The following is a 72,089-nucleotide window of genomic DNA, read 5'->3' as shown; positions in this document are numbered from 1 at the left end:
ACAATAAATAAGTAGAAGGCAAATCCCATGGTTGGAACTCCCACCCGAGCAAGACACAAAGAAAAACCTATAATCCCAGTTTTTATTGCTATAATATTTGGTAGGAATTATCACTAGCTTCTTCTTGAAGCGAGATTGAAAACTTTAGAAGCCATTTGTCTGGGATACCTACTAGTAGAAGTAGAGGAAATCCCTAGTGTTTTAATACTTGACCCCTTCAACACCACTGGCCAATAAAACACAACAACGCATCTGTATTCTTCAAGCATTAGGGAGCAGCTGTGAGGGACATCATTTTATGCCTGACATGGACTTAGTCAAGACTTGTATTAGGACTTAGGGGATGTATGAAAATAATTCTCATCTAATCCCATCTCATCTCATACAATCTCATTTTCTTCCCAAAGATCACTCAAATATAAACACTTTCAAACTAATTATTACAACTTTTCCAAACTTTCAAATAAGAAATAAAAACAATTTAACTTTTTCAAATCTCAAAACAAAAATTATATTCTAGTAATATTTTAACTTTATAATATTTTTATTCAATTTTTTATCTCTGATTTTCCAAAACCCAAAAAATACTTAACTCAAACTATCTCACTACTATTCACAAAATTTTCATCTCATCTCATTCTCCAAGCATCCCCTAACCTTACCATCTGGCCTTCGACTTTCATGGTTTGGGCTAGACATTCAATCCTAAGTAAATTACCCTATACCATGTTGGGTTTGGCTTTCATCCTATTAAGATTTTATTGTATACATTGTGTTTGGAAAATGAATGGGCAAGATTGCTTTATATGAAAAAATAAGTTGACTTTTAGATCAATCTTCCAATTTTGTCTATTCACTTTTGAACAGGATATGTCCAGTGAAATTTTTAACAAGAGGCAAGTTAAATCCATACCATATAATAGTCTTGAAAACTAGCATGACATAAGTAGATAGAAACCACATGAAAATCCACATGTTAAAATCCTATAAATTAAGTGTCTATATAGGTTTGAGTTTGGAAGTTTAAGGGTCAGTTTGGAAACACAATTATTCTCAAACTATTTTATTAATATTCACAAACAGTTCACTATTATTCACAATAGTTTACTACAATTCATAAACTATTTCACATCTATTTAAAAAATGATCTGAGATACTCTTAGCATCCAAACAGAGCCTAAAAGTACTTTTAACAATATAAAAGCTCTTTTAAAGAAAAGATTTTATGTTTAATAAATTCAGAAAAAGTTCTTTAAGCAGCTAAAGAAACCTGAAAGTCCATTTTGTTTAAAAACACCAAATTGAAACTTTTATTGAAAAGCTCATGCAGATTCCTTACAGGAGAATGGGAAATGAGGTTATACATCAACTTGCACGCTATGATTGAAAGGTTGAAGATATTGAGATATGGTGGGAAGCAATTCTAATGTGTGTTGCACAAGCTGTTTGGCTGGACAAAACTTACTTGTAATTTGTTATGATGTTAAGAATTATTTTTGTTATTAAAAAAGGAAAAAAAAAAAAAACCTCCCATAGATAACAATACTTAAAAAAAAAAAAAAACCTATTATAACTAACTTTAAAAGTACTTTAGATCCATGTTTACCAAATAGTAAACAACTTTTTAATTGTAAAGCTTTAAGCTCTACAACTAAAAGCACTAATATGAAAAGCTCAATTTCTTACCACAATCCCAAACAAGCTCTAATGGGTTTCCAAACACGCTATATCAGAACCTAAATAAAGGAATGGAGATTCATTTAATTCCCAATATTGTGTGTGTGTCAATAGATATATGTTCACAGTATATATACAAATGTAACAGTTCAAATTTTATATTTTTTTGTGAAATTTTTTTTGTAGGTTTTTTGGTTGTTTTGCAAGGAATCTAGATCAACGTCAGTCGTCCACCTAATGCCGCCCATGCACGTGCCTATTTGGAGGAACACAACCATCATACTTCACCACTCTTTAGTTAGAATCTCGTTTTGACTAACACATGTGGAACACGTTCTGCCAAACCCTTCCTCATCTATGCTACCTCTTGTGCATTGCTTTTTCAGGAACTCCATGCACTTTCCTTTACTTGGACCATTGGAATGGTGGCTTGATTTTATGTTGAAAATGCCATTCTACAAACTTGGCTTGACTGTGACTCAACCTTGACATGAGCAAAATTTGGCTCGACCTTGGCTCAAGTGAATTTCAAATAGAGTTTTCTCTCAACATCTATTCAATAGTCTGCTCGAGCAAAATTCAAACAGATTGTTAGCTCAAAATCCACTCAACAGTCCACTCAAGAAAATGTTCAGAAAACCTAGTTCTCACGTTGTTTTATATATAAACGTATTTTTATAAAGAAGTGTGTGAGTTGCAGCCAAAATAGAGAGAAAAGAGAGAGAACTCCTTTTGTGAGATCTGAAAGCTCATTGGGTGTATTGGGGCTTTTGGGATTGAGGAATGATTTGTGATTTCTTTATTGTACTCCATGTTTGTGATAATGAATTCCTTGAGATCAACTCCCCAGTGGATATAGGCAATTATTCAATCCGAACCACTTAAATCATGGTGTTCTTTGTGTGATTGTCGAATTGTTTGTTATTTACTTCTGGTAATCTATTTCAAAGTTGTCTCTACATATCTAGCTAATCCTATCAAGATGATATCAAAGCGCCAGACTTTGTGGAAGATCTTGAGAGATGACTTTGGCAAAGTTTGGAGTAGAGAACTTTAATAGTCAGAATAGTTTCAGCTTGTGGCACATCAAGATGAGGGCCCTGTTAAGACAACAAGGATTGACGAAAGTTTTGGAGGAGATGGTGTCAGATGAACCTTCTATATCAACAAAGGAAGAGAAAAAGAAAGCACATAGCATGATGTTGTTATCTCTTTCTGATGGACTTTTGCATGAAGTGGTAGAAGAAGAGACCACCGCAGATCTTTGAAGAAAATTGGAGAGTTTGCATTTAAAGCAACGATTGTACACTCTCCAAATGAAGAAAGGTACTCCTATGTCCGACCGTCTAGATGAATTTAACAAAATCATTATGGATATAAGAAACATTGAGATATAACTTGATGAGGAAGATCAAGCTTTAATGTTCATTGCCTATGTCGTTTCATAATTTTGTGAACTCGACGTTGTACGGTAAAGATACCATCTCCTTGGCGGATATAAAATCTGCTTTGAATTCTAAGGAGTTGATAAAAGATTTTGTGTATAAGGCATGGATAATCAAGCCGATAGCTTGTTTGTGAAATGTTCCACTAGTGGTAGATTTGGTAGAAAATGTTCGGATTAGTGTGGGAGTAATTCTAGCAGCAGCCCTAGATTTAACAAGAAAAACGTTAAATATCACTATTGTCACAAATTCTGTCATTATAGAAATAAGTGTCCAAGATTGAAGAACAAGGACGAAGGTACAAGTTCCTCTAATCTTTTTAGTATTGTTGAGAATACTAATAAATATGATGTTGTCCTAAAAGTTAACAACTCTAATGGTGTTTTTGGTGACAAATGGGCTCCATGTACGTTCCATATATGTCCCAATAGAGATTGGTTTGGTACCTACAATCAATCAACGGTGATTTAATTTTGGTTAGGAATGATATGGCTTTTGAGATTGTTGGGATTGGTTCAATCAAAATTAAGATGTATAATGGAACCTTTAGATCTTTGTCTAACGTTCTGCATATTCCATCTTTGAAGAAAAATCTTATATCTGTGAGCACTTCTGACTCCTATGGTTATTAGTATACATTTGAAGGTGGAGTCTTTCGAGTCTATAAGGTTATCTTCAGATGTTTCATATTTAGGTATTACTCATTTGTGGCACATGCGATTAGGTCATATGGGTAAACGAGCATGGTCATTTGTGAGTAGACACCTTTTGCTTTTGTGTAATCAGAAGATAGGGAAACTTGATTTACTTTTTTACTTTATTGTAGCATTGTATCATTGTGAAGCATTGCAGAATCAAGTTAACTGTAGTTTATTTATTCTAATCTTTCGGGTATATCTTGTGTAAGGTGGTGCTCTATTCTTACTCATGTTGTTTGGTGACCATTTTGAGAATAGGCTGGACTTGTTTTGGTAAAGCAGTGAGTGTCGTGTTTGATGAGTTCAAACACTTGGAAAGGCCTTGAGAATTTGACAGGCAAGAAAGTAGAGCTATTTCATATACTGTATGTTAACGTCGTGTTTCGTACACCCTTGAGCCCAGTTGCTTAGCGGCACGGGTAGTCACTCGTGACGGATCCTAAGGCAGGAGAGGGGTGGCCTGGGAAACCTCTGATACCAAAGTTAGTATAGAGAAGAGATAAAAAATGTTTTAAAGGAGAAGACAACAGTTGTGTATAATTGACAATAGACTTGAATTCATTCCCTTTTTAACCTCGCAATTCTAGTCAACCTTTATACTTGGTCTTTTGGATTAGGAGTGCCATGCCTTGTGTTTTGGAGCAGAGGGACGCCTCTCCTCGGAGTCACCACCGCCATACTGAATTTAATGCCACGTAGTTTTCTTGGTGTCAGTCATTTAATGCGGCGTGGGTCTCTGGCAGAATTGCCTGAAGCTGTCTCTTCCCTTTTCCCCAATCATGGTTTCCCATGCCTTTCTGCAACGTCTCATCTCAATATTGATGATTACCCCCGACCCACACGGGTCTGGAGCCCGCCCGACCCGCATGGGTCTAGTACTCACCTTGGGCTACCAAGGGAGGGCTTTCAGGGCTTGGTCAGGCATTTTCGGGGCTTATGGGGCTTGGCAAAGTAAGGGGCCTAGGGCAATATTATGGGCTTTAGACCCTGACGAAAATACCCGCTAACAGTTACCCTGCTAATTCTCATCGGGTTGACCTGATGGGAATTTCCATAACTTCTTGCTTATCACAGTCTTCACCGAATGGCGGCATAGGCTGGTCAGTGGCCATTGCACGTGTTCGATGCCAATTCCTCATATACTTCTACCAGGCTGCTGACATGATTCCCATCGCTTCACATATCCTGCAAGTTAGGCTGTCAGACACTACCCCTTTTTCGCAACTGTGAGATCGTGCCTTCAAATTCGCTCCCCTTCCGTCCACATTGCTACCTCTCTTCTGCCTTTTGTATTTTCGTTGTGCCCACTGCCCCCATTTTTCTACAACTTCAACCCTTCCTTGCCTGAATTAGGTTTCCTAGCCCCGATGGCTTCCCAAAAATCCACCAACCTGACTGACTCTGTGCACTGCTTTGAGGCCAGCTCATCAGAGCCCAGGTTCTTGGGTCACCATTGGCACTTGGGGGCCACTCCAGCCTTTTTTCAATCCCAGGTGCTGACCTACCACATTTTCGATTCAGTTACTCTAGAAGTTCCTAGGCCACATGAAGGGGTCGTGAATGCAGATGGCTCGGTGATGCGGGTCACCCTTTTTTCCAGCATGTTTTCCTATGGGCTAAGATTGCCCTTTCCCTATACTATCCGTGAAGTCCTGTACCACTTAGGGCTGGCGCTTGCTCAGTTTTATCCTAATGCTTTGCAAATTCTGATGTGCTGTTGCTTGCTATGGCGGCAGGCTCTATTGAAGTTTCACCTAGAAAATGCTAATCTTACTTATTATGAGTTCCTCCTGACTCACCATGTACAAAGAGGAACAAGAGAGATCTACAATTTTAGGGGAATGGCACCTGCGTTGGTTGTGCTAGAGTTGAAGGACCGCAAAGTCTCAGATTGGTCTAGTAGATTCTTCTTTGTGGGTGGTCGAGTTCCTAATCAAGGCAGCCTGGGGAGTCGTGTCGAGTGACAAGATGGTGCGCCCTGTGTCCATGTCAGATGGGTTGCATCACATCGCGATTGTGCGGGATTGGGTAGCTCAACACCCACTCTTGGTTCACTCCAAGGACTTCTTTAGGGAAGACAATCTGGCCACTTTCCTTCCCTTGTTGGATCATGTCGTTCCCTCTACTAGAGGTGTGGTGGCTGATCCTTTGTTGCACTCTTCAAGGAAAAGGGAGGCTGGTAGACTTGCGAGACTCTTCAACCCCACCTAGCCTTGGGAGGAATGTGCCAGATGTGCCTTTAGTTCGCACGCCGCTGAGCCCTATCAAATCGGTGACTGGGGCCGTAAGTCCTTGTGGGGGTGACGGTCACCAGCGCAGGGATGAAAGTGGCCCTTCTATGGTGGCTCCTCCTGTTTTTTTGGTGAGCAAGGGTGCTCTAATGGGGCTTAGCTGAGGAGTGACAATTAGGTCCCCAAGAAGGGAAATGCCTTCTTTGGAGACTGCAAACATAGTAGTTCTTGCCGATCCTTTGAACTAGTCCTTGCGGGAGGATCCACTATAAGCCGCGAAGTGGAGCAACTGAAAAACATCTCTCCAATGTACTTCTTACATTCTGCATTCCCTTTCAACTTTTTGGGTCTTGAGTCTGCTATCTAACCTCAGAGTCCATGCAGGGAATCAGAGTGCTAGCCCAACATGTTGCTGAAGACGAGATACGGTGTCTCAGGTCCGTAGTGGAGCAGGGGAGGGAAGAGTAGGGATGATTGGAGGAAGAGTAGGCTGTGGCTTGAGATTGGGCTTTGAAGGCCTAGGAGTCTCTAAGTAAGCTTCAGGAATCGCACGACCTTCTCCAAACGAAGAATGAGGAGTTAAGAGGCCTGCGAGAGCCCCACTTACACCAGATCAAGATGCTGGAAGGGAAGTATTCCAACCTGTTGGCCATTGCAGAGGATGGTAGGGTTTGTGAGGAAGAGGCTTTAACCGACCTGGATGCCGCCAGTGAGAGAATTTCTGGTCAGGATGTGGTTATCTTGGATTTGCGCAGCAACCTATCGCTGGAGCAAGAGGTGGCTACGCGATCAAGTAAATAGCTACAGAAGGCTCTTTCTGTCAGCAAAGTGGCGTGGTCTCATGGGTACCTTGAGGGCTTGGAAAAGATGAGTGACTACGTCATCCTCAACCCTCAATGTAGTTCAGATGCACTAGAGGCGCATCTGCGGGCTTTGGACTTCAAGATCCTCGAGCTTGATGCTGCTGCCCTTAATCATGTTGGTGAGCTGGCGTGGGAGACGATCCCGGATGCATTCCTACCAGAAGATGACAACCCCGGCAACTTCCCCCCTGCGAGCACTTCTGCGGCTAGCATAAGAGGAGGCGAGTTTGAAGATCGCCCGGTTAGCACCGAACGTGAGTGGAACCCTGCAGAGACAGGCTCTTCTGATCTGCGAGAGGGACTGAAGCTTCTCGGTCTTGACCCTCCCTACGATTGTAGTCCTTCTTTTCCTTGTTGTTTACTTTCTTGGGGCCGTGTTGGTAGTAAATGCCACATGTCCCTTTGTAAATTGTAGATAGATTAATCAATAAAGACATGTATCTTTCTCTTATGCCCTGACTTCCTTCTCACACTCTGACTTATCCTCTCGTACTGTTTGATTGCTGTTTACTGATAGCATTTTCCTTTTTGATGTGACACTTTGAATTCTACTCTCCTATCGTTATTGCTATACCTGCCCCTTAGCCTTCATAAGGGAGTGAGTTAATGGCTGGTATTTCTTCTGTGAATCCGGAAGGATTTTGAACAGTCGGTCATTCATTGCTCATCTGTTGGTTGCCCTGCCTTTATGGTGTGGGTGTCATTTCCCCATGCATGCCATGAAATTTGTTTGGAGGTTTCTGTGAGATTTGCGTATGATCTGATGAAGCCCTACAACATGCATGTACTCTAAACCTCGAGATGTGAACCATCATTCCTAGCCTATATATAGGCCTTCCCCCCTTCGTTGCCTTTCACCAAGTCTTCCCTCCTACTTCCTTAAGCGTTCTAAAATCCTGCTTTCTTTCCTCCCCCATTAGACTCATACTGATTGCTCTTCACTTCAATGGGTACCCTAGCTCAAGCTTGGCCTTGTGATGCTGACTCCTGCGATGAGTTCTTATGGAGACATGTGCATGGCAGCCTCCTTGAAGCTTCCACAGATGCCCTTCCAAAAGTTATGTTGTTCTTCATTACCGGGAGATGTTTCAAAAAGATGGCATGTCTCTAGCTTTGCGGGACAACTGTTCAGCTAATTTCTCTGCCTCATAACTCCTCATACAGTTCACGGTTCTTCCTAATATGCCAAGTTGCCCTAGCATCCGGGAAGAGTGGGGCTTCCTTCCTTGGCCGGGCTATCGAAGGAGATTTCATACGTCTTGGGTAGGGGTGAGTTTGGTCCGGTCCAGGGAGGTTTTGTGGACCGGACCGGACCTATTCGGTCCAGGGTTTTCCCACCCTAGACCGGACCGAACTCCCTAAGGGTTGGGATGGTCCGGTCCCACAGTTGACTTTTTTTTTTTTTTTTTTTTAAATCCTATGACATTTTGTTTAATACTTATATAATTATATTGCGATAAATTTAATATATATGTAGTATACTCTTATATATATTAATATATATTAGTAATATGCTAATACTATTAGCTTATTAGTATATAGTAAGTTAGTAATAGTTATTAACTTATTTACTATAACTAATAATACACTAGTACTAATTCTATAACTAATAACTATATGTAATATACTAGTATTACTATATCTCTTCAAACACCACACATTGATTAATACTCTATGTAATACTATATTAAATAATAGTAATACTCTTATTACTAATACTCTATGTAGTTATATTAAGTACTATATTACATTATTATTAATACTTTATGTAGTTATAGTGATTTAATACTAACATATTAAATATTAAGTTAACTATACTAATACGTTATAAATTTATACATATATGATATATTATAATTTATACCATAACTCTTATAATATGTTAATATATTAATATATACTAGTACTATATATTATAGTTAGTAGTTATACATTAAACAGTAAAATAATACATTGATACTAAATATATATAGTTATCGACTTATAATGATTTAGTTATTATGAATTTACGATTAGTATAACTATATATATAATAGTATTTGTATTAGACTATTAGTAATTTAGTATAGCTATATTATATTAGTAATATTAGTTATGTTAAATCAATCAGTTAGTATAACTATTTTCTACATTATTAGTATTAATAATATTAGTATTAGTTATAGCCATATAGCCTATATTAGACTTAAGAGTCTTGGACTATAAAATAGACTAATAGTATTAGTACAACTGTATAAGTATACTGTATAGCTATATATTAATACTAATTATAATGAAAAGTATAACTATATAATAGTATTAATAGTATAGCTATATATTAGTATTAGTTATACTGTTATATTGATTTAGTATATTATAATTTTTATATTATAATTTGTACTATAACTCTTATAATATGTTAATATATTTTTTTGATAGAAAACCTGCTTTCATTGATCAACTTGCAATAGCAATAGATACATCACTCAAAACAGAGTTCATAACCGCCAAGGGTTTACTCTCAACCCACACCCTTTCGTTGGACTCCCTAATAGCTAATCTTGCAGCATTGTGAGCTGCACCATTAGCTGACCTGAGAACAAAAGATAGCTTCCATCCCGGATGAAGCCTCATCACTTGCTGCAAATCATCTGTGTCTTGGCCACCCCACGAAAAATCCTCATTTCTTGAATTGACAGCCTCTATGATTGCCTTTGCATCTCCTTCGAAGACAACATGGTTCAAGTCCATGTCTGTACACATATCCAAAGCCCTCTGCAGTGCTGCTTTTTCTGCTTGGGTAGCCGAGAAAACCTTGTCCCTTGATGTAGTTAGGCAGGCTTTTAACTTTCCTTCATAATCTGTTACTACTATGCCTATTCCACCTCTATTCAAAGACTTATCAAAAGCAGCATCGAAATTCACCTTTACAGCAGGCCACTCAGGTAATTGCCACTGCCTACTGACCACTGCAGCCGATCCCCCTCCCTCCAGCCTGCTACTAACCTTGGAATTAACCTCCCTCAGCACTGAAACTTCAGCCTGAGCCATTGCTGTAATGGTCTCAGGACTCATGAACTGGTCCTTGAAGACAAAAGCATTTCTCCTGCTCCATAGGAGGTGACACAGCACTGCAGCCATTTGTAGCTCCTCTCTGTCGAGTCTTGTTGACATTTCTTTCCATAACTGCTGAAAGTCACAGAAGGAACTGTTCCACTTCCTGAGCTTGCTACTGTCAACTCCCCACACATCTCGAGCTGCTAGACAGGTCCATAGGGTATGTATTACAGTTTCAGGCTCTCTGATGCAGATAGGACAAAGGTTACTCTCCACAATGCTCTTCCTGCACAACATATCTTTGGTTGGAAGTACATTGGATAGGCTCCTCCATACAAACATTTTGATTTTCCCCAGGGCTTCTAACTTCCATAGGTCCTTCCACATCCCTACACAATCCCCTCCTGAGGAGGGCTCTCCCCTACTTCTTTTTGAAAAACTAGTATCCATGTAATAAGTGCTTTTGACTGTGAAAGTTCCTTTTGTAGACCCTGCCCATATCCTTTTGTCACTAGCCCCTCTCTTGCTAATGGGGATTGAAAGAATCAAGTTTGCTTCTTCTTTACTGAAAATGGCCTTGACAAAATCCTCCTTCCATGACTTTGTGCTTACATTGATTAAAGCACTCACCTTACAGTTTGAATCCAAAGTGTTGGAGGGGGTCTGTACTTGGTATGTTACTGGTCGAGGCAGCCACTTTTCCTTCCATATAGATATGTCTCTTCCATTGCCCACTCTCCATACTAACCCTTCTTTCACCAGGTTCCTACTAGACCAAATGCTTCTCCATATATACGATGGAGAACCCTTCAACTCAGCCTCCATCACATCACAGTTCAGGAAATACTTCTCTTTGAAAACTCTTGAGACTAAGGATTGTGGCTCTTTAATCATTCTCCACAGTTGTTTTGCTAATAGAGCCCTGTTGAAGCTATTAAAGTCCCTGAAACCCAACCCACCTTGGTTTTTAACTGTTCCCATGCTGCTCCATGATTTCCAGTGGATACCCCTTCCTGCCTCTTTTTGACACCACCAGAATTTGGCTATGATAGCTTCTATTTCTTTTAGTAGCTTTTCAGGCATCTTGAACGCACTCATGGCATAGGTTGGGATGGCTTGCAACACACTTTTAATTAGAATTTCCTTCCCAGCAGTGGAAAGGAACCGATGCTTCCAGCTATTGACCCTCCTCCACACCTTTTCCTTAAGACTTTGGAAGGTGTTATATTTCGATCTGCCCACAATTGTTGGAAGTCTGAGATACTTGTTATAGTTGTTACACCTTGAGCCATTTATCTGCTGCAAAATAAAGTTCTTTGTTTCAACCCTTGTATTGGAGCTAAAAAACACACTTGTCTTCTCTTTATTTAGTGTTTGGCCCGATGCTTCCTCATATACTGTTAGAAGGCCCTTGATTTGGTACCATTCCACCAGTTTAGCTCTGCAAAAAATAGCACAGTCATCTGCAAAAAGCAGGTGGTTAATTCTAGTTCCATTCCTTGATGCTGCTACCCCCTTGATGATGCCTCTCTGTTCAGCAGCACTCAAGAGAGAACTGAGAGCTTCAGCACATAAGAGAAATAGATAAGGTGACAAAGGGTCACCTTGTCTCAAGCCTCTTGTGGGTGTGATTACCTCTCCTGGTATGCCATTCAAAATAGTAGAGTAAGTGACTGTTCTGACACAGTTCATTAGAAGGTTAGTCCACTTCAAGCCGAATCCCAACTTAATCAGGATAGCCTCTAAAAAATCCCACTCCACCCTATCATAGGCTTTTGACATGTCTAGCTTAATTGCCATAGAACCCTCCCTTCCTTTCTTTTTTGAATTTATAGTATGTAATAGCTCGAAAGCCACCATTATATTGTCTGTGATGAGCCTATTGGGGAGAAAGGCACTTTGGTTCCACGATATAATCTTTTCCAAGACCCCTATCATTCTATTTGCTAATACTTTGGAAACTAGCTTGTAAGCAACATTACAAAGGGATATAGGTCTGAAGTCTTGGACTGAGATAGGCTGGTTTACCTTAGGAATAAGGACAAGATGGGTATGATTCAAACTCCATGGCATTATTCCTGAACTTAGAAACTCCAAAACGGCACTGGACACATCCTTCCCCACAGTCTTCCAATGTTCTTGATAGAAGCCTGCACTATACCCATCGGGTCCAGGTGACTTGAAGGGAGACATTTGCTTTAGAGCCACTTCTACTTCCTTTGCAGTGAAATTCCTTTCCAGCTTAGTTCTCATTTCGTTAGACACCTTAAGTTCTATTCCCTGCAGACACTTGTTGATGCATGTAGAATCCGGTTGAGTGGACTGATAAACTGAATTGAAAAAGGCCTTAAAACCTTCTGCTATAGCTTCTTTCTCTACTAGTTCAATCCCATTCAAGTCCTTCACTCTCCTAATGGCATTTTTCTTTTTTCTTTGGTTCACACAGGCATGATAGAATTTGGTGTTTCTGTCTCCTTCTACCAACCAGTGTCTTTTAGCCCTTTGTTTCCACTTTATGTCTTCTTGGTTTAAAAGGTGATTAAGGTCCACTTGAAGCTTTTTCTGTTCTCTTGAGTTCTCAGACCCTGCATTCCTTTGTAAGGAATCTAGTCGGTGAGTCTTTTCTTTAATAGCCTCTAGCCTTTCTCTATTCAAATTCCTAGTCCACTGACTGAATAGAGAAACTTCCATCAAAACTTCCTAGTCCTTTGGGTGGTTTCTAGCTTCCCCATCAAAACTTCCATCCTGCTCCTCTCTCCCCTACGTTTATTCCATGCTTCTGCTACTACCTCACTACAACCCTCCTCATAGTTCCAGCTGGCCTCATACTTGAAGAAATGATGCCATCTTCGAAATGAGCACCTCTCAATACTAAAATCTAGCAATATTGGGCTGTGATCAGAACAGATGGCTGGGAGAGTCTCAACAGTGTGCACCGGGTATAGAGATTTCCAATCAACATTAGCTATAGCTCTATCCAATCTCTCTTTAGTGAAGGATTCATCTTCATGGCAATTGCTGCAGGTGAATTTGTTTCCAGCCCACCCCAGATCACATAAACTGCCTTTCTCCATCACCTCCCTGAATTGTCTCATCAAATACTCACTCCTAGGATTTCCTCCTTCCTTCTCATCACTGTACAGAACCTCATTGAAATCACCTATGACGCCCCACCCCCCAACTGCAGGCTTAAAAGATGATAATAAGCTCCAAGTCTTATTTCTTAAGCTTGTAACAGGATGGCCATAGAAACAAGATAGCAACCATCTATTACTGCCTAATTCATCACTCATACGCACATTAATATGATACTGAGAGTAGTTGATGAGCTTTACCATACTCTCTTCCTTCCACATGAGCATAAGTCCCCCCCTCCCCTCTCTTCCCACTGCCTCTACAACTACACAACCTTGAAACCTGAACCTCTTAGAGATCCTACAGGCTTTTGTATACAATAACTTGGTCTCCATTAGAAAGACCAGCTCGGGCTTCTTTTCCTTGATCAACATACCAAGGCATTGAACTGTTTGGGGGTTCCCAAGCCCCCTACAGTTCTAACTTAGGATTCTCATAACCCCTGGTGGGGCTGCCTTGCAGCCTCCACCATATCCATTGAGAGGGTTTCCTCTCCAAGTATGCCATTAACAGCACTTGACTTATGTTTTTTCAAGGGGCTATAGTTTGCTAGACTCACCATAGTTGTGCGTTTTTCCCCTTGGGATCGAGTAACCATGGTTGAGGAGGATGGTTGCTTCAGATTTCTTGCTAGCCTCTTCCATCTTCGATCAGTTCTTTTACTCTGTGTCTCCTGTATAGTACAGGCAACTCTGTCTATCCCATTGGCCAGAGAGCTAGCCGTTGAGGATGAAAGCCTCTGGCTAATGGGCTTTGGGGCCAATAGGATTGGGTCTCCTTCAGGCCCAGCATCGGGACTCGGCCTGCTCTCCTGTTCTTCTACAAGCTTGTCTTCCCGCCCTTTTCTTTCCTTCTGCTGACCTGCTTTCACTGTATCTCCCATACCGGGTTGTTGCACATCGACCCAGGTTGCCATACCTTCCTCTGACACTGCTGAGTTTCGTACTAGTTCCTTTTCCACTGTTCTTCTTCTAGCTTCGACCGTCACTGGTCCCTGTGTGTTGGAGAAGGTTGAGCTAGAGTGCATGTTTCTTCCATTGGCTTGCCGGTCTCCTTCCTCATATCCCACTCCACCCTCCACCTCTGCCTGCCCACTGGCTTCTCTTCCCTTGTTGTTTCGGTAAGAGAATAAGTTGCACTTTGAGAAGCTCTCTGCCCTTAGCCAGGATCCAAACTGAGGCTCCGACCCTCCCTCCACTGTTTGATCTGCCTGCTTTGCCAGGCAGCCCTTCTCACCATGAACAATCCATCAGCACTTATGGCAGATTCGGGGAAGGTTTTCATAACGGAAGAAAACCCAGTGCTTTGTTTGCTCTACGTTGATAAAGCGACCCCTCGGGATAGCCTTCATCAGTGCTAGCTCTAGTTTTACCCTTAGACACCTTCCCCATTCGGTAACATCTTCTTCCACGTCAACCTCTAAAACCCTTCCCACTGAACTTCCGATTTGGTTTCCCCATTCCATAGACATGCACCCTAGAGGCATGTTATGGATTTGTAACCAAAAGGTTTCTTTATCGAAAACCATCTCCCTGATACATAACTTCCCCTCGTATGGGATCAGGACAAGCAAAGATGAATCAAAAGACCATGGTTTCCCTTCAAGAACTCTGTACATGTCTGCATGTGTTTCAAATGAGATTACGAATGTGTTACGTTCCACTTCTTGAAAGACTGCCCTTCTGCTAATACGCCATATTTTTGCCATGGTATTGCTGATCAAAGTTTTGCTAACTGGGCGGTCTAAACAGACCCTTCCTATCAGACTCTTTTCTCCCTTGCGATCAATCTCTTTATTTCCAGTTTGCATTATCTCCACTACTTCTTCTTCCTCCTCAGATAGTTTGAGCTTTCTCCATTGAGCCATTAAAACTTCAGCTCCACCACGTTCTCCGCTAGCCATGAAGACCACGGGACTGTATAAGAAACACCACCTCCGAAGCTTTGAAAAAGCTCTAGAGAGGAGACTATAAAATAGTTTACTATTAATATGTTAATATATTAATATATAGTAGTACTATATATTATAATTATACATTAAAGAATATAATAATACATTCATACTAAATATATATAGTTATACTTATAGTGATTTAGCTATAACTATATTAGTATTAGTATTACTTATAGTATTTAATATAACTGTATAGTCTATATTAGTATAACTATAGTATATTATAATATTAGACTATTAGTATTATATTTTTAATACCATATTAGATTATTAGTATTAGTATAAATATTAGTATTAGTATATAATTATAAATTTAAGTATTAGTTAAAAATTATATAATTAATTTATAAAATTATTATTATTTTTTCAATCGGTCTGGTCCGGGGTGGGAAACCCCCAGACCGGGACCAGACCGAACTCATTTAGTCCTCCCAAATGAGGATCGGACCCAATTCAGTCTGGTCCGATTGGATCCAAAAATGGCTAGTCCGGACCGGCCGAATCTCACTCCTAGTCTTGGGCTTGCTCAGGCCCGGACACTTCCTTTTCGGCCCACATAGGAGTAGGAGTTGGAGAGGAATCCCATGGGAGGGATAGCAGAGGATCTCTCCTTCAACTCGAGCTCTGTGAAAGTACATAGAGCTCGAGTTGACCCGCCTCCCTTTTGAGCTGATTTCTATCTGGCTTCCACGCCTTTGCATTTCTAGTCAGTTGATGATTATCTTGTCGGTACCCCACCAGGCATAACTGACCATCTGCCCTTGCTCACCAATGAGGCTATTTGTAGTGTAACCTGCTTGCGATCTTGCACATAAGGTCCCCATCTTGCTTGAATTACGTCGCGCAGTTGAGACCGTGATGGAAATTCTGTGACGCCCTCAAATCTCCACGTACGGACACGGAAAAATTGAGACGTCCGGATGGTGACAACATGGGTCACCACCCTATCGACGAGTGCCAAGTGTGTGCAAGACAAATGTGCACAAAGAAACACGCAGCGAAAGGTAAAGTCATAAACTAAGTACCAGAATCTTTCTTAGTTTAATACAAAACTAAAAAACATACATAATAAAATATTACAAGATCCAAATATAATTCAAAGCAACAACAAGATATTAACTTCAACTCAGACCTCTGGCGAAGCCGCATCCTCGGGCTTAGCCTCCTCCTCCTTCTCTATCTCTGCATCAAAATCTACGGTACCAAAAATGGTGCCGCAAGTAAGTAAAATCCAAATACCACTAGATAAAAACATATTAAACTCAACAATATGCATGAAAGAATGCAATGCACATGTCCCATAAAATCATAATTTTTTCACGCACGCCAAAAACCCATTTGGCCCAAAAACATAACCATTAAAACTATTCCTCGCCATTATCCCAGATAATGGCCCAAAACCGCTACCACCATTTTCTCAAAAAATGGATCAAAAGCCTCAACACATCCTCGCCATTATCCCAGATAATGGCCCAAACCACCATTTTCCCAGAAAATGGATCAAAAGCCTCGAAACCAAATCTCACCATTTTCCCAGAAAATGGCCCACATCCGAAAACCATAAAAACGATCCAATTATGCATGCACCATGATCTCCCCTAGGGATCATCCGCACACCCTGGCTCTGTGCCATACCGCAGGTAACGACTACGCGTGTGACACCTAAACGAGCAATGCCCAAACTCGCGCCCAGCGCGTCCCTGGCCAGGCCATCCTCTAGTCCCCGCCACTCTAGGGACCACGGAGTCGACACGACAACGTTACAGTATCGTGCGATCCGGTCGTCGCCCTGCCACAACCCAGGGGATGTCACTTAGTATTATCCACTCCCGAGTGACCAGAGGAGCTCCACCGAGATAACAAACCCATCCCGGCTTGGGTTCGTGAGACTCACACACCTGAAAACCATTTATGCCAACAAAACATGATTTTCTCAAATAAATAAAATGTACGTGCATGCACTTTGTAAAAGCAACCACAATGCACAAAGCAACAATCCAAGCAACTCTGTCCTCATCCAGCCGACCCCCGAACTCCTCGGACTCAGTCCGGAATCAGCCAACCAACAGATAAATATTTATTGTAAGACCAAAATATATTTAAATCTAAAAGTAGAGTTTATAAAATACTTACAGCGCTATATGGTATTTTTTGAAAGCTCTCGGCGTTGCAAACGGTGGAAGAAAAACAATGTAACAATGTAATTTACACTGTGGCCGTGGGTAATAAATTACCCATTTTTGAACGGGGAGAAACCAAGGCTCGGGATTGATAGGGAATGGCCTTGAGATATTTATGAAGCTAAGGGAAACGAGTTTTGGCCGTGGGTGGTGGTGGAAATGGCGGTCGAAGGCCAAAAAAGGGCTGAACGGAGTTGAGCTCGTGGGAGCTGCTCTGGCAATGGGGGAGGAAGCTATGAAGAGATGTTGGCCGGAGGTGGTGCGACGGCACCTGAATCGGTGAAAAACCGTATGGCTTGGAGGAGCTCGTGGTGGCTAACGGTGGCTCGGATGGAGGTGAAACTTGGTGGGGATGTTCACCGGTGAGAGGGGAAGAAAACTGGGTGGGTGGTGTAGGCCATGCCGCCGGCAAGCGGCGGTTCTGGGCTGCGAAAGCAACCGGTGACAGGGAAAAAAACAAAGCAGGTGCAGTGACTTCCAGGGGCTCGTGGCGGCTAACGGCTAATCCGATGGCTTTGAAAATTGGTGGGGATGATCTCTGGTGGAAGGGGAAGAGAATGGTGGGGGTGGTGTACAATACAGCCGCTGGACGGCGGCGTAATGGGCAACCGAAGTGGCAGCGATGGTAAGGGGAAAAAGAAGGGGTAGCGCGCGGGAGAGGGGAAATGGCAAAGAAAGAAGAAGAAAAAGAAAGAAAAGAAAGAAAAAAAAAAAGTAAAAGAAAAGGAAAAAGGGAAAAAAGAAAAGAAAAGAAAAGAAATGGGGTCCAATCTTCACTCCGGAAACTAAAAACAAATCCGCCGAAAACGATATTAAAAACCGTAAAACGACTAAAATAAATTAAACACGATATCAAATAAATTAAAACCAATTTAAAATACATTAATTTAAAATAAATAAACTAATAGATTAATTAAATTAAAAACAACCCTTCAGTGAAAATACACGTAAACACGTGTTATCACATCCTCCCCCCCTTAAACCATCAGCGCCAAACAGATACAAGATACAACTCCGAACATATTTGAGAGATACATATCATCGACAACTCCCAACAAATCCAATGGTTATTAACTTCACACCATAAATCACTAATATCAACGACGTCTCTGCTTTACCTTCCAAACTTTCGTCCCATTCCAACTTTGGTAACCTAATAGCCGCTTCCAAAGTTAACCATCCATAAACCAAATTGCACGACCAAAAGATTAATCTCCCATTAAAATTTCAAATCACTACTAAATCTTCCAACTCGATACAAAATTTGAACTTCTAAGTATCTCCAAAAATTATGCTTTCGCACGCACTCCGATAACTCATCAAAATACTTAAAGGCTATATCCTCAAAAATTAATATCATGAAGTAGAAGCTCAATCCACACCTAATCCCAAGAAAACCTTTACCACATTTCCATAGAAAATCGTATGCCTCCAAAAACCACAAATCTCCACTCATTCCTCAGTTGGCCATTGCTGCCCCAAACAAAAACAAACATTCTGCAAAAATACACCCATTGATTGATGACAAAAACCAATACTAATCAACCTCCAGGCCCCAAATTGAAAACACATAACATCATCCCAACATACACCTGTCTCTTCTAAAGATAAGGAACATCTCCAAAAAGCCCGAGTCCTTCCCGGCCAACCAACGAGAGTGCCTATAACTTCTATCCGATATCCCACACTTCAAGCTCATTACCTATATTTTGAATAACATCTAATCTTGCAATAACTAACTCACTATAAACTACCATTGACTTCACCTAGACATAATCGAAACGTTTATGGTAACTCACCCACCTATTGTACTCTCAAAAACTCTAGTTTTAGTACAACTAATTCCTTCAATAATACTTCACAAATAAATTTCAAGACAGGCCATACTGTTTAAATCTTCAATCCATCAAAAACTATTAAACAACACTCATGGATCCTACTGCTTTATTACTGCATACATATGATTATGTTACCCACCTTTGATGCATAAGTTTCAACTTCCAAAATTTATTACTTCATACACCACACATGGTGACCTAACGATCTCTTTTCAAGTTAAATAACCATATCCCCAATCCTCCCAACTGGATACTTGATCTCCAAAGAAAAGTATAGCCTCACTAATTTAAATTCCTATGACTTCAAGTCGCAATTAATTCTCAAGATAAACACAACGGTCGTTTCAAACCACCATCCCAATGGGTAACCAACTTCGACTGCACATTCCGTTCAACTTACCAAACAACTCAAAGCCAAAAATATCTTGAATTTAATATTACCACACAGATTCCTCTTCAACTCCTACCAAGCCAAAAATAGATGAGACTAGGACCAGCACTCTCCGAAATCCATACATACGTACCCTTACTACTCATCGATCCCATGCACTCTTAGCCAACACCAAAAATCATTCAAACGTACAAGTGATCCATTATCACATTTCCATCATCTGGACTTATATCCTCAACTCAGTAAGAATCATTCCTAAATCTACTCAACTTATATCTTTAAATCAGCAACCAGCCATTGCTTAAAGTTTGGTACCGAGAATGACCTTAAACCTGCTAAGAATCCATTCCCAAAAGTCTACGGATCATATAACCTCAAATTCAATCGTATTCAATACCAACACAAAATCTACTATTTCCAACACCCTGATGAACCTATACCTTTCGAATCGATAGAATCATTTACTAAGATTTGCTACTACAACATCGAGTTAATAATAATTATTTTCTAAACTAGCTCGATATCTTCAATCCTCAAAGAAATACACGAACTAGATCATTACCTCCAATCCTCAAAGAAATCTACTCTAGGAAAATTTTCATATCAATAACTTAACTCTAATCAACCTCATTTTAATGATTACAAACTAATCACTCACTAGAGTAGATCAAGCTACAGCACTAAGTCTGTAAAACTAAGAACTCAATTCCTACTATAAATCAGTCCTTCAATTATGCAATTCTACAACCTTAAATCAAACAAGAATCATCTTCCGGAACCTCTAAGATCAAAGAACTTACATCCCATAATAGAAAAAATCGACTTCTCAAATCTTTCAAATTCTAAAACATTAATAGATAATAAATCATTTTCTGAAATTTTCAAGATTGGTGGCTTTAATTCAAAACATTCACCTTAAAAGCTTGTAAAATCTAAAGCCCTAATTGCCACCAAAGTACTCATCCGAATCACGAAATCTAAAACTCGAAATTTAATTATTTCCCTCCAAAGCTTGTCGAACCTAACACCTTAATTACCATAAACTTATATTCCTAAAATCTATAAGGCCCTAAACTTTAAAACTTTGCTGAACCTAAAATATATCATTGAAATTTGTTGAACTTACAACCTACTACATTATAGACCATTTCATAAACTCCACGGAACCAAAGAACTCAATTATTCTACTTCCCTAAAAGATCACCCAGATCATGCCATGACTCTAGCATTCTGAGTCTCTGTAGCCTTGCCTCCAACAGTACCAAGAGTCACTGCGTACATTCGAGCCCGAGCTAATTGCCTCTGGTTAGTTCTACCACTGCGACGAGCTCCACGGCTTTCTTGAACTCGACTAGGGCACTCATGAGCAAGATGCTCCCTCTGGCCGCATTCAAGACATTGGTTACTACCCAGACGACACTTGCCTCTGTGAGCTCTATTACATCTTCCACAAATTGGCACTCGTCCTCCCATACTCACTCCTGAGGCTGCTTGTGGTCGAGTCCCGGTTCGCTGAACAAACTTTTGAGGCGAACTCGATCTACTTCCTTCACCAGTAAAACTCTGCCTCTTTTGTCTTGGAGGGGAGCCCATACTCAAATTAACCTCTCGCTCTGCAAGAGTTACCACATCCACTAAATCCTGAAAAGTGGATATCTGGTGGCTGACCACCATTCGGTGTATATCAGGATGTAGACCCTCCTGGAAACACTCGGCTTGCATCTCCTCCGAGGCGATGAGGTGGGGAGCAAATCGCCCAAGTTCTATAAATTTTCAGGTGTACTGTTCCACGGTCATGCTCCCTTGGACCAAGCTTGAGAACTCTCTTGCTTTTTGCCGCCTCACGGAAGCGGGAAAGAAGTAATCATTAAATTCTTTCTTAACGCGCTGCCAGGTCACAGTGGCAAAAGACCCCAAACCTTAAATAAAATTTCCTTAAACATATCCTTAAAGTTCGTTGAACCTACGCTCTCCTATACTATAGCCTCGTTCCATAAATTCTACAAAAACTTAACCTCAATCATCTTAAGCGACTTAAAACTAATTCCTCTCCTCATTGCTACCTGAGTTCCCACCCTACAAAGATTGCCTAAACCATGACATTCTCTTCAGACCTCAACATCATACAAGTGAACCACATCGCTAAAAATTCAAGCCTACTACACTAAATGTTCATGCCTAATAATAGCATCCTCGATTATACTGCCTTCCTGCCACAACACAACCCTTGACCCCCTCTAAGAAAAAAGATTAAAACCAACAACATAAAACCAAAACCAAAACCGAAACCACATAACAACAAAACAAAAAGAAACCAGCATGCAATAACATAACTAAATAAATAAACACAATCAAACTAGCTCAAATAAATTCAAACATATAAAACATGTCAAAAAGCAACTTTACTTGAAATAAATTTCAAAACACAACCTTAAAAACATTCTGGTACTACCTACGGGACATGTGGTTTTACCCAAAGCTGGACCGCTCTGATACCACCTGTGGTGTCGCAGGTAAGTAAAATCCAAATACCATTAGATAAAAACGTATTAAACTCAACAATATGCATGAAAGAATGCAATGCACATGTCCCATAAAATCATAATTTTTCCATGCACGCCAAAATCCCATTTGGCCCAAAAACATAACCATTAAAACCATTTCTCGCCATTATCCCATATAATGGCCCAAAACCGCTACCACCATTTTCCCAGAAAATGGATCAAAAGCCTCAACACATCCTCGCCATTATCCCAGATAATGGCCCAAACCACCATTTTCCTAGAAAATGGATCAAAAGCCTCGAAACCAAACCTCGCCATTTTCCCAGAAAATGGCCCACATCCGAAAACCATAAAAATGATCCAATTATGCATGCACCATGATCTCCCCTAGGGATCATCCGCACACCCTGGCTCCGTGCCACACCGCAGGTAACGACTATGCGTGTGACACCTAAATGAGCGATGCCCAGACTCGCGCCCAGCGCGTCCCTGGCCAGGCCATCCTCTAGTCCCCGCCACTCTAGGGACCACGGAGTCGACACGACAACGTTACGGTATCGTGCGATCCGGTCGTCGCCCTGCCACAACCCAGGGGATGTCACTCAGTATTATCCACTCCCGAGTGACCAGAGGAGCTCCACCGAGATAATAACCCATCCCGGCTTGGGTTCGTGAGACTCACACACCCGAAAACCATTTACGCCAACAAAACATGATTTTCTCAAATAAATAAAATGCACGTGCATGCACTATGTAAAAGCAACCACAATCCACAAAACAACAATCCAAGCAACTCCGTCCTCATCTAGCCGACCCCCGAACTCCTCGGACTTAGTCTGGAATCAGCCAACCAACAGATAAATATTTATTGTAAGATCAAAATATATTTAAATCTAAAAGTAGAGTTTAGAAAATACTTACAGCGCTATATGGTATTTTTGGAAAGCTCACGGCGTTACAAACGGCTGAAGAAAAGCAACGTAATAGTGTAATTTACATTGTGGCCGTGGGTAATAAATTACCCATTTTCGAACGGGGACAAACCAAGACTTGGGATTGATAGGGAATGGCCTTGAGATATTTATGAAGCTAAGGAAAATGAGTTTTGGCCGTGGGCGGTGGTGGAAATGGCGGTCGAAGGCCAAAAAGTGGCTGAACGGAGTTGAGCTCGTGGGAGCTGCTCCGACAACGGATCGAGGCCGGAAATGGGTGGTTTAGGTTGGCAAGAGGTAGGGGAAGAATTTTTGAAGAGATGGTGGCTGGAGGTGGTGCGACGACGCCGGAATCGGTGAAAAACCGTATGGCTTGGAGGAGCACATGGTTGTGAATGGTGGCTCGGATGGAGGTGAAACTTGGTGAGGATGTTCACCGGTGAGAGGGGAAGAAAACTGGGTGGGTGGTGTAGGCCACACTGCCGGCAAGCGGCGGTTCTGGGCTGCGAAAGCAACTGGCAACAGGGGGAACTGAGCAGGTGCAGTGACTTCCAGGGGCTCATGGCGGCTAACGGCTAGTCCGATGGCTCTAAAAATTGGTGGGGATGATCTCTGATGGGAGGGGAAGAGAATGGTGGGGGTGGTGTACAACACAGCCGCCGGACGGCGGCACAATGGGCGGTCGAAGTGGCAATGACGGTAAGGGGAAAAAGAAGGGGTAGCGTGCGGGAGAGGGGAAACGGGGAAGAAAGAAAAAGAAAAAGAAAGAAAAGAAAGAAAAGAAGAAAAAGAAAAGGAAAAAGGGAAAAGGAAAAAGAGAAAAGAAAAGAAATGAGGTCCAATCCTCACTCCGGAAACCAAAAACAAATCCGCCAAAAAAGATATTAAAAACCGTAAAACGACTAAAATAAATGAAACACGATATCAAATAAATTAAAACCAATTTAAAGAAAATAAACTAATATATTAATTAAATTAAAAACAACCCTTCAGTAAAAATCACGTAAAAACGGGTTATCACAAATTCCCTCGATGCACTATCGTGCTAACTTGGCATTTTTTTGGTAGATGGCCGAGCAGCGCGTAAGTCAAACCCAACCAAGTTTGCTGCAAAAGTCAATGCGCATGTATATATAGGTAATTTAACTTGACCATTACCAACCTATCTTTCCAATTCAGCGTGGTGGGACTTTAGAGCCTCTGTGGGCTTAAGCTGATCTCTGGACTTCTCTGATTCCTCCAAGGGAGGGGCATGTTCACTCCTTTGGGAGCCGTCGTTCATTCCCTTATGGGAGCTTTCCCATGCGAGGTGATTTCCTCGAGGGAGGACCATCGTTCCCTCAAGAGAACCTTTGTTCATTCCCTAACATGAGCTTTCCTGTGCCCAAGAGCATTCCCCCCTAGGAAAGGATCGTCATCTACCACAAGTTCATATTTACAAAGCAAGCAGACAAAACATAAAAATGTGAGAAAATGGGTAGGGCCCTGGTAGTCCTGATGGGAGCCTGTCACGACTTCAAGATTGGAACATGCCCACGTAGCATGTCGCTTCCCCCCTGGTGGGCTTCAACTCCTGCATATAGCATTCCCGTGCCAAGGCCTACTCTCCTCGGATCTCAGCGATTCCCTGGACCGTAGGGAAGTTGATTTTCAGGTGGTAGGTAGAGGTGATGGCCCATAGTTGATTAACTATCAGGCGGCCGATGATGGCGTTGTAGGAGGAAGGAGCCTTCACAACCAGAAAATCGACCATAACCGAGGTGGCGCAGGGTGGGTTGCCCACCAAAGCTGACAGAGCAATGGTCCTTACCGACTGGACCATTTTTCCCGAAAAGCCTTTTAGCAGCATAGGGGCTGGTTGGAGCCGATCCGTGTCTATCCCCATGAGAATGAACCCATCTGAAACAAGATGTCCGCCGAACTGTCATTGTCGATGATGATTCTTCTGGTTGTGAAGTTGGCAATCTACATGGTGACACCAGTGCATCATTGTGTAGATAGAATACCTTCCTCATCAGCTTCCCCAAAGGAGGTTGAGTAAACTTCTTGGTATCGGGCCTCTCTGGCCTGAGCTTTTCTTGCAAAAGAAGTTGACCCTCCTCTGACGAAACCTGCTGTGATGGTGTGAATTTCTCCTATAGGGGAACTGTCTGGTACACATTTTGAGAGGGTGGGAGCAATTTGCACTGTGTGTCTCTTCTTCTCTGGCTCTCCTGCCTCCTCTGTTGGTGCTCCCAGGCTGCTTCCTCCACTGGGAGGGTGGATACCATGGTGGATGGTAGCCTATTGAAGGTGATCGGCACTCCCCGATGTTGTGGCAAGTGGTTCAGTAGTGGGTGAAGTAGTGACTTTGCCCCAAGGTGTGCTGCTTCTTCTCCTTCGCGACGGTGAACATCGAACGATCAAACCTGTGCCGTATGCCTCCCACAGCGGGCTCCTTCTTTCTTGATTCTCATTGCTTGCATTCTATCTTCTCTCGGGTGGGGCCTTTGCTCAGGGCCCTTTCCCTTCTGTGCACCCCCTCCACCTCCTTCTGCCAAGGCTCAGTCAAGGCGTGGAGGGTATCCTCTTCATTGAAGAAGTTGTCAACCTGATCCATAAACTCTTGGAGAGTGGCAAGGGTCTTCTTTGCCATCTCTTCCATGAACATTGATCGGGGCTGGACCCCTCTGAGCAATGTTGCCAGCGTGATCTTCTCATCTTGGTCTTCCTCGGTCATCCGCTCCTTGTTGAACCTGGCCAGATAAGTTTGTAGGCTCTCATCTTCCCTTTGATTGATGGTGAGAAGGTAAGTGGCCAGGTGTCTTCGTCTATGACTAGCCATGAAGTGAGTGAGGAACAAAGAGAGAACTACTTTTGTGAGATATGAGAGCTCATTGGGTGTATTAGGGCTTTTGGATTAAGAAGTGATTTGTGATTTCTCTCTTGTACTCTATCTTTGTGATAGTGAAATCCTTGAGATCGACTCTGCTAATGGATGTAGGTTGTTTTTTCAAACTGGACCACTAAGATTTTGATGTTCTTTGTGTGATTGTCGAGGTATTTTTTTTTTTTAATATATATATTTACTTCTACTAATCTATTTCAAATTTGTCTCTAAATATCTAGCTAATCCTAGAGCACACAATATTGCAACCCGTCAATGGAAATTGGAATGAGTTAAAAATCTCACGAGCTGTGATCATAAACTCTGGGTTTGGTGCCATTTCCCGCTGGCTGTTGTTTTTATTTTTTTCTCTATATTAACTTATTTGTGGTATTTATTGGTGTCCCATCCCCATCGTTTGTATTTCTTTTTAGTTTAATAAAACTATTATTTCAATTTCATATCAAACAACTAGCCAAAGGTTATCCAACATGAAGGACATAAGTTTATAATTAAGAGTAAACAGGCCAATTGGTTTCCCATAAAAGTTTGAAAATAAACCTTGGAATTTTTCATCTTGTGGAGTATTATTTTTAAACCTTGAAAAGAACCGAAAGTTTGATTAAGGGTCCTTTGAGGCCTTTCCTAATAAAATATTATTTTTAAATTTATCTCCAACATGCCAAGAAGCATATAATTCCATCAGCCCTCGTTTACAAAATCACATATTTCTCATACGTTAGCATGTGAATATGATTTGATCTCTCATCCACTCATCTTTTTGTAATATTCACTATCCTTTTATCACGACCTTTTCCAAGATGGTCTTGATCTCAAATTTATTCCCTTTGAATCATGTGATTCATGCACCTAAAACTCCAAGATGGATTTTTATTGGCAAGGCATGAAGAAGTATATCAAGAAATTGGTGAGGGAGTGTCAGATTTGTCAGATGAACAAGCACAAGACTGTGCTGCTAGCAAGGTTTGTAATGCCCATCATTATGCTGGATCCTTTAAAAAATGGTTTTAAGAAAATAGATAGGAATTATAGTTCATTTTCAAATTTCTTTTCCTTCCATGCCAGGATACAAAAACTCCATGTTTATAAATAAAACATGTTTCTTAATTTAAAAGGTTACAGTGGAAAACATTAAAATTTTAAATTTAAGTCTCTCGTACAAAACGTTGTGCCAAGGCTTTCGCGTTCTTCCCCTTGGGCCGTGTCTGTCCTGACGCTAAATGCTCATCTTGTCCCTGGGAGGGCATACATAAAAACTAAAATGAGTCGATGACTCGTAAGCATTACTTCATACAATTAAAATATAATAACATAGGTTTTTAGTCATGCATTCATCATGCCATACATATCATACATAGACATTCAATTCATTTTAAAACGTTGCGAGGTGGGGTTTTTCTTTTAAAAGGGTTTTCTTCTCATAAAAAGTTCTTCACACCTCGCTGCCTTCATTTCTTAAAGAGTCTTATCATGCATACGTTTTTTCTTAACATGCATACATTCTTTCTTATCACTTTTATTGGCCGTTGTACACTGTTATGCCCCGTGTATGAGGGTTAGCGGCTTTTTAGACTTGATTCTGCCTGTGGCCACAGGTTAGGAATCCATTCCATTAGGGTGCAGCACTGGGTGTACTACCAGTACTACTTACCCGACATTGCAATCTACCCAATCCAATCCTTTTGTACCATCATTCGTTCATTTAGTCATGGCTATTACGTGTTTTCATACATAAACCATTCAGTCCTTTCATTCATTTTAGTTCTTTACAGTTCTTTCAGTCCTTCAGTCCGTTCATTGATAAAAGTCATTTAAAAGCATGGGCTTAAACATCATCTTTCATGGCATCGTTTAAAATATCAGTTCATGCATCCTTTAAATCATTAGTTCATAAGGGCAATTTAAAACACTTTATTCTCATCATTTAAAACATAAGACATAAACATTGATATTTCTTTTCATGAAAATACATCCAGTACTTATCACGTATAGCATTCATTCACATGCATACACTTACATACTTGGGTTCTTAAAGAGGGGCTGCTAAGGAGGGCCATTACATACTTATCCTTGTAAACTTATACTTAGCATTCTTTCCTAAAACATGTTTCGTGTCATTTTGTAAAGCATCATAAAGGAAAATTATTTCATTTTTCATTTTCGTTTATTTAGAAAACTCTAGAAGAGTATGAATACTTACCTGGACTTCATGCCATACTCATTCCATGCAGTCCATTCATGTGCATGTCAGATGGCAACCTACATGCATACACATAACCTCAGCGTCATTCTCTATCTAATGCATAAGTAACTATACTAGAAATAAAACTACGCTTCACTTGGATCACTCTTCGTCCATCCCTGGATTCTTACAGGCTATTTACTATGCTAAAACCTTTGGAGTCCATTTACCATCATTACCTCCATGTTTCACCTTGGGGTTAAGACGTTAAAATCTTCATCTTACTCTTCTATTAACCTTATTCTGATGCCTGACTCAAACCAAATAAGTCATGCATCCCGATCTAAGACAACATACCCAATACTACCTTCATGCTTCCTAGCACATACTCAATCTTCATTCCCAACCATACATGTCACATGACTTTAAACCAACTTTAAGGCTTAAACATGTTGTAAGCATGCTTAGGACGGATTACTCATTATATATGGTAAATCCGTCTAGTACACGTGTCTCACCAGATGCACATGTACTTTACCATTTATCACCTATGATCAACTTATAGTCCAATGAACGACCACTTGTATAAACAAGCTCCATACTCCGATATCAACTTCTATTCAATCCCAGTCAGCAGAACCTTCCTATTTCCCAGCCCCTTTTATAAGTTCATCCTAACACTTACAAGACAGGGCTCCATTCACCCCTACATCTCCTTCACGTCACGTAGCTCAAGACAAATCTCGAGTTACATCACAACACTTGTTATGCTTCCGCTGTGCTACTCAAGAGAGATGGGGGGAAAGGAAGACCATCGGGTGAAGCTCATGAGGTGGTGGAGACGATGAAGGTGTTCGGTGGCTCAACTGGCCACGCATGGCGGCGCAAAGGAGGAGAATGGGTTTTGAGACCCATTCAGATGAGCTACCGTAGGAGGAGAGGGAGGCTGCCGTGGGACTCACTACCAGTGGGGTTGAACTCACCAGTGTGAGGGGGAGCTACCGATGGTGGAGGTGACTAAAGGTGGCCGGCGGTGGAGCTGGTCTAGAAGAGGGAAGGCCATGGTAAAGGGAGAGACGGGCTGTATGTCGAGCTGGAGAGAGGGAGAGGAGAGAGAGGGAAAGAGAAAAAGCGGTGGGAAAAAGCTAGGGCCCTTGGTATTTAATCCAGACCCTTCATCATGGGATCTTCAAAACGATCTAACGGTGAGTTTAAATACTGATTTGAAAATGTATAAATATTTATTTAATTGAAAACACTGAGAATTAAAATGATGAAGGGCCTAGATTAAATACTTAAAGAGAATAAAACCATTTAAATTAATTTAGAATTTTCAACATAATTTAAATCTCGTAATATTTTTAAATGACTAAAATCAATTAAATTAAATAATTTTCCACAATTATAATATTTTTGGAGCTCTTCAAAAATATTATAATTGTGTTATTTAAAAACAAGCTTAGTTTGATAACATTGAAAATATTTTATATAAATATTTCTGGAACATTTAAAAAGTATCCGTAAGCTTTAAAATACTAAACTTGCTTTAAAAATCCACTTGGCATATTTTAAAATACGCCATCGAGACTCGTCATGTAGAACGAGGCTCGTAACTATAAGAGAAAGAAGGAGCTGGTTGTTATAGGGTTAATTCAACCATTACTTGTCCCTCAAACTCCTTGGCTTGACATTGCCATAGATTTTATTGAAGGCCTTCCAAGCTCAAATGGTATGACAGTGATTCTGACTATGATTTATAGATTGATTAAGTTTGGCTACTTTTTTCCAATGTCTCATCCTTACACAACCAAGGTAGCTAAGGTTTTCTATGCTAGTTTATTTAGACTCCATGGCTTATCTAAGACAACTGGGTCTGATAGAGATGTGGTTTTTACTAACCTCTTTTGGAGAGAATTATTTAAGATATAGGGTACTATTTTGGCCTTTAGCTCAGTTTACCATCCTCAATCTGATGGTCAAGCTGAGGCATTGAATAAGCGTGTGGAAGGGTACCTGCAATCCTATATTGGATCTAAGCCAAAAAAATTGGAGTAGTTGATTGCCTACGGCAGAGTGGTGTTATAACACCAATATGGATTCATCTACTGGTTTTTCACCATTTCAGGCCTTATATGGGTTTCCACCTCCCAAGTTGTTGACATATGTTCCACGCACTATTGCTAATGCAACAGTGGACTAGCATTTGAAGTCCAGGGATGAGGTACTGTCTCTCTTGAAGGAAAATTTGAAAAGGGCTCAAGATAGAATGAAGAGTTCTTTGATATTGTCATGGGTGCCTTGTGGGCAAGGTCTTGTAGAGGTGGAGATTGTCACGGATGCCTTGGGCAAGGCTTGAAGAGGTGAAGAGATGAGGAAGAAGAATGTAGCTAATGCTAAATGTTGTGGATGAGAGGATAACATAATTAATTGAATGAAGGGAATAAGTGAAATTGCGAGTTTTGAAGAAAATAAGGAAGTTGTCTACTGTTTTAAGCTGATGCATTTTGATGGAGAGAATTAATGAAATGGCACATTTTGCAATCTGTTATAATTCATGTAGCTACATTTAATTATTTTTAGTTTGCGTTTTGAGATTAAAACGGTGTGTTTAATATTTCTTACTGCACGTCCATAAGTATGTAAGTAGAAGTGATCATGCATGGTCCTTGAACATTTTGGCAATAAGTTTTCAGTTCTTGGAGGTTGAGGATCTTTTGAAGATTCTCTGCAAGATTTGCAATGGAATCTTGTTCATACATTCTTGAGTGTTATACTTTCTATGGATGATTGTAGTTGCTTCTTGTGTGTGTTTCTATGCATGTGTTTCTATGTTGGGTTGCAGTAGGTTCTATCAAGAACCTTACAGTCTTTTTTTTTTTTTTTTTTTCTTTTTTCAAGGAAAAATCAAGGTCAAGGCCTCTTATTATTAGAATCCCTCATTGAGGTGGAGGAGCAACCTAATTAAAAATATCCTCTTAAACAAATACATCAATAACGAATATAAGGAAAACCCAATTTGTCCATACGAACTAAACCCTGAATATGACCTTACATTGAAACCCTACCCATAAACTCTGAAGATCTACCAAGAGACCCCTCTTTGGCTAAAAATTTTGCCACCATATTAGCCTCCCTAAAAATATGCCAAAAATGGACATTGAGATCACGAACAATCTCCTTAACTTCCTCCCAAAAATCTCAAAGAAACCAACACTTACACACCCCCGAATCCGGCCATCACACTATTGCACTAGAATCAAGTTCCACCAAGAAATCTCTCAACCCCAACGACCGACACAAACAGAGTCCATCAAGTAAAGCTCTACACTAAGCAATTGTATTTGTTGCATGACCATAGTAGTGAGCAAAAACAGCTAAAATTGTACTTTGTGAATCCCGAATAATAACTGCCCCATCCGACACTCCCGGATTACCACAAGAACCCCCATCCACATTAATTTTAAAACTTCCCACCTGGGGCAGCTGCCAAGCAATTAGTCTAGACCATTTGTTAACAACTGGAAGGTACAAACAAGCAAAGTCTTGCAATACTAGCCGATCATGAACACCTTTTAGTAACAGGGGCTAACTCTTTGACCCTTTCCGGGTACAGGGCGTTACAAATATAGTGATAAAATCTTTCCAAAGAATATAAATTCCCAGTAAGATGGTTTCTTATCTTCATATTGGCTGCTGGAGGAGCTTGAGATGTCAAGTAGGGCTAGATCAGTTTTTGGAATTGAACATTCTGGAGGATCATCTTTTACATGTTCCAAGAGGTGGAGTAATTTAGAGGAAATTATTTGACCTCTGGAATTCCCATTGAGAGACAAATCGACCAAAGATTGTATGATGGTGTCTCTCATGACCAGTTGACAGAAGTCAGCATGCTCACGACATACAAAAAGATGAACACCTGCAACATGTTCTTGTTCCTCCTTTGTTCTACTTTCGAGTATTTGGGAAATGTCACTGATGCATGAGCTGCTTTCAGCTACTACAATCCTAACCTCCTCTATACTGCATAGGTTCCTAATGATCTCAATGCAAAACTGTGCCAGATCTGGATCGCCTAATAACTAAATCAGCTTTGGAATGCAGTCCAAAACACCATATGGTATCCAATATCACAATTGCAGAACAAATTACACAGTATCTTCATTGCAATACTATGAAAGTCCCAAGTCTTGGTATTGAGGACTTTAAGAATGGAAGGAAGAACACCAGATGCCACTATCATAGACTTGTATTCAGGTTGGGAAGACAAAATCTCTATGATACCAAGGACTTCTCCAGTGATTTCAGTTTCAATATACGATGCCAACACGTAAATCCCATCTTTATCAAGCAGTAGCATTTCACTGCTGCATGAAACAGCAGAAAGTTGATCAGCATAGGATCTAGTAATTTCTCATGCACCAAAATATACTGAACAATAGAAAGAAGAACAAATAGGTTCATGCTCATAGCAACCACCACCAAGGGTGGGAGCAGAAATAGAGTTAAGAGGATGAAAAAATGTTTTGCCTGTATATACTAGCAATTCATTTAATATTTAGTACTTTCTACAATTGTTTGGGAAATCCATGGAATATCTTTCATAAAAGTTCCCAGTTACCTACCTAAAAGTTTAAGCCCCCAAGAAATGATATATATATATATATATTTTCTAGAGTAGGTTATATTATTTTGATCTAATTATTATGGCTCTTTTGGTTGATGTGAAACCATACGTTTATAGCATGAGTTATAATCTTCAATCCTATGCTACTCTGTTTCAATTTTTCTCATTTCAAGAAAAACTGGAAAGCCTCATGCCTTGAGACCATACAGGTTCATAATTAACGCAGTTCAAAGCCGGCGAAAGAGTTATGCTGATAATCGCTGACGTGAGTTAGAATTTGAGGTCGGGAGCAAAGTGTTTTTGAGGATAGCACCAATGAAAGGAGTTATGAGGTTTGGAAAAAAGGGCAAGTTGAGCCCAAGATATATTGGGCCCTTTGAGATTCTGGATCAGGTTGGGCCGGTGGCTTATAGAGTAACACTCCCACCTTCACTTGCGGGGGTGCATAATGTATTCCATGTGTCCATGTTGAGGAAATATGTCCTCGACGCCACCCACATTATTGATTATGAGCCACTGCATATTCAGGAAGATATGACTTATGCTGAAGAACCAGTGCGAATTTTAGAAAAGAAAGCACATGTGTTACAAGCTTGAACAATTCCTTTGGTAAAGGTGTTGTGAAATAATCACGCTGCAAATGAAGCTTCTTGGGAACTTGAAGAAGAGATGTGAGATAAACACCCACAAATTTTTGTCAGGAGCCTTGAGAACTTTTAGTAAATTCTAAGGATGGAATTTTTATAAAGGGGGGAGGATGTAAAGCCCAGGCCCGAGGCCAGTTTAGAGAGTAGCCCAACCGTAAAGACCATATTTTGGCATAGTTTTGGTAAGATTTTCTTTTCACTTTTACAGTTTCTTCTCCCCCGATTTCTCCTCCCTGATATGATGTATGGTTTCCCCTTTTCTCTTTCGGTTTTCTTTTTCTCTCTCTCTTAGTTTTCGGCTTCCACACTTCACTCTCCCATCTCCTTGTTTTCTCAACGGCATCCCTTTTTGTTTTCCCTCATTCTTTTTTCCAAATTTTCACTCTCATCAGACTCTCTCTCTCCCTCTCTTGCGCTTTCGTTTCCCCTAATTTTTTTTTATCTTGCTGCGATTCTAAGAGTTTCCAACTTTCAAAGTTTGGTTTCGTCATCCACTACACATGCTGGTAATCTCTCTAAATCTGTTTTTCTTTCTTTCTTTCTTTTTTCTCTCTTCTTTTCAGTTACCACTCAGTTTCATCTTTCCCTTGTATTTTTTTTTTCCTTTCTATAAAGTTATTTTTTTTAATTTATGTGCAACACGTGCTTCTGCTATTTTTTTTTTCCTTGAGTTTAAGTGCTGCAATTTAAGTGTATTTTTCATTTGAGTTGCTAGTTTTTGTTTGGGTATAAACAGTAGAGAATATTGATGGGTGTGGATTAGAAATTAAGAAGTTTTGGACATTTTTGTGGAGTTGTGAATGAAGAAAAACTTGATGTGTGTTTTGCTTATTTGGTTGAGTTGGTGGTTGTGTTGAGATATGGGCTACTGTGCTGGTGTGGATATTTTGATTAATTGAGTTTGATGTTGGTTGGTGGATGTATAAGATAGTTTTGAAATTGGTTTATTTGAAGTGTGGGCGGATCGGGTTTTTTTGTGGTTGCTTGAGTTGCATTAATGTGCTGAAATATGATTTGGAATTATGGGTTTTAATTAATTAGATTGAAGTGGTGATTTTTGGTCTTTAACACTTAGTGTATATTTATTTTTTGAATAGGTGGCGAGACTAATAGAGGTCGAATTCAAGGCATAGATAATACACTGTAGGAGTCAGGTAAGCGGGTTCCTATGCTAGATTTACATAAAAAGAAAGAAATGAATTGAGGTTGGTTTGTAAAATGGGCATTATTATGTTTTTAAAAGACAACATGAAAACAACCTCAATATATGTGTTTTGCATTCACTCATGAAAAATCTATATGAAAGAGAAAAATGATTTTTGACATGAATAGTATAGACATGAGCAATATTTGACATGTTTATGAAATGTGCAAAAGAGCGAATATGAAAATTGAGTTTTTTATACATGTTTTATGAAATGTTTTAGATATATTATTGATCATTAGAAAATTATATGAATGTATTCAGCACGTGGTTTAATATGATATGAATATGAAAAACTTTTGGCATACTTATTTGTTATTATTCTGATTCTGAATATGGTTCTGATATGATGATACTGGTTCACGTGATATGTTTGGTACCAACACGATATGATATAACTGCAACTACTTTGGAAACAAAGTGTTCTTTATGTGTTCTTTCTTGTGTGCAAACTCGAGGCTTCGAGATTGAAAAAGGAAAAGTTTCACAATATGATACTGCTTGGTTTGGCCACTGGGGATAACAGAACCCTACCACGAGTTAAACATGGTATTTGATATGATATGATATGATAAGATGAGAATGTTTAGTTATGTTATGCCAAAGTGTTTTTGTTTATGAACAGTTGTTTTATTCTGAAAATGAAAAGATTGAAATGTTGCTCTGTTTTTCTTTCCTAATAACATGCTTTGAGATTTGCACACAAAAATTAAATGATTCTTTATCCTGCATATGAAACTTTATCAAAATGCTCATATTGTACACACTAATATATGTGCTTTGCTTATTGGGTTGTTGATAACTCACCCCCTTATCTACAAATATTTTTCGGATGATGTGGATGGTTCAGCTAAGGATCAAGAATAGAAATTTGTGAATGTGAATGTGGATGGTTCAGATGATGGGGATAGAGTATTGAATACTTTAGGGTACTGATAATAGAAGGACTTTCTATTGTTCCTTAGATTTGTTATTATTTTTGGACTTAGTAAGACTTAAGGATTTTTCAGTTATTTTTGTTGGGACTAATGGGAAATTGTGGACCCTTTGATTTATGTTATTTATGGAAATGACTACATGGACATCATTATTCGTTAATTGTAGAAAATATGATATGGCTTATTGTTTTCAAAGTCTTTGAAGATTTTAGATTTGATGAGAGATAAGTTTATAAGTGGAAGGTAGTAATTCTCTGACCCCTTCGAAACCAGGGCGTTACTCTCTCTCTCTCTCTCTCTCCCCCCATCGTGAATAACAGTTCCCTTTCCCTCTCCCCTCCCCATCCTTTACCACCACTACCAGCCACCTTGTCACTGCTTCATTGCTGCCCTCACGGTGAGTTTTGTAGCATGGTGCCCCTGGTGACTCTGTGTTATTCATCCGAAACATCGCTTGTTTTTTTTTTCTTGGTTGTATAGTCTTCTGTAATGCATAATAATAAATGCAAACTTGTGTTTTATATTAATTGGGCTGGGGTTACCTTAGACCAAATGGGCCTTGTTTACGTAATGGGCTTAACAGTAGTTGGGTTATCTTAAATATTTATGAAGTAAACATATGTGTTTTTGAGTTAGACTTGACCCTAAATCATTTTGGACTTGGTAATATTTGGTTACACCATCTGTTCTAATACTTAACAGGGCTGGGCTTGATTTTTTTAAATAGACTTGTGATTGACTTAGAATTAGATTAAGTGAATATTAAGTGGATATTGATGAATTTGGAAAGTGAAAATATTTTAGTTATGAGAATTATAGAAAAATAGGTTACTTTAGTATTTTAGGTTTAAGTATTGAAATATGTATTTGATTGAAAATTTATGAAAGTTACGTGACTATTTTATAGGGAACAATTAATATTTGTTCGACACTAGTTTGGGAAAATTCTGAAAAGCTAAAAAATCCAAGTAAGCGGGGTTTTTATATTAGACTTTGCATAAAAAAAAATGAAACGAGATTGATTTTGAAAATATGCATGTTTGTTTTGAAACGAAATGTGAAAACAACCTCATTTATTTCTTCTATATTACTCATGAAATCTGTATGAAAGAGAAAAGTATTTTTGGTCATAACTGGTATTGACATGAGCTAATTTTTGGTATTCTGTTTATGAATTGTGTAAAGATCGAATATGAAAATTTGTGCATAGCTCTATGATTATGATCTGATTTTGTTGTATTCTGAATAAGTTCTATAATCTGATATGATATAATGTGACTTTTGAAAACCTATGTCATGACATTTTGTTTCTTTTCTATTCCAACCTTACCATGGGTGTAAAACTGTGACCTCTGTTTGGGTTGGTACCAATCTTTCTGTTTCTAGTGCACCCACTTTGAAAGTAAAGTGATTTTCTGCATGGTATTTCCTGTGTGCACACTCGAAACTCTGAGAATGAATACAGGAAGATTTCACACTTTGTTTCTGCTCGGTTGGCTATCGGGGTTTGCACAATCCTAACACCGGGGTTAAACATGAAATTCTATTTTTGATTAAATGTTTCAGTTATGCAATGCCAAAGGAATTTTGAATAAGAACATTTTTGAAACTTTCGCTTTGATATTTTTGATAACATGTTTTGATTCTGTATTCTGGAAATAAAAATATTTTGTTCTATATTTTGAATTTTGTAAATGCTCATATTTACATACTAGTAATGTTTTCTACTTACTAAATTATTAATAACTCATACCTTATCTCTACAATATTTTTCAAATAATTTTGATAGTTCAACTGAAAATCAAGGGGAGGAAGTGTTAGCAAGGTTTGATGAATAAGTCCCAAATGATACAAGTATTTATTGAAGAGTCCTATTTACTAGATTTATTATTTGATGTTATTTTAATATTCTGAGTCGTGGATATTTGCAAGTCTTTGTGGAGTTTTTAATTTATTTTTATTAAAGTATTTCTTTGGTGTCCATGTAGAGGAACACAGATATTTGTATTGAACAAATAAGTTAATATTTTTATAGAGTCTCTAAAGTATATATATTTGAGTTATTGGAGCTTATTTTAGGTAACTATCATGGGTGCCTTGGGAAAGGCTTGAAGAGGTGAAGAGATGAGGAAGAAGAATGTAGCTAATACTAAGTGTTGTGGAAGAGAGGATAAAGGAATTAACTATATGAAAGGAATAAGTGAAACAACGAATTTTGAAGAAAACAATGCATTTTGATGGAGATAATTAATGAAACAACGCGTTTTGCAATCTGTTGTAATTCATGTGGTTGCGTTTAATTGTTTGTAGTTTGCATTTTGGGATTAAAATGGTGTGTTTGATATTTCTTACTTCACTTCTGCGAGTATATATAAGCATAAGTGACCATGCATGGTTCTTGAACATTTTGGTAGGAGGTTTTCAATTCTTGGAGGTTGAAGATCCCTCAAAGATTCTCTGCAAGATTTGCAATGGAATCTTGTTCATACATTCTTCAGTGTTATACTTTCTGTTGGTGATTGTAGTTGCTTCCTGCGTGCGTTCTTGTGTTGGGTTGCAGTAGGTTCTATCAAGAACCTTACAGTAACAGGGGCTAACTTTTCGACCCTTTCTGGGTACAGGGCGTTACAAATATAGTGATAAACTCTTTCTGAAGAACCGAAATGCCCTAAAAGGCGATTTCTTATCTTCATACTGGCTACTGGAGGAGCTTGAGATGTCGAGCAGGGCCAGATCAGTTTTAGGAATTGAACACTCTGCAGGATCATCTTTGACATGTTCCAAGAGGAGCAATTCAGAGGCAATTATTTGACCTCTGGAATTCCCATTGAGAGACAAATCAACTAAAGATTGTATGATGGTGTCTCTCATGACCAGTTGATAGAAATCATCATGCTCACGACATACAAAAAGAAGAACACCTGCAGCATGTTCTTATTCCTCCTTTGTTCCAGTTTTGAGTATTTGGGAAATGTCACTGATGCATGAGCTGGTTTCAGCTACTGCAAACCTAACCTGCTCTATACTGCATAGGTTCCTAATGATCTTAATGCAAAACCGTGCCAAATCTGGATCACCCAATAACTAATCTAAATACACCATATGGTATCCAATATCACAATTGCAGGACAAATTACACAGTATCTTCATTGCAATACTATGAAAGTCCCCAGTCTTGGTATTGAGGACTTTAAGAATGGAAGGAAGAACACCAGATGCCACTATCATAGACTTGTATTCAGGTTGGGAAGACAAAACCTCTATGATACCAAGGACTTCTCTAGTGATTTCAGTTTCAATATACGAAGCCAACACGTAAATCCCATCTTTATCAAACAGTGGCATTTCACTACTGCATGAAATAGCAGAAAGTTGATCAGCATAGGATCTAGTAATTTCTCATGCACTAAAATATACTGAACAATAGAAAGAAGAACAAATAGGTTCATGCTCACAGCAACCACCACCAAAGGGTGGGAGCAGAAATAGAGTTAAGAGGATGAAAAAAATGTTTTGCCTGTATATACTAGCAATTCATTTACTATTTAGTACTTTCTACAGCTGTTTGGGAAATCCTTGGAATATCTTCCATATAAGTTTCCAGTTACCTACCTAAAAGTTTAAGCCCCCAAAAAATGATATATATATATATTTTTCTAGAGTAGGTTATATTATTTTGATCTAATCATTTTGGCTCTTTTGCTTGATGTGAAACCATACGTTTGTAGCATGCCTTATAATCTTCAATCCTATGCTACTCAGTTTCAATTTTTCTCATTTCAAGAAAAACTGGAAACCCTCATGCCTTGAAACCATACAGGCTCATAATCAAAGCTATAATCTGCAGAAAAGAAGAAAAAAAACTATCCATGCAAAAGAATTATCACCTATTATATCTCAAAATCACCAACAGCACCTCTGCTCCATCTCTCTGTTCTTTTACATCAGTTAATTCATGTGCATCCTTCAAAAAATTAATCAAAGGTTCGACACAACTGTTGGAAATTGAAGTATGACATGCGTGTTTATTTTCCTGAAGTGTTTTGTTCACATCTCTAACTGTCTTGCACTGTGATCCCCATGAAAGTGCAACAAGTCTGGAAAGAAAAGCCAACATGTTTCCATAACTCTCTATAGAGTGGTTAAGTTTCTTTCCATAACTCTCTATAGAGTGGTTAAGTTTTTCAGAAACTGTATTCTTCTGTCCATGCCTACGACTTAATCTGGTTTCACTAAAGTCATCTAAAATTTCTGAAACATCATCAGTCCCTGAAGAGCGTATGGACACAGCACTAGGATGAAGGTTCAAGTTATTCACAGAACTAGGAAAGCTGGCAATGGAACTGGAAACAGAAGAATCCCGGGAGAAAAGAGAGGAAATGTTTGGTTCTAAATATGGGTCAGGAATAGTAATCCCCTGCTGGGAAGACCAAGCGTCAATGAGTTCTTTCAGAATAGAGTTTGGAGCCATGAACAAGTGGTCAAGCTTCATATGAGTTATAGGGCATGTCTGGTTACCCTCATTAAACCACTGCTCCATCCAAAATCGTTCAAACGTCATCCCAGAAGCAATAATCATTGGATCATGCATCACCTGCATAGAGATGGGACATTTGAACTCCTTGGGAGGTTCGGATGTACCAAAGTCATTGGCTCGAGTCTCATCACACTGCATATGGCTGTCATCATCCTGGTTTCGTCCAATTATTTCTCCATATTTCCTCTAAAGATAGAACAACCACTTCAAGATTTTTTTCTTAGGGTCTGTGTCAGTGGCTTTATCAAGCAAACGCTTAATAGATCTTTTCTCTATCAAAACTGTAGAAGGGAATGTAATTTCTAGTGTCGAAGCTGCAAGTTGAACAGCCTCGAGTTCTAAATCATTTACAGAATTGGGCACAGGAATTGCTTGTCGAAGTAGTCCTAATATAACCTTCCCAGCCTCTTCTTTAGCAGGTGCAAGGGGAAACTTTGTGCGCCTAAGATCACGGGCAATTCCAGATATCTACAGAGAATGTTCAATTTGAATATTTAGTTGAGGGATTAAAAGGTGCACTGACCAGACATATAATGTAGAGACTTGGGCTACTTAAGATAGAATATACAATATAAGGTCGTCAAAAAGTACAGCTCACAATTTTTCAAATTAGAATTGCCAAACTTAAAGCAAGATAGAAAAAATAAAAAATAAAAGGGATGAAGAAGAAGACAAAAGGAAACTGAGACTCTTCAGTAGAGTCCATTTTGGAAGTCTGTGAAACAAGTAAGGATCCTTTAAAACAACAGTCACAGTTAATTATGTTCTGTTTCATGGTACATGAGCATGTGGAGCCTGCATTATGAGGTAGAACCATCAGAGGTGTGTAAACTCTTTTAATTGTCTACTCAATTCAACACCGTTTAGCAGGAAAAGGTTATTGGGAAGGGGACTACTACTGAGGCATCGAAGGGTATACAACCTACAAAGCCATGCATGGAAATCTAGAACAAAATGAATTTGAACATCTCAGATTTTTCACCATTTCCTAAATATGTATAATAAGGGCTTGAAGTATTGCAAAGCTTTCCAGCCAACAGCAATGGGACCATATTTTGAATTTGACTCAAAGATACCACCCAAGGTTTTCGTATTCTCTCACATCTGGAAACTATCCTCTTTGTTGTAATTGCCTGAAAATATTAACAATTTAATAGTGAAGAAAGATGCAAATAAAAGCCTTGAGAACATACATACAAATATTAATAGGACTGAACGCAATGCATGCCTTTAAAATGTAGTTTACAACTTGGAAAGGTGTTAACTCATCTATAATAGTTTGTGGCATTAGTAATCACATGTTCATTGAGCAATAAACAAGAGTCAAAATAATTTCTATATGGTTTAAAGCTCTAATAATGTTACCATACATCTAGGTTGGTTTTAACAGATTTTATAAAATAACGAACACTATCCTGAGGCGATTATCAGTTACCAAAAAATGCAATCTTCATTCTTATTAGAAGAGGATGAGACATCTACGTCTCGTACACATTAGAAATTCAGGTTAGCGCAATGACAGATGAAAAATTGTATGAATGCAGATATTTTTGTTTCAAAGACCCCATTTGTGTCCAAACTATGTCAGAAAAATATGTTTTTGTATAGGTAATAGGAAATTTTATTGATAACCAGAAGGCAAAGCCCAACTACTCAGAATGTATACAAGAGAACATGTACCATGTAGAGTTTACTAGACTCTGAGCAGTGCTGTATAAGTAATTTTGCTTTATCCATTGCAATTTTTAATGTGCACAGTGCCTGTATTCCCGATGTGCATCGTGGCGGGGCAGACTCAATGGCTAGTAATATTTTCGAGATTCTGTCAATGAATTTCTTGAGTTCTAAACACATTAAACGATGAACCTACATCCAATTGTAATTTAGTCAGAATGTTGTAGTAGAACAGGGAAATTTGGAATAAGCAAAGTTAAAAAAATACATTAACAGAACGATAAAGCCTTATCCCTCTGGGGATCACCGTATGGTTTGGAATATAGTTAGCCAACACTTCTGTACATTCTAGAATGGTTGTCAACCTAGAATCAATTATCTATGTCCTGATAGGGAATAACATCAAGACCTGTTTACTCTAACCCAGAGCTGTCCATGAGGTTTGGAAAATGTCATTAAAGAAAACTACAACATTTGTGTATGAGCTTTTTTTTTCTATTTTAAGAAGAGACGAGGGTCACCTGTCCATGAGTGACCCACTTCCAATATTATTAATAAGCTCTCGCTTATGGCGGAGGATTACTTTGGAAACAAAACACGAAGTCCTTAAGGCAAAAACTCCAAAAACAATATCTAAAAATCTTTACAAATAAACCCATTCCCATCAATACCGTATCTAAGGAATTCCCAAAGAATCAAGCCACACAATCCCCCGAAGCCTACCTCACACCAAGCCCTCACCAAGGAAATCAAAATCTCTATCCATCGCCCCTTCTTTAGCAAAAAAATTAGCTGCGATGTTGGCCTCTTTAAAAATATGTTGAAATCGAATGTTGAGCAAAAAAACAAGAGATTGTATCTAATCCCAAAAATTCCAAATAAACCAATATTTACAAACCCCAGAAGCTAGCCAACCCATCACCACACTAGAGTCAGATTCCACCAAGAAATCTCTCATTCCAAGTGAATGACACAGCCGAAGCCCATCAAGAAGAGCCCGACATTCCGCAATGTTATTCGTCACATGCCCATAAAAATGAGCAAACCCCACTACCACCTTTCCCCCATCATCCCGAATGATCCCCCTACGGCCGGACCTTCCTAGATTTCCACAAGATCCCCCATCCACATTAAGCTTCATGCCATCCACCGGTGGATTCCATTTAATAATTTTTGGAACACGTTCACAAACCGGATTGATCGGGCAATTAAGTTCTTGTAAAATTGAATAATCATTCACTCCTTTCTTTTTAACGCTTCTCAATCCCTTAGAAATATCCCTTAAATTCACCTTCACCACTCTCACAACAACCCTCCAATCAAAATGCACACCCTCCATGCGAGACGCACATCTAGCTCTCTAAAAACCCCAAGAAATAATAATGGGTAACACACCTTGAACCCAACCAACCTGTGAATTTGATACAGCATGTCTCCACCAAAACGTCATCATCCCATCCCAAGACAGCTGCTGTGGTAATCGATTAGCACAACACAAAGCAAAGCACTCCCAAACTTTTTTCGGACCCTCCCCCTCACACAGGACGTGATCTAGCGTCTCTATGCAGCAACCACACTTTGACACTAACGGTATACCCAATTGAGTGATCGCCTCATCCACTGGTAGTGAGTTACATTTAGCCCTCCAGAAACAACATCAAACACTGACTTTTGTTTCTTCTACATGATAACATCAAACACTCATAACTACAGGCGATGACCACTTAATCATACAAGCTAAATGCTCTTAATCACACCTTCTGTCATACAAGCTATACCACCACTATTTAGGGAGTGAAACCCTTGGAGGAGTTATTTGGCGTAGGGCAGGCATAATATTATATATAAATATATATTGCGAAATTACTTATAACAGCCAGAAGCTTAAGCCAATGGATTTGGTTCAGCAATACTGTATCAACCACTCATTATTATTGTTATTATTTGATAAAACTCCATAACATGAGGAACTCTAGCACTTATAATCATAACCAATCTGCTATTATTGTACAATTAAAGACTTTAATCTCATAGGCTTGTGTTAAACCTTGAGATTTCATGAAACAACAGAGAAAAAGTTCTTTCTTTGGGTCAACTAAATGAATGAATGCATATGAAGGCATATTAAATGAGTAATTTCTATGATTGATGATAAAACTTATTCCTAATTACCCAGAAACGATTATTCACCTTAATTGTACAATAATATCGAAGCTCGACGCCTTCAGGATCATAGTTCTCCAACCAATAATAGAGTATTTTCAATCTTCAAATTGACATGATCAATTCATTTGCTTAAATTGAGCATTTTTTTGGCAGAAATGATTAAATCATACAACTTCCACTACTTACGAATATCTAAAATAGCAATTCTATCAATATTACACAAATAGCAAGACTGTGCTCAAGACGATGAGAAACATTAGAAAAAGGCAAAATAATAATAACAAAAACCACTGAAAACACGAACCCAGCTGCTCTGTTTGTATACCAATTGGCTAAAATGGGTAGTCTATTACGATAACAAAACTCGCAAAAAGTTCCTGATTTACTTTGGTCAATAAAAGAGGATTACAGTTATCCTTTTGTTGTCGCAAAACTAGCATAGAAAGCCATGAAATTTCTAGAAAACCCAACAATTAGGGTGGGTTGAAGCATTTCAGCTCTAACCGCAATAACTGTCGGAAGACAATAAAATAAGAAACAATGGAGATGATTACAATTTACTCCACATATGATATTCTAATCTATCTCATTGCTTCAACACAGCAACATGATAAGAGTGAGAAGAATGTTTAGAGTGCAGATAATTAAAAGCATTCTAAAAAGACAAGTATAAAGGCATATGCCTGGAAAATTTGAAGAATAAAACACACTAACTTTGTACTCTTCCAGATTTGACATGACATGAAAGTGAAAGTAAGATTTTTTTTTAATAAATTAAGAAAACTACTCATGTCAAGAATCGAATTGAATATTTCTGAAGTGTATTTACAGTGAAGGATCGTATAAAATATATAGTACATGCCTTGTCTTTCTATGGTAACAATTATAAAAGGAATGAAATAATTTACAATTATAATAAAATGCTAAGATCATGGAATGGCTAATTTGGTGGGATATGATTCTGTTAATACTCACCCTCAAGTTGGTGCATGAAGGTCCGTAATGCCCAACTTGCAGAGAAAGTGAGAAAAAAGTTCTTGTCCCAAGACTTTGGTGAAGATGTCGGCAATTTGCTCATGAGAAGATGTGTGAACAGCGGTAAGAAGGTCGGCCCGAATTTGATCACGAACGATGTGACAATCAATCTCAATATGTTTGGTGCGCTCATGAAAGACTGGATTGTGAGCGATGTGAAGAGCGGATTGATTGTCACAATAAATACTGATAGGTTCGGGATGAGAGACACCGAGATCTGTGAGAAGTTGTTTCAGCCAGATGAGTTCGCAAGTAGTGACAGCCATGGCGTGATATTCGGCTTCAGCTGAGGAACGGGCCACTGTTGTTTGTTTTTTTGTGTGCCAAGAAATGGGGCTCGTGCCAAGTTGAATAAAAAACCCTGTGGTGGATCGGTGAGTGGAAGGACAATTGGCCCAATCGGAGTTGGTGTAGGCGGTAACATGTAAAGGACTGGAGGAGGAGAAGAAAATGCCTTGACCAGGACTACCTTCGAGGTAGCGTAGAACACGAATGGCAGCTTGCATGTGTGGATCACGAGGAGCATGCATGAATTGACTGAGAATATTTACTGCAAAAACAATATCAGGGCGGGTAATGGTCAGATAGATGAGGCGACCAACCAGTCGGCGATAGGCTCCCGGGTCCGTGAGAAGAGATCCATCATGGTCGGTGAGCTTCAAGTTTTGTTCCATAGGAAAGAAGGCAATCCGAGCACCAAGTTGGCTGCTATCAGTCAAGATATCAAGGGTATACTTGCGTTGGTTGAGAAAAATGCCAGTCTGAGAACGAGCAACTTCAAGACCAAGGAAGTATTTGAGAGAACCAAGATCCTTTGTTTTGAAATGTGTAGAGAGAATGCATTTGAAAATAGCAATCTGAGAAATATCATTGCCAGCAACTAGGATGTCATCAACATAAACGAGAACCATGGTGATGCTAGTGGGGGAAATAAGAGTAAATAAAGAGTGGTCTGCCTGAGACTGATGAAAACCTGCATCAAGAAGCACAGTGGTTAGTTTAAAAAACTAGTTGCGGGAGGCTTGCTTTAGACCGTATAGTGATTTTCGTAGTCGACACACACGAGTCTCCCCCTTAGGGCAATAACCAGGTGGGGGTGTCATATAGACCTCTTCATCAAGATCACCGTGTAAAAAGGCATTGTGAACATCAAGTTGGTGAATGACCCAATTTCTGTAGTAAGCAACGGACAGTGGTCATTTTGGCAACCAGAGCAAAAGTTTCATGATAATCAAGACCTTCAACTTGAGTGTATCTTTTGGCAACTAATCGAGCTTTGTACCTCTCAATAGAACCATCGGCCTTGAGTTTAGTTTTGAAGACCCATTTGCATCCAATGGGTTTCTTACCAGGAGGAAGGGGTTCGAGGGCCCAGGTGGCATTGCCCTCTAAGGCTCGGAGCTCAGCAGACATGGCCTCACGCCAATGAGGGTGGCGATTGGCAGTGGAGTAACAGGAAGGATCAACAGACGTGGTGAGAGCAGTTAAAAAGGTAAGATGAGAAGGAGAAAAATGAGAATAGGAAAGAAAAGCAGATAAAGAATGAGCAGTACCTGAAACTGATGCAGCGGATGAGGATGCAGTGGACTCCGTATGTATGGTCGGACAGACGTAATCCTGTAGAAGCAGGTCGAGTGATGGTATGTCTAGGACGAAGAGAGAGAGAAGATTGGGGTGGTGGAGGGGTTTCGGAAATAGAGGGGGAAGAAATAGGAGATGGTGGTGGTAAGATGGGCTCGGGAACGGGAAAAGGAATAATAGGTAGGGAGGGATCTGGAGGTGGGGAGAGTGTTTGAAATGGAAATATGTGTTTATGAAAGGTAACGTCACGAGAATAAAAAATAGCGTGGGTATCCAAGTTATAAAGCTTATAAGCTTTATGATGACTGGGATATCCAAGAAAGACACATTTTGAGGCACGAGGTAGAATTTATCACGGGAAGCATGAAGGGTTTGAGCATAACAAAGACAACCAAATACGCGTAAGTGAGCATAATTGGGTGAGATATTGAAGAGAAGTTCAAAAGGAGATTTATTTTGAAGAATACGACTGGGGGTGCAATTAATAAGATAAGCAGCAGTGAGGACACATTCGCCCCAAAATTTTAAGGGTAAATGCGCTTGAAAGCGGAGACTACGAGCGACATTCAGGAGGTGCCGGTGTTTTCACTCCGCAACACCGTTTTGTTGTGGAGTTTCGACACAGGTACGTTCATGAATGATCCCGTGGTCATGAAAAAAATTTTGAAATTTATGGGAGAGAAATTCTTGTCCATTATCAGTTCGTATAATTTTAATCATGGTATCGAACTGATTTTGGATAAGTGCAAAAAAATGAAGGAGATGAGTATAAGTTTCAGATTTATGGTGCATGAGGTATATCCAAGTGGAACGAGAAAAATCATCGACAATAGTGAGAAAATAATAAGCACCACAAAGTGAAGAAGTATGGTAACCACCCCATATATCACAAAAAATGCGATTGAAAGCAAAAGTACTTTTATTAGCATTTAATGGAAAAGGAAGTCGAGTATGTCTTGAACGAGCGCAAATATCGCAATCAAAAATAATACAAGGATTATTATTAAAAAGAGTGGGAATATTTAAATGAGAAGGGTGACCTAGGCGTTGGTGCCATAGGATCTTATTAGCGAGAGTCTGAGTAGAAAAAGCCGTGACAGATGGAGGCCGATATACATAAAGTCCATTGCAAAGCTCACCCACTCCAATTAGCTTCGTCGATTGTGGGTCCTGAAAAAAACATTGAGTGGAAGAAAAAAGAACCAGGCAAGTATTAGTTGATGTGAGTTGAGGTATAGAAAGTAAATTAAAATGAAAGGAAGGGACAAAATAGACATTAGCTAAAATGAGAGAATCGGTCAAAGGGATGGTGCCGATCCCTTCAACGGGAAGTGATGAACCAAGGGGTAAGCAAACATTCTGAGGATTGGAGAGGGAGGAAAAATCAGAGAACAAATTCCGATCATGGCACATGTGGTGGCTAGCTCCACTATCAATAATCCATGTTCGGCCGGAAGTGGAAGAGAAAGGGGAAGAAATATTACCCACAAAATTGCTGGAGGGATTCGGTGGGCTGAGCAAATCTAGGAGCTTTTGATAGAGCTCAGGGGTGAGACCCGGTACCGGTGAGTTCGTGGTGGACCAGGAGACCTAATGAGCCATTGGTGAGGGGCTCGACGGTGGTTTACCAAGACGAGAAGGCTGGGTCTTTGGGCGAGGTGCTCGGCCTGGAGGGTAGTCGATGATGCGCCAGCACCGGTCACGTGTGTGGCCGTTTCGTCCACATTCTGAGCATCGGAGGAGTGGTTTCGAGGGGCCACTGGAGTGGACAGCAAAACTGGTGATTTCGGGGGTGGGCCGAAGGTGAAGGAGCCGCTACTGTTCCTCTTGAAATAAAATAGAGAAAATTTTGGTGATGGGGGGAAGGGGTTCCATGGTTAGAATCTGGGTTCTCAATTGAGAGAAGGAATCATTGAGGCCAAGAAGAAACTGGTAAACTCTTTCATCCTCTGCTTGTTGTTGAAATTCTTTGAGATCACTGCATTTTTGGAGATGAGTAAGTTCATCCCAGATTTGTTTAATCTGGTTGTAGTAGTCATGAATGGAGATGGTGTTTTGATGCAGGGAAGCTAATTCTCATTTGAGATGGTAGACCCGTGCGTTGTTTCCATGACAGAAACGAGATTGAAGGTCAAGCCACACTTCACGTGGATCGTTATGGAATTCAAGAGAGTTGGCTAGGGAGGGGCTGATGGAGTTAAGAAGCCAGGTAAGAACCATGTCCTTGGTTTGATTCCATTGAGAATAGTTGGGTGAATCAGTGGCTGGTGGAAGAAGGGAACCATCAACAAAACTGAGTTTGTTTTTGACGTTGAGAGCACGAGTCATGGCTTTTTTCCATTTGGGGTAATTATCTCTAGTAAGTTGGCCAGAGACGAGAATAAGGCTAGGAGAATCAGAGGGATGAAGGAGATAGGGAGAAGGAGAAGAAAGAGGGGGGTTGGAGGGTTCGGCCATGGTAGGCGTTGGGTTTGAAGGCTTAGGAACGTTGTTTGGCTGATACCATGTCAAGAATTGAATTGAATATTTCTGAAGTGTATTTACAGTGTAGGATCATATAAAATATATAGTACATGCCTTGTCTTTCTATGGTAACAATTATAAAAGGAATGAAATAATTTACAATTATAATAAAATGCTAAGATCATGGAATGGCTAATTTGGTGGGATATGATTCTGTTAATAACTCATGTGTATAAAGGCTCTCATAATTAACACTTTTTTTTTTTGGTGGGTGGAATTATAAATTAAAAGGATTCTTATGATTGAACTCAAAAAAATTTTAAAGTGTTCAATTAGTACTAAAAAGTATATATATTCCCTAAGTCTGATCAGAATTTTAAACATATAGTAAATGCTTTTAGTCAGTGATGATCTCATGATCATAAAGATTTCAGATTTGTTCTTCATTTTGTTCTTCACGTTGGATTTGATTTTAAGGTAAAGAAATTTAGATTTGGGGTTGGAAAGGCACCAAAGACTTTTCTCGAGTCCATTTCCTGGCAAGGCACCAGATCAGCACATAAGATATGAGAGGGAAAGAGGCCACATATATACAAGAATCTTTTTTAGTAGTGGAAAGCTACAAGAAATGTCCACATAGAAATGTGTCAAAACTCCAAGGCAGGAGGCCACGGGCCATGCCTTAACCAGCACCAGCCCATGCCAGGACAGCACGCTAGCAGCACTGTTGGCGTCGCTTGATTGCCCACAGACCGAGCCCTTGGTGAATGCTAGACCACGGTCACGCTCCATCAGGCAGCGAACAGTCAGCGCGCACACGCAAGCGAGGTTGTCACACCACACTCAGCGCACGGCTAGACTACACGCACGCCTAGTGCGCGTGCGTAGCAGGCACGCATGGGCTATGCGCACACACCGCGTGCATGCATGGGACGTGCGTAGGCACAAGGCCCATGCATGGCCTAGGCACCCGCGCAGCGCACACTTGCACACCCACCTTGGAATTGACGATGCGGCTACCCAGCAGGCCCACGCATGCTGGCATGCTGCTCAACACCCTGGTCTTGACCAGGGCCATGCTGATCAACGCCCTGGCCTTTGCCAGGGCCTTGCTGCTCAACTCCTTGGTCTTGACCAGGGCCATGCTGATCAACACCCTGGCTTTGGCCAGGGTCTTGCTGACCAATGCCCAGGCACCACAGCCTGGGCCATGCAGACCAACGCCCAGGCCCACTGGCCTAGGCCATGCAGCAGCCTACCATGCTTAAGCCAACCACGGTCCAACCCAGCGACTCATCAATGGTGCCCAGCCCACACAACTTGGGCCACACATGCAAGGACCATGGACCAGCCAAGGCTAGCCCGGCAGGCCAATCTGAAGACCCACGTGTGCAAGCATGAAGCCTATGCTGTTATTCATCCTGGCCACCCATGGGCCACTGACAGCATGAGGCCTTAACCAGGAGGCGTGGGCCCGGAACCATTTTCCCTTTGTAATCGTTTTAATTTCTTTTTAGTATAAGTGAGGCAATTGGCTATCACTTAGTTTTTATCTTTGAACATTTGGACTAATTTGGCTTGTAAGCCCTGACTCACTCAAAAATGAGTAGCACTAATGCTATCCCAAGTGCAGGAGGATGTCGTGTAATAATTAGGAATAAATTCCTAGATCGTCTCCTCAGGGAAAGTTGCTTAAAATTAAACTTGTTTAAAAAAATGTGAAAAACTTCACAAAGAGAAAATAAGAGGATGATATGTACAATGGATGGAAAAGTGCAATGAAAATCAAAATTTACTGGTCGTGAACCAGATTCATGTTTGTTGGTTTTAAGTGCAGCGATGAAATGTAAGGAATTAAAATGCAAGAAAGTAAATTAAAATTGCTGAAATTAATAGACTGAAATTTAAAGGAGAAAGAAAAATAAATGACATTAATTTAAATAGAGGAATTAAAGGTGCAAGGAGAAATAAATGACAGTAATTTAAATAGACAGAAATTAAAGGTGAAAGGAAAAATAAAAGACATTAAACTGAAATTAAATAAAAACAGGAATTGTAAGGAATAAACTTGTTCTGTTCGGAAAGAAGAGGAAGTAAAATGGAAAACCAAAAACCCAGCTGCTTGAAACTAAAACGAAAAAGAAAGTAGATCAAATAAAATTCTGCTGCTTGGTTCTAGCTTCTAAATGAAAATAAAAACAAGTTTTAAAAACTAAAACTCCTCTCTTTGAAAACAACTGCTGCTGCTTCTTTTATAGCCGTGTGTTTGCTGTGTTCATTGCATGTGTAATGTGGTTGCATTGTGAGTTTCTTTCTTGCTGCAGTAGCTTCCCAGTCCAAGCCGAAAAAGAAGAATGACTCCCCCTCCAAATTCTGCTGCTGCCTACCCCTGCTTTGCTGCTCGTCCGTCCCCTGCTGTCCAGCTATCCAGTCCAAGCTGAAAAAGAAGAATGCCCTTTCCTTTCTCAAGTTAAACCAATCGGTTCTTCTCCACTCTACCAAACTGACCCCACTTATCACTTCTTCAATCTCGGCTGCACCATCAAATTAATACTTTTAATAAAATTCCAGCACCATTAGTTGACTACACGGTTGCTCACCCACTCTCCTTCAATCACGGCACAACATATAATTCTGTCCCCTTCCAGCCACGCCTGCATGTGTCCGAATTTGAATGCTGTCATGCATGTGTGAGTGCTGCAGCAGCCGAGTGATCTGCATGTGTGTGGTTTGTTGAGTGCATCTTCGTGTGAGTGGAGTTGCTGTCCATGTGTCTGGGTCCCATGCAAGGTGTTGTCCGAATGTTTTTCTGGTTTTGCACTTTTCTTTGCTGCAGCATGTGTGAGTGGTTGCATCGTGTGAGTGGTGCTGTTGGCTGTCCGAGTGGTCTGCTGCTTCTGCTTCATCTGCTGCTACTTTAAGCGATTTTGTTAACAACCTGTTAAGCTCTTATTCGAATAATCCTAACCGATTGAGAACAACAAGACAGATGAAGAGTTGGCCCGTAAGTCGCATCTCTTATTTATTTCTCTTCATGGTCAACAGTTCCAATTGGATTTATTTGAACTGAAAATAAAAATAACACTAAAAAAAAATAAATTAAAAGAAAAATAGATTATCACAAATAAACTATATATGTGAGGAAATATTATCCCATTAAATCATAGTTATAAAATTAAGCATAAACTTGATATTAATCAATTAAAAATCGCAACTCATATTTATGCTTATTAACTATTTTTTTTCATTTAAAACCAATAATAATGTCATGAAGAATTTAAAATACATTGGTTTTAAATAGCTAAAACATGCAATATTTCAGCTCAATCAAGCCCTAATAGACACATTGGTGCTTTGTCACTTAGGCTCCATTGGGTGCAATCCGTGAATCACAAAGGAGAAGGCTCACCCTATGCAATTCGTGAATCAGGGTAACCCATTCATTTCATTGTTTTCCTTTGATTAATGCATTGTTGAGGTATTTCAGCATTTTGGATTGTGTCTATTGCATTACATTCGCATTTGCTTGCTGATTATTTTGAACCGTTCGAGTGGGGTATCGCTAATGGTAGCCACGAGTTGCCATTAAAGGGCATCTGGTCTGCATCAGGCCACCTTGGTCGAATCTGGAGCAAGGTCAGGGACAAGCTAACAGTTACCACCCACCAGCCAAGCCACACGCCTAGCCCTTGCCACCTGTCTAGCCACAACCGCTCCCCTACTTTGTAGGGAGTAACCAACCATCCCTTAAACCGCTCAACCATCACCCACTCGGCCAACCCACTTAAACCACCCTTAGCCACGTGTGCCTCATCATCAGAAGACACCTGTGTGAGACTTGGTCAGCCCCCCAAGCGAGTGACACCTGTGCTTGACTTGGTTAGCCACCATCAGGAGACACCTAGTGCCTGACTGGGTCAGCCCACCAGCAGGAGCCACGTGTGCCTGACTTGGTCAGCTAGCCACTTAACCACCTGATCCCACTCACAACCGTTCTTGACGATTCAGCTCCTGCACATGCATGCATGCACACCCAATTTGGTGCTTTCATTGAGAGCAGCCACGTGCTTGAAGGTTCAAGAGAGGTTCTCACTTCTCTATTGAGGTAGGCAACCCATCACTTGTCTTTGTGAGTTTGGTTGGGGGATCCATGGAGGATCCCGACGTTGCTGCAATTTTTATTTCTATTGCTATTGTTGCATTGTGAAGTTTGGGGGTTGTGGTAGAGGAAGGAGTAGATAGGTTTGGAGCAGTTGCCACGCTAGAACGTGAGCAACTCATGGTCGGACTCAGTTTGTGGTTGGGGTCGGTCACCCTCGATGGTGAAGGACCCACAGTTGGAACCACGAGCCTCCACCATCAGCCTGTTTTTCACCCCTTTTGACCAACAGTTTGCAAGCCTAAACCATCTGTGAGGGTCAGTTTGCAAGCCACTCAGCCGTGATATAGTAGCAAGAGTGAATCAACATGCAAGAGAAGCAGTCTGTAGAGGAGCCCACGGGCATTTCTAATAGAGCCCAGCTAGAAGTTCTAGAGGATCACACCAACAAGATTACTTCAATTCTTAATGATGTCACCAACAACTTAGCCGATCTGCGTGTGGCCATGGAGACCTCTAACAAGGATAACCAGAGGGCCATGGAGAACATAAGGAGAGAGACGAACACCACATTAGAGAGGCTAGAGAGGAGACTAGCCGAGAACCGTCCTGGGACACCACCTCATGGGGGCGAGGCTTATGCTGATGGATTGGAAGCCAGTGTAACCGAGTCCATGCATGCATCGCCAAGGCAAGGTTTGAGGCGTGGTGGCCGTGTAGAGAACCGTGTTACCATGAGAGGTGGATTCCGAATGCTGCCTTTGAGAGAGAGGAGCCGTTGGCTGGCTATCGGGCTAGGAGCCCTAGTGTTCACCATGAGCACCAGGAATTTGAGCACGAGCAAGGCTATAAGGAGCCTTACCAACATGAACAACCCGGGCCATGGAGAAGACAGCATGGTCGTGGCTACCATGGGCCACAATTTGAGAGGGACGACTATGAAGATAGAAGAGGAAACCGGCATTAGGATTGGGGACCCAGGCGCCCTAAGGTCGACTTCCCAAAGTATAGCAGTGGTGACCCCTATGAGTGGTTGGACAAGGTCCATCACTACTTTCTGACATATGACATCCCACGCCATGAGAGGGTGTCCATACCCTGCTTTTACCTTGAAGGCAAGGCTGGAAAATGGTGGCGTTGGATAAGGGACCAGTACGACAAGGATCATATGAGGCTGGGTTGGACAGCCTTTGAGAAGGAGCTCCTCAGTCAGTTCAGGCCATCACCAGTTGTCGATCACCATGGGCAGCTGGCCAAGCTAAGGCAAGAGGGCAAGGTCCAGCACTATATAGAGGAGTTCAGGCAGCTACAGATCATGGTTAGGGGCTGGTCGGAGGAAGCCTTGATAGGCACATTCATTGATGGTTTGAGACCTTGGCTTGCCAAGGAAATCAAACTTAGACAACCCACAAGGCTACCCGAGGTGATGAAGATGGCTGAAATTCTTGAGGAGAGCCATTCTAGTGAGCAGCGCCCAACCAAAGACATGGGGAGCAAGTCTTTCAAGATTGTGCAAACCAAGGTCTCTTGGAAGGGAAGGGACACATCAGCCACCACCTCCAAATCGAGACCGGAGATCAAGAAGCTATCCAGTGAAGAGGTGCAAGAGCGCATCAAGAAGGGGCTGTGTTTTAAGTGCGGAGACAAATGGGGCCCCGGTCACAAGTGCAAGGCAGCTCAGGCCTTGTTTATGTTTGAGGACGAGTCAAGTGATGATGAGTCTGAAAGCAGTCAAGAGGAACCCAGCCAAGAGGAGGAAACCGAGGAAACCAAATCTGGTGGCACACTAGAGGAGGTTGAGCTATCATTGAATGTCATGGCTGGCATTTCTAAACCCACGTCCATGAGGTTGATGGCATGGGTGGGCAAGCGTGAAGTGACTTTGCTAGTGGATAGCGGATCCACACACAACTTCATTAATTCCAGCATTGTGGGCAAGGTTGGACTTAAGCCGAGCCCTATTCCCCCATTTGAAGTAAAGGTGGCAAGTGGAGAAAAGCTGCAATGTGAGGCCCTCATCCGTGAAGTGAAGATGAATGTTCAGGGGGTCCGTATTATGGCAGACTTGCATGTGCTGCCCTTGGTCGGCCTTGACTTAGTCTTAGGGAATGCTTGGCTGAAGAGCCTTGGCAGGGTCGTCCATGACTATCACAACATGACCATGGAGTTTAAACTTGGCTCTAAGAAGCGACTGTGGACAGCCATTACCAGTAAGGAGATCAAGTCATGCGAAGCCATTATGTTTGAGAAGCTTTGCAAAGTCGGGGCACATTGCTTCGCCATCGTGGTGGCCAAAGAGGATGTAATGAGACAAGTCAAGAACAAGGGTCAGGAGGGCACCCATGATGATTTAGAGCTACTGCCTGAGGAAGTCAAGCCTGTCTTAGCAGCCCACAGGGGGGTTCTCGAGGTGCCCATTGCACTTCCACCTCCTAGAGAGTTTGATCACAGAATTCGACTAGTGGATGAAACCAAGCCGATCAACGTGCCACCCTATAGATACGCCCACTTTCAGAAGGAAGAGATTGAACAGCAGGTGGATGAGATGCTGAAGAGTGGCCTAATCCGCCCTAGTACTAGTCCCTTTTCTTCACCGGTGCTGTTGGTGAGGAAGAAGGATGGCACATGGAGGTTCTATACGGACTATAGGGCCTTGAATGAAGCCACGGTCAAGGACAGATTTCCAATCCCCACTGTCGATGAGATGTTAGATAAGCTACATGGGGCTACGGTGTTCTCAAAGTTAGATTTAAGGGCTCGCTACCATCAGATTCGAATGAATGAGGAAGACATCCATAAGACAGCCTTTAGGACTCGCTCAGGCCATTATGAATATCTGGTGATGCCTTTCGGTTTGTGCAATGCTCAATCAACGTTTCAGGCTGCAATGAATAGCATCTTCAAGCCACTACTCCGGAAGTTTGTGCTTGTCTTCTTTGATGACATTTTGGTCTATTCTAAGACCATCGAAGAGCATAAGCAACACTTGGAGAAGGTGCTAACAATTCTAGAGGAGCATCATTTCTTTATCAAAGCCACCAAGTGTGCCTTCATGGAGAAGGAGTTGGAGTACTTAGGCCACTTTATCTCAGGAGATGGTGTCAAAGTTGATCACAGAAAGATAGAGGCCATGGTGGATTGGCCTCTACCCAAGGACATCTCAGCCTTGAGAGGATTTCTGGGGCTCACGGGTTATTACAGGAGGTTTGTCAAAGGCTATGGGCTCATAGCCAAGCCACTCACAACAATGCTCAAGAAGGACAGTTTTGAGTGGACAACCGAGGCTAGGGAAGACTTTGAAGAACTGAAGCGAGCCATGACCAAGACACCTGTGTTGGCACTTCCCAATTTTGAGACACCTTTTGAAGTTTATACAGATGCAAGCGGTGAAGGTATCGAGGCTGTGTTGGTCCAAGACCGAAGGCCTTTGCCTTCATTTCCAAGGCACTCGGGCCTATGAAGAAAGCATGGAGTACCTATGCCCGAGAGCTATTGGCAGTGGTGCATGCTGTCATGGTGTGGCACCCATACCTCTTGGGGCGCAAGTTTACCATCATCACAGACCAGCAGGCCTTAAGGGCATCTATTGCAGCAGAAAATTGTCACCCCGAAACAACAGAAGTTCCTTGTCAAGTTGCTAGGCTTTGAGTATGACATAGTCTATCAACCGGGCAAGGAAAATAAGGTGGCTGATGCCTTAAGCCGCAGGGAAGGCAGCCAACTACTTAAGGTAGTGGGAGATGATGAGGAGTCATCAAACTTGGCACTAAGCTGGGTAGAATGGCGAGTATGGGACAAGATCAGAGAGGCTACCAGATTGGATGCAAGGGCACTTGAGATCATTAAGCTCTTGGATGCCCAAGGGCAAGGGGTTGTAAACTACAAAGTTAGAGACGGTCTGATCTTCTACAAGAACTATGTTTATGTGCCGAACGTTCCCAATCTCAGGAATGAGATCCTAGATCATTTCCATAACAGCAAGGAAGGTGGTCATTCTGGATGGTTGAGAACATACATCCGATTGAAGCATTTCTTCTATTGGAAAGGAATCAAGGGTGATGTCAAGAGACTTATGGCCAGCTGTGACATCCGTCAAAAGGCCAAGTATGACACTAGGCCATAAGTGGGACTTCTCCAACCATTGCCAATTCCAAACAGAATTTGGGAGGACTTGGCTATGGATTTCATAGAGGGACTACCCATTAGTGTAGGGCATGAAGTGATTCTAGTGGTAGTAGACCGACTAAGCAAGTATGCCCACTTTATCCCTCTATATCACCCTTATACAGCCAAGTCAGTGGCTAAAGCCTTTGTCAACAACATTACTAAGCTGCATGGGTTTCCAAGGACCATAGTATCGGATCGGGACAGGGTCTTTATGAGTTCATTTTGGAGGCAACTATTTGAATTGCAAGGCAGCAAGCTTAAGATGAGTTCCTCCTATCACCCACAAACGGATGGCCAATCTGAGGTGGTCAACAGGACTTTGGAACAATATTTGAGGTGCTTCTGTCATGAAGAGCAAATGTGATGGGCAGATTACCTTCCATGGGTAGAATTTTGGTATAACACCTCTTATCACTCTTCTATTGAGAAAAGCCCTTTTGAAGTCATATATGGCAGATCACCACCACTCTTGGTCAGCTATGAAAAGGGCTCAGCCAGTAATAATGAAGTAGAGCAGGAGCTAATTGATAGGGACGAGGTACTGGCCAAAGTTAAAAGAGAGCTCAAGAAGGCCCAAACTCGAATGAAGAGGTACCATGATCAGGGACGACGTGTTGTGTCCTTCAAAGTAGGCGACTATGTCTACTTGAAGCTTAGGCAATTCGGGCAGAAGACCATGAGGAAAACTGCAAGTGCAAAGCTGAACCAGAAGTTCTATGGGCCTTATAGAGTGTTGGAGAAACTGGGCAGTGTTGCATACAAGCTTCAGCTTCCACCAACTTCACAATTACACCCGGTATTCCATGTTTCCTTACTCAAGAAGAAGGTTGGAGATCCCAGTCTCATTGGGGAGGAGTTACCCACAGTGGATCAAGAGGGAAGGATCCTTATGAAGCCAAAGGAAGTGCTCGGATATAGGCTACATCGAAGGGGCCGAGGGAAACCAAGGGTGTGGCAAGCATTGATCCTGTGGGAAGGATTATCAAGGGACGAGGCAACTTGGGAGGACTATGATGGGCTGGAGAAGAAATATCCCCAATTGATCCTTGAGGGCAAGGATATGCTAAAAGGGAGGGGGAATGTCAAAACCCCAAGGTAAGAGGCCACGGGCCATGCCTTGACAAGCACCAGCCCATGCCAGGACAGCACGCCAGCAGCACTGTTGGCGTCGCTTGATTGCCCACAGACCGAGCCCTTGGTGAATGCTAGACCACGGTCACCCTCCATCAAGCAGCGAACAGTCGGCGTGCGCACGCAAGCGAAGTTGTCACACCACACCCAGCGCATGACCAGACTGCGCGCACGGATAAACTGCGTGCACGCCTAGTGCGCGTGCGTAGCGGGCATGCATGGGCTATGCGCACACACCACGTGCATGCATGGGACATGCATAGGCACAAGGCCTATGCATGGCCTAGGCACCCGCGCAGCGCACGCTTGCACACCCACCTTGGAATTGATGGTGCGGCTGCCCAGCAGGCCCACGCAAGCTGGCATGCCGCTCAACGCCCTGGTCTTGACCAGGGCCATGCTGATCAACGCCCTGGCCTTTGCCAGGGCCTTGCTGCTCTATGCCTTGGTCTTGACCAGGGCCATGCTGATCAACACCCTGGCTTTGGCAAGGGTCTTGCTGACCAACACCCAGGCACCACAGCCTGGGCCATGCAGACCAACGCCCAGGCCCCACTGGCCTGGGCCATGCAACAGCCTGCCATGCTTAAGCCAACCACGGTCCAACCCAGCGACTCATCAATGGTGCCCAGCCCACACAACCTGGGCCACACATGGAAGGACCATGGACCAGCCAAGGCTAGCCTAGCAGGCCAATCTAAAGACCCACGTGTGCAAGCATGAAGCCTATGCTGTGAGTCATCCTGGCCACCCATGGGCCACTGACAGCATGGGGCCATAACCAGGAGGCGTGGGCTCGGAACCATTTTCCCTTTGTAATCATTTTAATTGCTTTCTAGTATAAGTGAGGCAATAAGCTATCACTTAGTTTTTATCTTTGAACATTTGGACGAATTTGGCTTGTAAGCCCCCATAGACACATTGGTGCTTTGTCACTTAGGCTCCATTGGGTGCAATCCGTGAATCCCAAAGGAGAAGGCTCACCCTGTGCAATTCGTGAATCAGGGTAACCCATTCATTTCATTGTTTTCCTTTGATTAATGCATTGTTGAGGTATTTCAGCATTTTGGATTGTGTCTATTGCATTACATTCGCATTTGCTTGCTGATTATTTTGAACCGTTCGAGTGGGGCATCGCTTAAGGTAGCCACGAGTTGCCATTAAAGGGCATCTGGTCTGCATCAGGCCACCCTGGTCGAATCTGGAGCAAGGTCAGGGACAAGCTGACAGTTACCACCCACCAGCCAAGCCACACGCCCAGCCCTTGCCACCTGTCTAGCCACAACCGCTCTCCTACTTTGTAGGGAGTAACCAACCATCCCTTAAACCGCTCAGCCATCACCCACTCGGCCAACCCACTTAAACCACCCTTAGCCACGTGTGCCTCATCATCAGAAGACACCTGTGTGAGACTTGGTCAGCCCCCCAAGTGAGTGACACCTGTGCTTGACTTGGTCAGCCACCATCAGGAGAGACCTGGTGCCTGACTGGGTCAGCCCACCAACAGGAGCCACGTGTGCCTGACTTGGTCAGCCAGCCACTTAACCACCTGATCCCACTCACAGCCGTTTTTGACGATTCAGCTCCTGCACATGCATGCATGCACGCCCAGTCACTAGAATCTCGCCCACCATCAGCCACTGATCAACCATACGATCTCAGCCAACACCACCCATAACCATCATGGTCAGGCAAGTGGCAGCCCACATCGGTCATTGAGGAGCAAGAAGGGGCGCGGCAGCTTGGTGTCTAGGATCTCGACCGAGGACCCTATCAAAATGTCAGAGGACGACTTGCTTGTGCCAAGGCTGCATCCATCCAGTTTTGAAGTGGAGCTGCTCAGACGTACGTTTGCTTGCATCAACTTGGGCCTCTCAACATCAAGTCCTGCTTGGTGTAGACAGTGATTAGGGGGAAAAAAGGGATAGCACTGGACTGAACCGGTGGATTTGATCGGGTGTCGGGTTCAATCCGGTTTGGTATCAATTTCATTTTTTTTTAAACTGGTCAAAATTGATCCAGTTTCAATTTTCCTTCTTCTAATACTGGACCAAACCGGTTCATGTATATATATATATATATATATTAATTTTTTATATTATATAAAATATTTTTTACATTATATATCATTTATATATATAATTTTGTATTATATGATAAATTATTAATTAATATAATATTAAATTTTAAAACTCTATACTAATAACTATATATTATAATTATAGTCTATTGTATTAAGCAGTTTTTTTTTTTTTTTATAAAGAGCCTGTAGCCACCTACATAGCAGTCCCGTCCCAAGTTTATTCAAAATCCCTCACTTTTGGCGGAGGAAAACTATGGAAACATCTTTACACTTGGGGGTTACAAGAAATCCCAAAAACCAAGTGTCAAAAGAAAACCAAACCAAAGAAACACAGCGACAAAACAAGCCTTAAAAACTAATCCCAAAGAAAATCAAACTCTAATATAAGGAAGGCCTAGCTTATCAATTCTAATTAAACCCCTTAATAAAGGAGGAATCATATTCAAAGAACCCCAGGTAGCATCACAATCCTCAGACGCCATTTTTTCCAAGAAGACGGCAGGGCTATTTCCTTGCCTATAAACATGACTAATATTGAAGTTGATATTGCCAAGAAGTTCCATGAGCTCAATCCAAAAATCTTCCAAATACCAAATAGGACAGTTTGATCCTAATACCCAGTTTATGACAACTATAGAATCCATCTCTATTTCCACATTTGTGAACCCTAATTTATGCAAATGTCTCACTCCGTGTAATGACGACATGAATTCAACATAGTTATTTGTGCCAAAAACAAGAGGTACAACAAAAGCTAGAATCAGATTACCTGAAGGATCACGAATTAAGCCACCCGCTCCAGCTTTCATCAAGGCCTCTCCTATACTCCCATCAACATTTAGCTTCACCCAACCTCCCCTTGGCCGGCTCCAACTCACTACTTGACAAGGTTTGCATCGCCTCTCTCTAGTAGGAATAAGTCCACCACCAAAGATTCATCACTTCGGGATAAAGGCTTTGAAACCTTTAATTTTCCACTCAGTTTAGCCAACCAAAATTTAATGCTCCTCCAAATATCCCCCTCTAACTCCCACTTCCCTTCCATTCGAGCACGACACCTGCGAATCCAAAGCCTCCAAGTGACTATAGAAGGAATAAGACCCATAAGCTAACCCCTGAAAGAAGACATGGATGCTTTAGCAAACCAAGCTGAGCCCATTTCCATCCAAGTGCTGTGTTGATGTCGAAGGAACCCCACAATTATGGCACATCTCTTCCAAACATTAGCAACTTCACCCGTAGATAGAACATGGTTCATATCCTCATACACCCCTTTTGTACAACAGTTACATTTGGAAACAACAGGAATACCCACCCCGCCTAATTTTATCATTAACAAAAAGAGCATTGTTGCTGCTTTTCCACATAGTAGTAGCCATATTTTTTGGAAGACAAGGATGCCAAATCCAATTAGTCCATCTAACCTTAGGTGCTTTAATCCGCGTGACCTCCCAAGCACCCTTAGATGAGAAAGTTCCATCCTCCTTAGCCATCCATACTAGTCTATCTTCCCCATCTCTCAAACCGTGGAAGGAACAAGAAATTTCCTGTGCCTTTTGACAACCCACTAGCTGAACAAGAAGATCCATATCCCATCCACTGGTCCTGCAACAATCTTTCAATTTTATGTGAGGCAAGATAATAGAAAAAGAAGCTGCAAGAGGCTCATCCCCAATCCATTTATCCAACCAAAAAGAAATGTCCCCTCCTTGGTTTCCACTTAGACTGGTCAATAACATCCGGCATACTTTTCATCAACATCTTCCAAAATCTAGAACCTTTATTGGGATTAATAGAAGAAATATGATTATGTTTAATATATTTGGCCTTAAAAAATCTGGACCAAAGAGAGTTCTCTGTTAATAATCTCTAGGCAAATTTCATATGAAGGGCTTTTTGCACCTCATCTAGATTTCGAATACCAATACCACCCTCCTTTACCGGTTTGCACATGAACTCCCATGATTTCCAGTGTTTTTTTGGCCTGCCATCTTTAAAACCCCAAAAGAAATTGCTAAAACTTCTGGAAATAGAAGATAGGACAGATTTGGTTACCTGCAAAATTGAGATAAGATGAATGGGAAAACTACCAAATACATGCTTTAAAAGCAAAAGCCAAGCTCCACTTGACAATAGCCGAGACTGCCAACCCCTAATTTTATCCCTACTCTTGACAAGAAACTCATCAAAATGCACAGCTTTAAGTCTCCCGGACACAATAGGAACCCCCAGATATTTAAAAGGAAGAGCACCTTCAGAGAAACCAGAGCTACGAAATATGTTTCGGCACCTGGAGCGAGGAATAAGACTCAAGAAAATAATAGATGATTTCTCCTTATTAACATGCTGACTAGACCAGCTTTCATAGACTATAAGCACCTCAAAAATTGCCCCTATCGACTTTTTATTACCGTTAGCAAAGATCACAATATCATCTGCATAAAGAAGATGAGATATTGTGGGAGCCCCTCTAGGATGCTGAAACTGAATAATCTTCTTTTCCTGAAAACTCTTCTTCATAAGTCTGGAAAGAATTTCCTCCCCCAGAATAAAAAGGTATGGTGATAAAGGATCACCTTGCTGCAAACCTCTACCTCCCTGAAAGAAACCCTTAGGGATGCCGTTCATGACAACTGAGAACCAAGGGGAAGAAATACATTGTCTCACCATATTGCAAACTCCCTCTGAAAAACCAAAGCTAGCGAAGGAATGAATAAGAAAATCCCCATTCATACTATCATAGGCCTTAGCCATATCAATCTTCAAAACCACATTACCACCACGGATAGGCTTATTAATATACTGAATCATTTCCTGTGTCAAACTCACATTCTCAAAAATGCTTCTCCCAGGAATAAAAGCTCCCTAGTCCTCAGAGATTAAACGAGGAAGCAAGGAAGCTATTCGGCTAACTAAAATTTTGGTGCAAGTCTTATAAGAAACCGAGCACAAACTAATTGGTTGGAATTTGTCAAAGCTTTTTGGATTGTCAACCTTGGGAATCAATACCAAAAAGGAAGCAGTAAATTCCCTCAGAATTTTTCCCCCTTAAAAAAATCATGGACCCCATCCACCACATCCGTACCAACAATATCCCAACAAGCTTTATAAAAACCCAAGTCAAACCCATCAGGACCCAGACTACTATCTATAGGAATAAAAAACAAAGCTTGTTTTACCTCTTGGATTGAAGGAAGTTCTAGCAGCCAAATTGTCTTCCACCTGGATAACAGGTACAATAATAGAAGAAAGGTCCGGTAATGATGAATGATGATTAGAAGCCAAGAAGTTCTGAAAATAATTCACAGTACCCGAGTGAACCTCTTCTGGAGATTTAAACCAAACATTTTCACTCACCTTCATATGCCCCACCACTCTATGGTTTTTTGCAGCCATAGCCTTAAAGAATTTTGAACTTGCTTCTCCCAATTTAATCCATTCTTGTTTCACCTGTTGAGCAAGACGGATTTCTTCTCTACCGTTCCACGTATTAAGTTCTACTTTGGTAGCGACAAGGTCCAATTCCAATTCCTCATTTGTACCCAATTGCAATTGCTCCTCTAAAGCCTGCGCTCTCTCCTCTAGCTATTGAATATGAAGGCCAATCCATCCAAACACAGTTCGGTTCCATAAACAAAGAGCACCCTTCAGTTTTTTTAATTTCCTAGCCAGCTGAATCATCCCACCACGACCATGATCCTCCTTCCATTCATTAGTCACAAGAGTCATAAACGCATCATGAGTTGTCCACATCTGCTGGAATTTGAAAGGGACATGACCATATCTTCTATCCTCTGGACACAAATCAACCTGTAAAATAGCATGATAAAAAGAGAATTTTGGCAAATATAAGCCTCCAGTCGAGAGAAACTCCAAGTTGTAAGCCAAGTTAACAAATGCTCAATCCAATCTTGCCCAACTTCTAGAACTCCCTTCCTGCCCATTACACCAAGTCATCTTTTTTCCTTGAAATTCCAGATCAGTTAAGCCGGCCATATGAATGAACGAATTAAATTCCTCCAAAGCAATGCGAGGACGAGGACGCCCCCCAATCCATTCATTATCTGATCTAATAATCTTGAAATCGCCAATAACCATCCATAGGACATTCAAAGACTATAGCCCACATAAATCATCCCGTAATTTTTTACGCTCCTTGTAATTACATTTTGCATAAACAAACATAATTCACATACATTTACCATTCATCTCAACAGCCATAGTGATACTTTGAGAAGAAAAATGTATCACGTTTTTACCTCTTTAGACCATAGTACCCATAACTGTCTCCCCAGCTCTTGATTGGAAACACTTCCTTCAAAGGATACAGCACTTTGTAACCGTTGAAGATTTTGTTCATCCACAAACGGCTCCACAACAGCAAAAATACAAGTTTTACTAGTTCTCACCATCTTCACCAATCTTTTTCTAGAGGACCTAATACCTCGTACATTCCAATAAATAATCCTATGCATCAAAATTAAAACGCGAGGGCTTATTCCTAGCCCTATGAGAAGTCCTTACCTTATTTCCCATCTTGGCACTAACAGTTTTTACAGAATCTTCCGGCTCTGACATAACTCATTTTTCCATTTGAATATGGACATCCTGACTTGCACCCTCCCAATCAGATAATGATGTTATCCGTGTTTGCTCTTCCTCTGGTACCATTAGTTGAACATCCCCACTTTCCACCCGTGAAGTTTTATTATAGTCAACTTCAGCATACACCTGGCTTGCTAGCTGTTTAGCCTGTCGAAACACTATATCACACACTCCATCCTCTGTTTCACTGATATTCTCATTTTCAACAAGATGATTTTCTACCACTTCTTTATTTAGCCGAAATCCCACTTCTTCCACTTGGTCATTTAAATCATCATTCGCCAACTCTAGATTCTCCACAAGCACTGCACCGATGGCCATAAACTGACCGGGATCCACCTCCTATAATTCAACTATATTGTTGGTCAGAACTTGGTTTGGTAACACTTCCCCCTCTTCCACCTCCTCATTAATAACTTACACATCATTCGTCACCACTAACGGGTCACCTTCAATCCTTTCACTCTCCTACAGCTTCGTAACTTCCACATGGTCGTCCACAGTTTCCTCATTACAGATGTTTTCAGGTTCCACACGTTCTAGCTCCACTATAGATTTTTGCAAGCTATTTTTTTTTTTTTTGATTTACGTTACTCTTCTCGCCCATGTTACATGTTTTCCCATTATGGCCTTGTTGTTTACACTTATGCAAAAGGCAAGCAGCGTTTCAAAGACCACTTCCTGCAACCAACTAGAAGGAGACCTAGGGGATCCAATCCAAAAGGAATTCAAAGGAGGCTTCGCAGCATGCATCTCCACACACACACACGAGCTCCATCAGTCCTTGTGGCGCACCGAGTAGAGTTATCGCAACATATGAATCTTCCAATAGGCGTAGTGAAGATCTTCAAAAAGGATGAGTGGTAGAAATTAAGAAGAAGCCCTGGAAGATTGATCCAAACTAGGACCAACGAAGGTTCCTCATTCTCAGAAAAATCAGTCGACCAACGAAAAGCCCTATAATGAACTCCATCAACATTTGTTGCTTCTCTGGATAAAGCTTTGTTCAAATCACTCTCAGATTGAAACCGAATAAATACATTGCGAGGCTTACTCATGGAAGAAACTACTGGGATACCAGACAATCCCCAATGGGAACGGATGAAGGCTCTGATGGCATCAAGAGAAGGACGTCTCCGGAGGAATTTGAGGACAAGAGAGAATCAGAAAGGTTCTGCAGATTTTCTAATTTCATCCTTAGAGAACAGAAAACAGAGTTCCCTGTCGACCACTTTCGATGCCCTGAATGGCACATCAAAACCTAGAATCGGTTGTGGAGCCACTGAGACCAAGTCCACGAAGGTCCGAGAATGAACCATCGGAACCACAGAACCCACGGCGGCCATAAGAGGCACAGCCGCACCTGCCCAGGAAGCAAACCCCAGTCGCCCTAATCGTGCACGTCTAGAGAGAAAAAGGGCAAAAAAGTCAATATTTCTGATGTTCACTTCTATAAATCTATAATATGTTGTATTAAGTAGTTATACTATAATCTATCACTATAATCTATAATATAATTATAATATATATTATAATATGTTATAATATATTATCATTATATTATTATATACTATAATATATATTATATAATATATCGAAAAAGGGGACCGAACCGGACTAGCTAAACTCTTGATAGTGATATGCACATCCAAGATAGCCCTATGATGGAGTAGTAAGAATCACCTAGACCATCAGCGTCGAGCTTTACGTCGGATTTGGGCAACTTATCATAGCTCTCCAAGGCAAAGATAGGGCTACGATGGAGTTAGAATATTCACCTCTACCATCAATGCCCTATGCAATAGAGATCAAGTTTATAACAGCTTGCTCATCCGACGGAAACTAGTTGTCAGGAGAACTACAATAAGTTACCCAAATCCTCAGACTCCATGACAACCAAATCTTTTAGATTTTCAAAGACCCAAGTAGTATTCCTTATTGAAGCCACGCGCGTGCCTCAACTAGCTTTTGGTTATGTTAGTGAAATACACAATAATAAAAAAAAAAATTACAATGGAATTAATATTTAAATGAAATTAGTTTGGACTAAGGCACGGAAATTTCGCTCTCATTAAAGAGATTCAAGCTCTCTACGGTATACAAAGTCTCAAATTAACAAGTGTAGCAGAACTGATTTTCTTGACTTGACTCTTCCAGTATACAACAGCACAACTAATTGTCGAATAACCCAAACCAACTCTGTACAAGTGATAGAGCTCAAAACTCTACCAAAAGAACTCTTTTCCTTTATCTGGAAATACTCTATAAAATATAAACTCACTAAGCTTATTTTTCTTATCTCACTTTTCCAAGGTATATTTTTTCTCACTCGTGCAATAGGAATAAGCAAATAAACAAACATATACATAACCCATTGAACAAAAAACCAATCCTGGATTTAAACGAGAAAAAAAATTAAACCAACCATCTTCTAATAACCCTTTTTAATAACCCTTCAAAGCCAACAAACAGTAACTTTTCGTGCCTGTTAAAAATAACGTTGAAGATATCTATCTTTGGCATTTGAATATTGCCATTTATGTGAATGAAAGCAACGGTAAAAAGAAATTATACTATTATTAAAAAAATATGAACAGGTTTAATTAGAGGTTGGCTCTCCTGAGTAGCCAACTAATCCTGTTTGGTTTGCTCAATATCGGCTAAGCTCGAGCAGCGTTAAGGCTTGATGTGATGATGCCAAGGTGCTAGAGAGATTAGAGATCTTAGTTTTGTAGAGGAAAATTATAACAAGAAAATAAAGTAAAACAAGAAATCAATCGTATGATATAAAAATTTATGTGATTTAGTAATGTGCCTACATTTTTGGAGTTGTAGAGGATTTTATTCTCTTGAGGAATGTCAAAGTACATTATAAGGCCAAATTACAATGCTTAGAATAGCCTTACTGTTAATATAATTATAGGAAAAAAGCACTAATTCTTCAATTATCACGTTATTCGTTTGAGCGAGATGTCGAACAAGTCTCGAGTGACCTCTTTGTCTTATGTTTGCTCAAGCGACATGTCGAATGAGTGCCAAGCAAACTCTCTACTTGAACTTTACTTGAGCAATTTGGGGTATGAACGTTGAGCGAACTTTCTATTTGGCGATTTTGTTGTTATTGTTATTGACCTGCCGTACAAAATAGATGAAATGATGTATGGGTTGAAAAACACTAGAAGGAAGGGACAGACAGGTCAACTTGTTCAAAGGGTTAAGGACACCCTCAATAGGTTGTATGATGAGTTTGCTGCATTTGGAGTGGACTAATATAGACGTTCTCCCATTCACCGTATCGCCTCCTCTCAAAACTGATAGGCTAAAAAAGCATAAGTAAGGTATGAGATTTAGTGATACCCACGAGTTTTGGAAGAACTTACACAGCCAATTTGACTTGGAAAGATACTTGTCGGTAGGATTTCACCCATATGTGGAGGAATTCGATATCTTAGCTTGCTGGAAGGTAAACCCATCAAGTATCCCATCCTTGGAGTGATAGTCCATAGTATTTTGGTCATCCCTATTTGTATTGTAGTTTAAGAGTCTGCATTTAGCACCAGGGGCACATATTGATTCTATTTCAGAGTTCCTTGTCTTTTAGCACTGTAGAGGTTTTGATTTGCACTCAGAATTGAATAAAAATGAAGCCAATTTAGATTCTGGAGGTTGTAGACTTTGCAAAAGCTACAAGGAGAAGTATGTTGATCACCCTGGAAGCAGTAATCATTCTTAATTTAATCTTTATTTTTGCTTATAATAGATTTAGTTATATTTATTTGACAAACTTAATTTTAATTTCAAATGTTATAGGGACAACTTTGAGAAAAGAGACTCCATCTCAATCTACATCAGCTACACATTGGTAGTCTGACTTTGATACACCATTGGTTTGTTAATTAATTCTTTTTAGTTTGTACTTGTGTTATTGCTTTTTCCTAATTGATGTTCTTTTCTTTTTGAGACATCATATTATTCATATCCTTTTTTTTAGGTTTTATGATGTCATTTGGAGTTGGCTAAGATCTCTTATTTATCTTTATTTTCTTTGTTTAATGTATTTCAATTGTGATAACATTGTTATTCATTCAAGTTATTTGACGATTTATAATATATTTAGATTAATTTGTACTAGTTTTAGATTAATGTGTAATAGTTTATACTACTTTGTAATAGGTTAGGATTATAAAAAATACTTTAGCTACAAAAAGATTCTACAGAAGTAAATTTACAAACTTACATGGTTTGATGTAGTTTATTATATTGTAAAGCTACTTTTATTATAAAGTATATCTAACGTAATATATGATGTCAAGTCAGTTATTGGGTTTACTTTCACGGGATCTCTTTGTAACTACTAACTGTAGCACTTCTCATTATTAGTTAGCAACTTTATTAGATTTGTTTATACGAGATAATACATAATTTTATATTTTAATATTTTCAATTTTACATTAGTAATTGTAATTTCAAAATGAAGAATAGGTTTAGAAATTGGCTCAAAAACTACAAAAATATATTTTAGGCCCATATGTGAGGCGGGGCAGGGCTTGGGGGCCAACTCGCCCCCTCGCCCATGCACAAGCAAGGGCTTGCCTACACTTCTGCTAGGGTCCGGAGCACCCATACATTGTAGAGTGCCATTGAATTTGCATTAACAAAAACCTTGCCGCTCCCTTGCATGAAGCCCTTAGGAGCTAACAAGGAATTCAAAAGTATCTCATGGGATAACAAAAGGTCAAGGAAGTTAAGGAGCTTACAAAGTTGAACGAGTCAAGGGAATCAAGACTCGATTATGATAGGTAAAAGGTAGAAGCAACCTACGTAGGCTCAGCAAAGGAGGTCCTTACTCCTTCAAGGGTAGAGGTCACCTCTTATGAGGAGGAAGCCTAAAGTAGCACTACATAACGAGTCCCAACCAATGATAAGGAATCCCAACCAACCCTAGCGACCAAGGTGCTTGAATGCCAAGAAAATGACCTTGTAGTTGGTTAGAGGTGTAGACATCTCCAAGTTATCAAAGGTGCATAATTGGCCACCTTGTAGTTTTAGGGTCAGAGGGCAAAGTATCAAAACTAGGTCATGAAAAGTTGTCACTCAATAGCTTTTTCTTAAAAAGGGAGCCGCTTGTCCCCTTAGTTGTCCGCCAACTCGTCTAAAAAAATGTCATCAAAAGCACTATTCTCAAAGGGATTGGAGCTTGATGTAGGCCCAAGCTACTTGCATCCGGCTTTTTCTCCCCAGAAAGTTTGTGTCGGAGGTAATATCAAAACAAGAATTTGATTTGATAATTTCTTGTTTTGATTTTAATAATAATTAAACTATTTACCATATCTCATCTCAATGTATTGTCTTATAAATAGGGATCTATGCTTTATATTCAATTGTACTTAAGAATAAGAAAGATGTGACCCTCAAAATTTCTACCTAATTCTCTCTCTCTCTCTCTCTCTCTCTCTCTCTCTCTCTCTCTCTCTCTCTCTCTCTCTCTCTGTCTCTCTGTCTCTCTGTCTCTCTCTCTCTCTCTCTCATTTTCAATTATGTATTATGTTTTCTATCAGCTTGGAGGGTTGCTCATGAGGGTTCCTCAATTCAACACCTCTTGCCCTAGGGGATCATTGACTTTCTTTCTTTTATCAACCTCTTGATCAGCCTACACTAGACCCTCAAACAGTAAGTGCTTTTCCAAGCACTCACTTGAAATAAAAACCTTACAATCATGAGTTCTCATTCTTAAATTTCCTATAGCTCACCTTCCTAATGTGATACATGCCTTCATCAGACACAAGGAGAAACTGTAATTAACTCTAACTTAGGACAAGAAAAAAAAACAAGTATAGTACAAGGACAAAGCGAACAATAAATAAGTAGAAGGCAAATCCCATGGTTGGAACTCCCAACCCAAGCAAGACACAAAGAAAAACCTTGAATCTCAATTTTTATTGCTATAATATTTTGTAGGAATTATCACCAGCTTCTTCTTGAAGCGAGATTGAAAACTTTAGAAGCCATTTGTCTGGGATACCTACTGGTAGAAGTAGAGGAAATCCTTAACCATGAGGCTAGTGTTTTAATACTTGACCCCTTCAACACCACTGGCCAATAAAACACAACAACTCATCTGTATTCTTTAAGCATTAGGGAGGAGTTGTGACGGACATCATTTTATGCTTGACATGGACTTAGTCAAGACTTGTATTAGGGCTTAGGGGATGTATGAAAATAATTCTCATCTAATCTCATCTCATCTCATACAATCTCATTTCCTTCCCAAACATCACTCAAACACAAACACTTTTAAAGGATTTTAACAATCTAAAAGCTCTTTTAAATAAAAGATTTTAAATTTAATAAATTCATAAAAAGTCCTTTAAGCACCTAAAGAAACATGAAATTCCATTATGTTTAAAAACACCAAATTGAAATTTTTATTGAAAAGCTCATGCAGATTCCTTACAAGAGAATGGGAAATGAGATTATACATCAACTTGCACGCTATGCTTGAAAGGTTGAAGATATTGAGATATGGTGGGAAGCTATTTCAATGTGTGTTGCACAGGCTGTTTGGCTTGACAAAACTTACATGTAATTTGTTATGATGTTAATAATTATTTTTGTTATTAAAAAAGAAAAGAAAAAACCTCCCATAGATAACAATACTTAAAAAAACCTCCCATAGATAACAATACTTAAAAAGAAAAAACTACTATAGCTAACTTTAAAAGTGCTTTAGATCCATGTTTACCAAATAGTAAACAACTTTTTAATTGTAAAGTTTTAAGCTCTACAACTAAAAGCACTAATATGAAAAGCTCTATTTCTTACCGCAATCCCAAACAAGTCTAATGGGTTTCCAAACACACTATATCATAACCTAAATAAACGAATGGAGATTCATTTAACTCCCAATATTGTGTGTGTCAATAGATATATGCTTACAGTATATATACAAATCTAACAGTTCAATTTTATGTTTTTTTACGATTTTTTTTTTGTAGGTTTTTTGGTTGTTTTGCAAGGAATATAGAGCTTAGATCAACGCCGGTTAGCCACCTAATGCTGCCCATGCACGTGCCTATTTGGAGGAACACAACCATCATACTTTACCACTCTTTAGTTAGAATCTCGTTTTGACTAACACATGTGGAACACGTTCTTCTAAACCCTTCCTCATCTATGCTACCT

At 40.5% G+C, this 72,089-nt stretch overlaps 1 protein-coding gene and 1 pseudogene across 1 annotated transcript; both read left to right on the top strand.

Annotated features, from left to right (window-relative positions):
- The first annotated feature begins 32,161 nt into the window (after positions 1-32,161).
- Positions 32,162-33,297, top strand: LOC122296715 (annotated as a pseudogene).
- A 19,992-nt stretch (positions 33,298-53,289) lies between these two features.
- On the top strand, positions 53,290-57,044 carry LOC122296713. Its single transcript, XM_043106514.1, has 3 exons — positions 53,290-53,926; positions 54,037-56,330; positions 56,514-57,044. Exons 1-3 carry the CDS (start codon positions 53,290-53,292, stop codon positions 57,042-57,044), a joined length of 3,462 nt encoding a protein of 1,153 aa, XP_042962448.1.
- Positions 57,045-72,089: the final 15,045 nt, after the last annotated feature.

This window comes from Carya illinoinensis, chromosome 15 (assembly GCF_018687715.1).
Source record: "Carya illinoinensis cultivar Pawnee chromosome 15, C.illinoinensisPawnee_v1, whole genome shotgun sequence".
NCBI lineage: Eukaryota > Viridiplantae > Streptophyta > Magnoliopsida > Fagales > Juglandaceae > Carya > Carya illinoinensis.
The sequence above is the reverse complement of the archived record's forward strand: the minus strand, read 5'-3'. Positions and strand labels throughout refer to the sequence as shown.

What these genes read in the sequence shown, in the direction of transcription:
- LOC122296713 (XM_043106514.1), top strand. Translation starts at nt 53,290, where the DNA reads ATGCAAGAGAAGCAGTCTGTAGAGGAGCCCACGGGCATTTCTAATAGA. An exon ending in CCTAAGGTCGACTTCCCAAA is followed by an intron (nt 53,927 to 54,036) that starts GTATAGCAGTGG and finishes TTTACCTTGAAG; the next exon opens with GCAAGGCTGGAAAATGGTGG. An exon ending in AAGGTATCGAGGCTGTGTTG is followed by an intron (nt 56,331 to 56,513) that starts GTCCAAGACCGA and finishes CATCTATTGCAG; the next exon opens with CAGAAAATTGTCACCCCGAA.